The sequence below is a fragment of the Haliotis cracherodii genome, unplaced genomic scaffold, assembly GCF_022045235.1.
Source record: "Haliotis cracherodii isolate W230 unplaced genomic scaffold, xgHalCrac1.p SCAF_8, whole genome shotgun sequence".
NCBI classification, from domain to species: Eukaryota; Metazoa; Mollusca; class Gastropoda; order Lepetellida; family Haliotidae; genus Haliotis; species Haliotis cracherodii.
The window spans coordinates 11,764,750-11,836,838 of NW_027266341.1; the positions used below are offsets into that span (position 1 = coordinate 11,764,750).

Genomic DNA, 72,089 nt, shown 5'->3' on the forward strand with positions numbered 1-72,089 from the left:
CATGTCAATTGTATATTTCTTGACCAGACACCTTTGTCATCTTTCTGGTTTTTTTGCAACCTTGCCACATAACTCCGGAAAATGTTCTGTTGATTGTCATTTTACACCTAATCCTTCCCTTTTCTTATCCACCCATATCCTCTCTCGATACCTCTTTATATTTCTGTAATCACCTGTTATTTTCGAATATGCCCCTCGTTTCATCCCGAAACCGCCTTTGCTGGAAAACAATATAATCATAATAACTCTTATTTTTTTCCTCAAATATATTTAATTGTCAAGATCCATTTGTTTATCAAATAATAAGAAAACAATATTTTACACATTGACTGCAACATTTTTATTATATTATTCATTTCTCTGCAGCATAAATCTGCCTAAATCCTTTCCATGGTTCTTCTCCCCGCCGACTAACACACACACACACACACACACACACACACACACACACACACACACAGTGACACGTTCTATATACATATTTTATTTCGTTGAATATGTGCCCGATCGCGTAAATCCGATGCCGGGCACCGGTGGCCCAGTTGTCTAGAGGGCCGAGTCCCTTACGCATGTCAGACACCAATGGTCATGGGTTCGAATTCCAGATTCGCCCTAATTATGTGTCTTGGTCGGTCTGCACCATATTTGTGCTCGGGGTTTCACCAAATTGGTTAACTGCTTTGACCTGGGTTTTACTCACATATCAAGCTAACAATGAAACACTGTTCAAAGCGGCATTAAACCAAACTGACTGACTCGAAAAGGTATTTGCAGAAAACCTGCGAAAGCACAATCCTCAGACAATAGGACAATAACATCGTCTCTTAAAAGTTTGCAAAACATACTGTTTGAATCTGTAGCACTTAATCCAATTTAAGTATTGATATCTTCAAAAGGTTGACATATTAAATAATGGAATATGAACTGCATCAATCACCCGATGAGTCGTAAAATATGCCTGTTTACGGGGTTTGCTGACACGCTATCAACCAAATCCCAGTGCCCTACGACCCGATCCATTACGCCATCTCTTCCGATCAGCTCAGGATACTGGTGGCACATTTAACTGTGCTGGTCAAATATGAAAACAGCACTTGCGCATCACCTCCGTCTCATATTACAAGACTTGTCTGAGGATGAGCAGCAGTGGACGCATTTGAATGTGAACCCCGTTTGTTGTGTCATAAATTATTGATCCCTAATGGCTTGATTTTTGATAGCTCGATATTAAAGATTGCAAAAAAATTGATAAATAAATGCCACGAAACGGTTGTAAGACATACTGTTGTACAGACAAAGTGTAGAGACGCATGGATCGATTATGTGTATTTGTACAAACTGGTCACGTAGCTCATGAACATCCAGATCGATCAGCTACACCTTACTCAACGCTGTGAATTATCGTGATGAGCAAGCAGGGTGCGTCAGTTTAACACTGCTTTGAATAGAATTCCAGTTATATCACGGTCTGTGATTACCTAAGTGTGGGGGGAAAGTGGTGAAGGTGATAGTTAAACCCTTTAAGCAATGTCTTGAAGAAACCAAGGCTCATAATTTGGGCGAAACTGGGATTCAAATCCGCGCTCTTCGGAGTAATCACAGCAGACTTAACCACCTTTGCCCCCTGTGCAGAGTGCTTTCGAATAAATAAAAATTGAACATTAATCGAAATATAATTTCCTTATTACATGTGTGTTGTTCGAGAATACTTGACTAGACAGTTTCATGCCATGCGCAAAATGTTTTGATTCAATCATTTTAACATTTGAGCAATACACGAATCTACTTCTAGTAATTACTAATTGGCAAGTTTAACTTTGAGTGGATTCTATAAGCTATTTATTAATAGATTGAGCGTAGACATAACACATATACCACCATCTCACTTACCCGTAGAGAAACGGATTTAAAAAGGACACCTGTTCAGCAAATATATAAGTGAAAGGGAAACATTTAAACGTTTCCTTAAAACTTCAAATGCATGACAGCATGTCACGCACTTAGCTTGATTTGATTTGTTTAAGAATAAGACATAAACTGCATAGTACGTGTCACGTTTGTGGTAAATTTGCGATTTCATGTTTAAGTACCCAACCGGGTCCTGGTGTACCAGGCTAAACCTTCCCATGGCCAGTTCGTCCCCGGGGAGGTTATAACCTAGGCTAAACCTTCCCCCGGAAAGGAATGTCCTTGGCCAGTTATCACCAGTGGTTATTCCCCACCTTAGCCAGAATTTCCCCACCACCCTCAAATTTTAAACTTAACTCAGTTTGGGATGCTTCAGCATAGGCCAGATCCTCCCAACTGTGAATTTCAGATATACTGCACATAAGAGGGGATATTTCAGCCTAGATCCCCCACTCCCTCCCCTCCCTCCCCTCCCTGAATTTCAAATGTACTGTACACGAGGCCATGCAACTTGGATTTGGGGATCCTGGATGCGAGTAATAGGTGCAAGTGAGCGACATACATATATTTTTTAATTTCCAGTAATCTTTCCCATTAAGAATGTTATATATACCTGGGGATACCCTGCAGAACCTGAACTTATAGATCCCGACATGCCAGATGTCATATTTGACATTTTATGTAGTTTTGAAATAACATACATTTTGATCTAACAATTGCCTGAGTATTTCAGTCAATGAAAACAGTTAAGCATGGGTTTTCTCAGTATAACCGCCGCATTTAACTCTTCAGATATTTGCATTATTATAAGTGTTAAATCCTATTTCAATGCAATTGACATGTGTTTGAAGGAAACGCTTTTCATGACATCTTCCATATAATTGTTTTGACAAAAAGCGGCCTAAAATTCACACAGAGATTTATAATTAGCGTCAGTATTCCTTCGTCACGCTACACTTATACACATACTTTCGTACTTTCCAATTTCACGGCTACTCAACTACCTGATTCCATCACCTTTACATTAATGATTTATACAGACTTTCTTATGAAATAGTCGGAATCATACAAATAACCTCTGCTTAAAGAATACGAGGGTCGTTCAATAAGTTTTGCAACTTGGGCATTTGTGTTTACACAAACAATGCCAACTTGTGGCAGGTGTGACACTAGTCATAACATCAGGTTGACACGTGTCATAACAAGTTCCAGACACAACAATAAGTTAGATGTGATCACAATCATGGATTCTCTCAAACATGAAGCACACGCTGTAATAAAGTTCCTCACATGCTCCGGTTCACGAGTCGAGAATTGCACAGGCCGCCATATGTGAATGTGGATTCGAACAGTTAAATCACCCACCCTACAGCCCAGACTTAGCCACCAGTGACTAGTTCCTGTTCCGGAAAATGCAATCTGCCCTACGTGGAAGACGCTTCCAGGATGACGAGGCTGCCACAGAGGCGTGGTTGGAGGGCCAATCTGCGGATTTCTATAAAAGTGGTATTAAAAGCTTGGAGGACAAATGGAAGAATAAGTGTATTGAGGTGAATGGAGATTATATTGAAAAGAAAAAGTTCAAAAGATATTCTGCGACTTGGTCTTATATTGAAGTTGCAAAACTTATTGAACGCCCCTCGTAGCTTTCTAATGATTATAGAAGGAGTTTTGTCGCGTTTATTTAAACATACATAATTGAATAATTATTGCTTTCTGTGTTAATGGGGGTGCTGCCTGTAGGGCATCTGCATACTGGAGGCGTAATTCAAATTGACATATCGTCTTTTCTAGCGTCAACAAAATCAGTAAATGCATTATCGTGTCACTGGGGATTCTGGTCCATCGATCACTTGTTTGTTTACAGGCCCATGTCGCATGGCAGCAGTGCTGCAGCGGCGGCGCCAGCCAATAAATACTTACCCTTACTTATGCACATTATGTAGGGGGCACGGGTGACCCAGTCGTCTAAGGCAGAGTTGCGTCCCTTGGGCACGCCAGAAACCTATGATTGTGGGTTCGAATCCCGTTTCGCCCCGATTATGTTTCTAGGTTTGTCAGCACCATACCCGTGCTCGTGGGTTTCACCGAAGTGGTAAACGTCTGAGACCTGCATCACTTCCGGCTTTCCTCCCACATTAAGCTGACACGCCGCGATATAACTGGAATACATTGTGTGAATGGCTGGTGCTACCGGTAGGCCAGGAGGACATGCTTACACATTTGTGAACACGGGATGTCATCACTGATTTTTAGTGGTCCATTTATATGGCTTTCAAAGCTATTTTGCCCCCTGTACGCCACATAGAATCTGTATCGGCGGATAATCAAGACTGGTTATGACGTTATATTATATTGTTTCATTGACATTATCTTCCCGATGTGGAATAATGAGGACATTAATACCATCTACAAATGTATATATGTGTCTCCCTCCTTCCAGTTTCATTGGTTCTTTCGAGGTTAAATGTTTTGTCCTACAAAAAATGGTACAGGTAAGCGCCTGTTGTGTAACGAGAACAGGGCATAATCCCCTTTACATGGGTGCATTTATCTTAATACTTCCATTTTCAAACCAACTCAGAAACATTAATTTTGTATATCTGAGTTAGTCTGTGACTATGGTAATTTGGATGAGTGAGCGTTGATTCAAGCCAAAGGCACATTATGTAGAGGGGGATGTCCGAGTAACTCTCCATTCCTTAAAAATAATGGAGCAGAGGCCCATTATTTTTAAGGAATGGAGTGTTACGAGGATATTTCCCTACTTAAAACTCATCCCTACTTTTACACTTTGACAAAATATTCTGTAGTTGTCTTTGTTGTCTGTATTTAAACTGCATGAGTCGACCTTGCGTGATGCACGAGGAATGCGTTCTCTGCCGCTGTTGCACGTGCGCCAAGCTCCGTGGCGAGTTGACATTTACAATGCATGGTACACGGCTTGTACATTGTTAATACATGCTGATGGGTATAATTGGAAATATAGAGCCCCGAACAAGCGATATTTATGTTACCTTATTTGTTTTTTCTCGTCAAAGGTTTATCTAACTATCTATAAATATGAACATTGTTGTGGGTAAAATATATACATATTATTTTGAGCTTTTAAGCATTCTGCAAAATTATGAAAATATTTAATAGTAAATTTCACATAATGCCTTCATGTGCCGCAGCAGCTAAGGTTGACAATTACACGTTTTCAAATCTAACGATGCGGGTTCGAACCCCACTGGCGACACATGTTTTCGGAAAAAAATGAAAATATTCACTTGTAAAAAAATAGTTCCGTCTGTTCCAAGTGGAAATTCATTCAAATGTTGCTTCAAGATAATGTACAGTTGACAAGCTACTCTGCATTCCTGAAAAATAATGGAGCGTTCAAACAATGGAATGACGTCACAGATGTGTTTCAAAACATTGTCATGATGGCCTGTCAATAATCGAGTCTGGATGAGAAATCAGTGGCGTTGTGTTTTCTATGAGTAACGGCACACACTGTCTTTGTTCGATGACGCAATCGACCAACACATTGAGCCTGATCTCCCAATCCAATTTAGTCCCCTGTTTGGAAGACGCAATGTTTATCTCTTCATGTTTTGCAATGGGTAAAGTGTAATTATCCTATCGCATATGAAAGTACGTAACAGATGATCGATTCTTATGAAAGGGATATTTTAACATTTGTAGATTGAAAAACAATGCTGTAAATGCTATGTACAATCCGGACATTATTAAAAGTCTTCACACAAGTGTCTGAATCAATCACTATCCGGATAACCGGGTTTAATGTAAGAGGCCCATGTGTCCCAGAATGAACACAGAAATCATGTTTTATCATACAAAAGCTACTTTATTCACAACAACAACAATAATGATGATAATAATACAAATAATAATGATATAAATATTTAAAAAATCAGTATAATAGTGTCACATGTACATGTTTGTTTATGCTAAAGAATCGCGAATTTGTAAGCCATGCAAAATGGGAAAAGGCCTCGTTTTGTTCAGTTTCTGTACATAAGCCTAAGACCAAATATATTGTGGTTGTGCCAAAGTTTGCACAAGGGAAAGGTAACAATGGCTATGTCAGTGGGTACTTGTAGTTCCTCAGACAACCAGGGTATAGGTACGGCAATAGTCGAATATTTTTGCTTGGATATTAACAAAACATGCATGCTGATTTGTTCAAAATACATAATGATTTCATTCAGTTTTAAGTGACCAACTATATACAACAACGTACTCTTTGCTACAAAGAGGGTCGGTGGGGTAGTTATTATAAGGACCGGGTTTGATTCCCAACATGTGATCTTGGCGGAATATTGCAAAAAGCGGCATAAAACAATAATCATCTCCGAATACTTTGCAGCAACGACATAATACCAATACATATCACCTTTAGAGGGTGAGGCGAAATGGAGTTTAACGTCGCGTCCTAGATTATTGCACTTATATAGCGACGTACATATACACGTGTGTGTGTGTGTGGCTGCCTGTACTAGTACGGACTGATGCCGATTTTATAGTGCTAGCCGACTGAGATCACGTTCCGCAGTTTAACACGAATATTCCATTCATACACAGTAAACTGACTCCGAGCCACCCGGTCCTTGTTTTCCCCCGATCGACCTCACTCCGGGCAGACGCTCTACCACTAGACCACGAAGCTGGTCTATCACCTTTAGAATAATTACAATTATAACTAAAACAACAATAATAATCATCCTTATAACGCGCTAACATCAATGCAACAAAGCTCTTATTGTGTGGCTGAGTTGTCAAATAAAAATGGTTTTATTCTTTATTTGAAAATAGCAAGACTAGTGTTGTGTCTTTTCATTTCTGAGCAGCAGTAACTTCAAAAGTTTTGGAACCCATGGGTTTAAGCATGGGCAGATACAGCTTTTTTGAAAAAAAGGGGGTGGGGTGTGTGTGTGCACAATTAAGATCTATTTATTGTCTAATTGTCTAAGATCGAAACACTGGGAATATGTCTGTTCTTACGTTTGACTTCATTACAATCCTTGCCGCACTGTTTTGGATTTTCTGGAGCATGGTAATGTTATCTTTGGATATTCACACCAGCATATTGGACGAAACTGAATTTGCTACACGCCAATTGCACCTAAAGCAAACGTAAAATATGCGTTTTGTTCCCTCTCATCCTCCACGGCTTCCGGGATTGCTTGAACGTCACTCTCGATGACCTGTAGAGGTTTCTTGTGTCTGCAAAATGACAACAAATAATCAGTCAGTCATATTTCGTTACTTGTTGCCGGGCGTTATAAAAGCGAATGTATTTTGGTCAATCTATACACAACAAAAAGACATAAGTACCTCTTGATTATGATTATCAAACACGACACTGCCAAAACAGCAAACAGGACAAAGCCGGTTATCAGCCAAACCGCCAAAATTGGACCTGTTAAAAAGAAGGTGTGACTATACAAATATATCATGGGAATCGCAGGATGCAACTTGTATTAAGGGATTCTTCCCAAACGTGTACAAATTGCTGCTTATTTTACCAAAACGGCAAACACATACATGTGCTTGTATGACTTTAGACGTTGAACATGAGGTAGGAACAAACCCAACCGTCATCTATCAAATGAATTCGCTGTAATTGAATATATACCTGATGAGTCGTCATTGAGATTCAGTTTCGAACAATTGTTGAAGTTCAGAGTACAGAATTGTTGTACGCATTCGAAGCTACAGGAGCTCACCTTCAGGGTTTCTTTAATTATATCAATACAGACTGAAATATTCTCAGTTTTACGTGCCAAGCAAGCAGAACGTTCTTTAAAAACAATCTGTTTCATCACTTCACATTGATTTTCAGTTGTGCTTGACTCAAGGCATTCATCAAAACAGTTAGGTTTGGTTGGACGTGTACAGTTTTCACCGTAACCTGAGTATCGAGTACACACTGAAGTGAACTGATCACACGATATGCATTTTAGTGGGCAGAATTCCTGGCATGATATTCCTGTTCGTCCATTCTCACACCCGTTGGAACATTTTAGTTTCCCGTTTTCGTATTCACACTTTCCATTCAGACAATTTGCATTGCAAACTGAATCACATTTGTCCACAGAGATGGACTTCCCACATTGTTTCGGGCAACTGAAACACTTGTTCAGATTGGGATTGCAGACTTCTGAACACGGCAGACAATTCACATTTGCATCGCTCACCGAGCAAAGGTGTGGTCCTAAAAATAGAAACAATGATAAGCTTTGGATATATACAGCGATGCGTCTTAAATGGTGAGTGATCATGTTAGTCGAAACTATATCTAGCGTCATTATTGAAGGATCACCTAGTTATGCAGAGTGTCAAACATATACCCATACATATACCAACAAGCGTGAATAGTCTGAGTGTGTTGACAATGTGATCAACAGTTAACGAACATGTGTCTATGCTTATGTCACACTGCTTTTATGAAACTGGAAAAATTGACACCGACTATTAAAAACAATGAAAAGGTGTGGTCCTAAAAATAGAATCAATGATAAGTTTTGGATATTATGTATACAGCAAAGCGTCTTAAATGGTGAGTGATCATGCTAGTCGAAACTAAACCCAGCGTCATTATCGAAGGATCACCTAGTTATGTAGTGTTAAACACATACATATACCAACAAGCGTCAATAGGTCTGAGTGTGTTTACAATGTGATCAACAGTTAACGAACATGTGTTTATGCTTATGTCACACTGCTTTAATGAAACTGGAAAAATTGACACCGACTTTCAAAAACAATGAAAAGTGCAAGATTGAAGGTGATGGAAAAAGCTACCCAAAACACACGCTTGAAATTATTAAAGAAACCAGTGGTTTAGCCCGCATAGTAGCAAAAAATAACAAGGAACCGTCAATGTGGGCTTTAAATGGTATAGTCCAGATACAGCTGAACAGCGCTCTTGGAAGCTCAAGATGCTACCTTTATTGCAAATACTGGTACCTCTAAATTATCCCCTGAATACCGACGCAAATTATACATAGTAAGCAACTACCTATCCAAAATATTAGAAATATTCGTGGTCAAAACAGTGTTCTGTGTACTTGAAATTAAATCTGACCACGCCTGGGTGAGTTCTTTTGTAGCTCATACATAACACACGTATACAAATATACACTAGCATTGCAAACATGACGTAATGTTATGAAGGAATAACGTCCAGCTTAGCAAATGATATCTATTTTATTGAAATGACACGAAAATATGTATGTTTTACCATTGCGTTTAATAATGCTTTGCATATAATGTGCCAACAGCTTATCATGTGAAATATAATATTGCAATGTTGCAATCCTGTTACAGCCGATAACATTACAATAGAATACAATATGGTATACTGGTATACTATTGGTAAGCCATTGACAAGGGCATAAGAAACCTTTTAGTTAAGATAACCAATAAGACCCAGTGACCCTGGTATAATCTTTCATAATCACATGGCGTTAATGGCATCATGCTGTCGAGTACCTGAAAGAGAGCAGGTCCCGAGTCCATCTTTGCACGAAGTACAAGCTGCGGTGTGTTGGTCACAGGCTTCACAGTCGTCAGGACAAAACTCTTGACAGTAAGAACCCGTTCGTCCTTTTTGACATCCGACGGAGCATTTCAAATTTGCGTCTATGTATTCACACGCTTTATCAATACACTTGTCACTGCAGACAGACGTACATTCGGCTTTGTTCAAAGTACTGTCACAATGTTTGGGACACTTAAAACAGGTGTTGTTCCGCGGATCACAGGTGGAAGTACACGGATGGCAGTGGACATCTGTATCACTGATTGAGCAGTGAGGTGTTCCTGTAGCAAAAGAAACAATAGTTACCTGATAATTCTTACATTGCATACCAAAGACACTCTTGTGATGTTTTCATCTTAATACTCAATGCTAAATCCCTATGTCCATCCAATTAGTCCACTGGCCTCCATTATCTCTATCAGTCTGCTTGTTGACTCTGTGTTCATTAGTCATCCACTGGCTTCCAATTATCTTAATCAGCTCTCTGTGTCCATCATCATTTACTGTATAAACTTTGATGTTAATAAGTATATATACCTATTTTGTTTAGCACTATCCCCGTGTGCGAAATACGCATCAGTCGGAAAGCGCTCGTTAAATCTCCAAAGTAAGTAAGTAAGTAAGTAAGTAAGCACTATCCATCACTTGCTTGATAAAGGTGTTAGGATCTACACCGAAACGTCGCACTAATTGTAATAAAGAAGTTGTTCATCCATAGAACTCGTCTTACTTCATCACACCAACTTCTAAATGCCACTTAAAGAAGTTAATACTCATTTGTTTGCACGAGTTGCACCAAAATTGTATCTTGATCCTCACATTATGTTACATCCAGCTTGGTGATATTACAGTCATCGTTCACTGCTTTTTTCAACCTGACAGAAAGAAGTTGGTCTCGCCTACTGTCCATTCAGTGAACAATATGGGGAGAAATATTTGAAAGAACGACCCGGTGTTTGATTGATAAAGGTAGATTACTACAACAATTAATACACCAGTGCTTGCTTCATAAATTTCCCGTGTTCGATTCCCCACTTAGGCTCAATGTGTGAAGCCCATTTCTGGGGTCCTCCGCGGTGATATTACTAGAATACTGCTAAAAGAGGCGTAATACCATACAAACCCACTCACTGATGAAGTCGAAATCGTACAATAAACGTTTGTATATATTATGATTATGAATAGTGTCTTGTCGCCTTTATTTCAGTGTATGTGTGTAACATATGTCGTGTTTTCGTTTACTACCTGATATGTATGTGAATGACACTTAAAAAGTTATTACTATTTCCCGTAACCGAAACAAACATGTATCCCAACACAGATGTAAACACCAAATCTTCTAATAATTTCCCTGTTAGGCTGTATAAAGTCTTTTTATTATTGTGTATGTCGTTAACCTACATGTGACGATGCAGTTAGACAGAATCTTCGTCCTGTCAATGTACATACTACTGGGTGTATATGAAACCAATGATTGAATAGCAAACGCGGAAGTTCGGACAGACACAGACACTGTCTACACAAAACTGGGGGAATCTTATTTAATTTATTACATTTTGTTACATTTAATATATGTATATATTTGGACCCACGACGCTACATACACAAGTCATTCAGCATGTCTAACTTGCGCCGAGTTTATGTTTCAGCATTATCAGGAACAGATTATTTAATCAAAATATAAAACCTCAACGCCTGATTGACGCCTCGATTATCTGCCGATACAGATTCCGAAAATAGAAAATTATACGAATGTGTCACTGAAAATAATTGATGGCACCAGGTGTCAACGAGAAGGGTTTGCCTGTCTTTCTCACCATCCCCACAATCTGAAAAAATGCTAGGATCCCCAACACAATAATATGAAATGGTTGGCCGCCTATATTTTGTTGAACATTGAATATTACTCGCTTTACATGTATATTTTATGTTCACCCATGTCTACTTAATGGCTTGACACATTCCCATCATAACATTTCGTGTCCTTCAGCTGAAATGTGAGCTGATCTCTACCGTGCTACAAATGTAAGACGTGTTACATCAAGGGACTCTGCAGATGCTGCTTTTCAAAACAAAAAGAACTTATATCTCAATCAATATTACGATAGAGCGGGTTGAAGGCATTTATCCATTAATTATCACAGCAAGTATTAAAGGTTGTATATGATCAGCCTTGGCAAATTGCATTTATTAACTCTACAATTTTTTCACATAATTTTCGCCTTGCCTTTTGCGCCCAGTGGAGTCGATCGAGATGGTTTGTTCCCTGGTGTTGACATTGTACACGCGATAATACACGCTACAATAAACCGCTGTTCATGTCACGACTGTGCCACTCAAATGCTTTAACTATGTTTACAGTTTGCACACACGCTGGGGTTAGCACCTATTTGTGCATCTTATAGTTAGAGTTGTGGAATAATGGCAACTACAACAAGCCTTTAATACTATTATCAAGTAACGAGGGAGGGCAGGACGGAAGGTGGACTTTGTACAGTAGTTTCCCTCTCACATCCTCATGCATGCTGAACACCCACTCAAATGAACACTGCTGATCACTTAAAGGTATCCGTTGACAAGGCCAAAGGATTTATTTCCAATTACTACTAATTGTACTCATTCATATCTCGCACAGAAAATACAAGAATTCTTACACTCGTTTCGTAAAATCATAATAATCGTAATAATCTCTATGTTTTTACTGTTCGGAAAGCAAATAAAGATGTGTCTGCGTCACTGCGCACTAGCCACACCAACGCTATTCACTAACAGTTTTAAGTAGCTGCGTCTTGTTATGGATGGCGCGCAGTGCATGAGGCTATTATTGACTGTCTGACACAAATTACTCCGATCCGCATTAAGCTAAAACAAACAGCTGTTATCGACTTCTCAATCAAAGACTCCAGATGCTTTAACATGTGTCAGTGTGTTAGTTTTTTATGTGTTTCTTTGAAAGCAGGTAATGACTTAGAATAGACTTGTCTTAGCGAGGTCACTTTTACTTTTGTTGATCTATCAAGTATTGTGCTTGTTTGATATATACGAAATTACCGCCAGTATTATTGAAAATAAACATTGGTTATGAAACGTAATATAAGTCAGAGAAAAACCAAGTTCCCCCACGATCTTGTACAGTAACTGCATTCCGCCACAACTCATACCCATTAACTGTACCACAGGGGGATTCCCTGACCAGCACATAACACATCGTTATCCCATTTTCAATGTAAATATATTACCAAGTAAAGGAATTTAAAATTTTCAATGACATCTTTTGTTTATGTACATATTATGAATTTTCTTCAAGTTTCAAATCTTAATCCTCCGCCTTAAGTATATATGAAACTCGTTGAATTATGTATAATTGCACGCGGCTTCTTCCGAATTAATTAGGGACGTACATATAAATCTGAGGAAATATTTGACATAGAAATGTCTTTTTCGTGACGATTAGTGTTGATTGCATTATTGTAACGAGACATCTTCCGGTTTTACATTCACTTTCCGAATTAACTACCAGATACGTAGCTTGAGAAGGAAAATCAAGGTTCTGGGCTGTGAGGTGACACCCAGGTGACACCCATGCTAGAGCATTTTTGTAAATAGTTTATGAAATACTGAGTTAACATTCTTTATCTTTATTAAAGAACAACATTATTTAAATGTAAGTCCCATTGGGGATTTAAACACTTGCTTGTCTGGTTCAAACGCGTTTATGTACAGTGAGTGAGTGAGTTGGGTTCAACGCCGTTTTAACAATAAACCAGTTTAATCACGGCTTGTCAGCTGAATGTGGGAGGAAAGTCCGAAGTGATGCAGGTCTCAGATGTGAACCACTTCGGTGAAATCCACGAGCACGGGCATGGTGCTGACAAACCTAGAAACATAATCGGGGCGAACCGGGATTCGAACCCACAATCATAGGTTTCTGGCGTGCCCAAGGGACGCAACTCTGCACAGCGAATCGCGGCGCCTTAGATTTTGGTTGGCTGGTTGGTTGGTTTGTTGTTTAACGCCGCACTCAGCAACATTCCAGCTCTTTTACTTCTTTGATTCTCAAATAATTCTATATCTGTATCAATAATGCGATCGTTGCGTAAACTGATTGAGTGAATTTGTATGGAAGGTTCAGCAATATTCAGACTATGCCAAGGAGGGGATAACACGAATGTACTCTTCTCACATATCGTGATAACACCCAAGTCGTCAGGTGCGTTATCAGTTGGGTTTACTCTATGATCAGTTGTTAATAATAGTATCTAAGGATAACATATGAAATTAAAAGAAGGTATTCATCTACATTTTTATTGATAATTAGATTCACCTCAGTGCTATTGATGACAAACAAAAGTTAAAAGATTATTTCTAAGTACATTTCAATATTGGACACCGACTTTTCCCTGAACCAAAAATTCATGTTTTCATTTGCGTTCGTTTTATAGAAAACTATATTAGATCGATTTTAATGTAGTTCTTAGAACTACTAAATAAATGAGAATTGAAAAGGATATACTTTTGTCTTGAATGCAGATGTGCAGAATAAAATCACTAAGTGATACATTTCATACATGTATCATGGACATTATGTGAGGTTCTTAATTTATCACTTATCTGTATGCATGAGTTACATCGAAATCATGGCTTGATTGTGACGCCTAGCATGGAAACATTGCCTGTGTCAATTGTAATCTTACAGCAGAGGTTGTTCTTACCTGTTATCCATTTACAGAACAAAACGTGGAGAAAAAGTTGAAAGAACAACATGGTGCCTGAGTGATAAAGGCAGACTATTACAAGTCACTGATACGTCAGTGCGTGTTTCATTCTTTATACCTATTTCCCGTTTCCTGATATACAATTACGTCAGTTCTATGTCCGCATGCAGTTGTTACATTCGTTTTATCTAGTATTAGTTACCACCTCAAACCTCTGACCCCGTCATACCAGAAGACGTTAAAAGATGAATAATTTTGTTACCCTGCCTGATGCTTGGCATTTAGTGTTTAAACGAGTGACTGATCGACTCGGAATCAGCACAATGTGCAAAAACCTTGCCTCACTTGATAAACATGCCTAAACGGGTGTCATCAGACATCTAAAAATGCCCTGGAGGCACGGGTGGCCCAGTCGTCTTAGGAGCCGCGATTCGCTGTGCAGAGTTGCGTCCCTTGGGCACGCCAGAAGCCTATGATTGTGGATTCGAATCCCGGTTCGCCCCGATAATGTTTCTAGGTTTTTCAGCACCATACCCGTGCTTGTGGGTTTCACCGAAATGGTAAACGTCTGAGACCTGTATCACTTCGGGTTTTCCTCCCACATTAAGCTGACACGCCGTGATATAACTGTAATACTGTTAAAAGCGGCGTTAAACCCAACTAACTCACTCACTCACTCACTCACTATAATAAAGTAACCAACTTCGACATCAGTTCGTCATATGTCAATTTACGTATGCCAGGGAACATATATGTCGGGTAACAGTAAACAGCAGCTGTGGCCGACGACACATATATAGCATGAAGAAAATCAACAGCCAAATCACAACTTACATGATTCATGTTTTTATTCGTCGTCTGATAGCCTATAATAGAAAACCGTGATTGTTGATGGTGACATGAATGACATCAACAAATCGTGAGTGAGTAGTGTTATGCCTCTTTTAGCAATTTTCCAGCAATGTCACGGCGGGAAACACCAAAAATTGGATTCACACATTGTACCCATGTCGGGAATCGAACCCGGCGTGACGAGCGAACGATTTAATCACTAGGCTACCCGACCGCCCCAACAAATCGTAACTCTACGAGGTTAAACTGTAAGGCTGTACATAAGAAGGGTAGATGTCCTATTGATCGTGAGTATGCATTTACTCTACGACGATGTTTACAAACTACAAATCACAACAAGGAAGTTAATGTGAATTCGAGGTCAAGATTTGTAGATAACACAGTGAAAAGGGGGTAATAAAAAAGTTTTATTTCCTTAAGCAACATTCAACATAGTTAAACTTGAAAAGCACAGTCACAATGTAACGCCACGTCGCAAGGCCTTCTGACATTGTGTGAGATAACATATTGAGTCATGGTAGGAAAGGTCATGTGCAATCATGTTTTGACAGATGCCGTTTGTTTTGTTATCTAGGCTGATAGAGATCCTGTCAAAGCAAACTTCTACCCTTTAAACACTGGTTATAGGCAAGTACAAAACTAACATTTGTCATTTTGCCTTTTTATCAAAGGAGTGAACAACAGAGGTTAGATAAATGTTATTGTGACAATGTGGCCATTCATTATATTTCTAATTATGCCGCAATCTAAAGTCAGAGTATACACAAATCATTACAAACGTCACATTAAAGCTATCGGCTTTCTTCGGTTTGTTGGTTTTGCGCCAAAGGAGATGGACTTGATGTGTGTCAGGAATTTCAAAACAGTTATTGTTAGGGTGCTATTATGGAAATAGTTGAAATCGGAGTGGTCGCCAGAATAGTTTAAAGAAATACACAACACATGGAAAAAAAGAACGTGATGCCATAATGCACCCGCCAGTATTCCTCTTGGTTGAGGTACTTCAAGTGTCACCAGACAGGTCTCGTTATTCAGGAACCATCGACGGACTATTTCCATTTGATTTAACGGAGACACATTCCATAGCATGTAAATACATCAACTTATGAAACATCATGATTTGACCATTCGGTCCAAATGTGTGAGGTTCCATAGAAAAGTCAATCACGTAGGACAGACAACAACCGAGGATACCCCCCCCCCCCTCCCAACACACACACACACACACACACACACACACACACACACACACACACACACACACACACACACACACACACACCGTCAACATCCGGTAGTTAGTTTAAGCAAAAAAAAACCACATTTCTCAAATGGGAAGATGTTCTAGGGCAATAGATATTTTGTCCAACTGTCTCAAGGCAGATTCTGAGGAATTGGCGTCAGATACTTGTACTTCTCCTTATCTACTTTTCTCTGCGTGAAGTCAGGAGTGGCATATTCGTGTGTCTGATCATGATCCACACTGACATACATATGCACACTTTCAACATATATGTTACCAACACCTTCGAACTCTCTACCCGGGGTTGACGGAGCAGTGACCTCGCGTGTGCATCTTGAGTCATCCTCTTCCGTCATTGCAGGCCCGTGTCCAGATATCCCGGAGATGGCACGTCTTTCAAAGGTAAGAGGTCTGTAATAAAAATATGTTCTCATAACACGTAAATATTTTATACTGCTTTACATGATATTCGGTAGTAATCCCTCCCAAGGTTTCATGACACTCAACTATTATGCACTGAGGCTCAACACTGAAGATCGTTGATTATGACAGTTGATCATGAGTGGTGGATATAGGTTTAACCACTTTGAACTATTATTTCAGTAATGTCACTTAATCTCTCATTGGTTAGATCTCTGTAACAGTGAGTGAGTGCGTGAGTTTTACGCCGCTTTTAGCAATATTCCAGCAATATCACGGCGGGGGACACCGGAAATGGGCTTCACACATTGTACCCATGTCGGGAATCGAACCCGGGTCTTCGGCGTGACGAGCGAACGCTTTAACCACTAGGCTACCCGACCACCCCCCCTGTAACAGAAACAATTAGTTCAGTTTGTTTCATTTGAACATATGGTCATATATATTGTATTGTTGTTAACAAAACGTTACCCCTAAGTAACACAGTAGAACACAAAATAATAGGAAACACAACCACTGTGGGGATGCCGGTGTTAACGACATGACGACAATGTGGAAGTAGTTATGTGGTCTCGGGGTCGTCGAAAATAATACATGTAGATACAATGGGAACTTGTGTTTCGCTTTCAGGCTGCAGAGCAATAAGTGGGAACCTCTCGAGCTAATGCTTTTTTCTATTGAATTACTTTTCCACGACTGCAACACCTCTCTGAACATTCCCTGTAAATTAAAGGCGCATATAACACGGGGAAGAAAAGGAGAATGTTACCTTCAAGATAATATTGTATAGGTTTCACCAATGAGGTTTATTCTTTACCTGGAGGGGGGCACGGGCGGCCCAGTCGTCTATGGCGCCGCGTCCCTTTAGCACACCAGAAACCTATGCTTGTGGGTTCGAATCCCGGTTCGCCCCGATTATGTTTCTAGGTTTGTCAGCACCATACCCGTGCTCGTGGGTTTCACCGAAGTGATAAACGTCTGAGACCTGCATCACTTCGGGGCTTCCTCCCACATCAAGCTGACAGGCCGCGATATAACTGTAATACTGACTGTTAAAAGCGGCGTTAAACCCAACTCACTCACTCACTCACTCACTTTACCTGGTGAGACAACCAAGAGCGCGCCTCCTCCTGTAACAAAGCCCAGCAGCAATGACCAGAAGAAGAATGACGGCAAACACAGGGCCCATTACCAGCCATTGTTCTGTGGAAACAGTAAAGATATATAGTTACGTAATCCTCCTATTTACTTCTCTTCCGAGTGTTTCAACTGCGTTCCAACTGCAGCGGTAAGCCTATTTTCATGACCATTAAGATGACCTAGCTCAATGCAAAGCATTCGAATAAGGCCACAACTACATCAAGTACAATCAACGTTTGCATATCAAGGTAGGAGAAATAACTACTTCCTAGATTAAGAGTTATGGAGCAATGATGCCTGGAAAGTTCATTCGGATCCAAGAAGTGTACACAATCGGACAATGTATGATATCACCCGGAAAAAAACCCCAATGGCGTCAGTAAACAATGATGACGTCACGTTTCCACGACAACCGCCTAGAGTGAAAAGAAAAGTGATCAACAAGTGTTTCTGTGAAAAATACATAACGAATATAATGTGAATGTCACCATGGAGAATAATTGTTATTCACCACATGTGAACTTAGATAAAACATGTATAAGTAATTTTAGTACCGCCTAAAAATTCCAGACAATCAATCGTAGAACACCAGATATATTTTGCAATTTACTGGGCCATTGACTCTTTCATTTACATACCAGGAATATGATACTGACGTTTAACGCAAGACACACCAGGTTTCGAAACGTTATAAACCGCCACCTTCAATACCATATCAAGTATGGAAAAGTCAGTTATGACACATTGTAGTTTAATGGGCTATCAAACATAGATCATTTCAATAAAATGCAAGATGCACCCAAACCCAAATGACAAGGACCCCAAACTATTTCCATCACATAGAAAAGTGTATTAGCAGCTCTGGTTGTGCCAGTTGAAAGGACGTATCATTCACTGAAGATTTAACTCCTATAGTGACCTTCGCAATGACTTCAGACATGGAATTATTGTAATTTGATTCATATGCGTGTTATTGTATGTGCGGTATCTATTTTACGGAAACATGTTTATTGAAGACAAAGCCTTCAACTAGAAGTGTTGAAAAATATGATATGTACCGTGAAATCACAGTATGAAGTCCCCAACTGGTCAAAGACAAACACTATTTAAGGGAATTATTATTCGCAGTTTTCCAAAAAAATATCAGCAATAGAAATATCATTAAAATGATTAACACTGAAGGTGTTTGTTGTCGAAACAAGGGGTAGGGATAATGTAGCAACAAGTAAACGTAACGATTAGATGAACGACAAATTCGAATTCATTTGAATTCGTTGCTTTTTGTAAATAAGTAAACGGACAACCTTATGAATGCCAACCTCAGGTTAAGGTTTATATTGTGGAGATTCTTGATTTGAATTCGTTGCTTTTTGTAAAAAGTAAACGGACCACCCTAGCTATGAATGCCAACTTCAGGTTTAGGTTTATATTGTGGAGATTCTTGATTTGAATTCGTTGCTTTTTGTAAATAAGTAAACGGATAATCCTATGAATACCAACTTCAGGTTTATGTTTATATTGTGGAGATTCTTGATTTGAATTCGTTGCTTTTTGTAAAAATACTTAAACGGACAACCCTATGAATGCCAACTTCAGGTTTATTGCATCAGCGACGTTACGATTAAGAGTACTACGTATAGACGGTTCTCAAGCAGGAAAACGGTGTAAGAATCTACATCGAAACCTTCCAACTTCTAGAATGCTTATCAAACAGTTATTGCAGCATGGTTATTATAACCTGGGTTCTTGTTTCCCAACAATGATCTGAAGCCAATTTTACTATGATATTGCAACAATATCGACAAAAGTTGCGTAAAACGAATACTCACTCACTCAATCTGGTGATGACATGATCTATTCAATAATATATTAAGCGTTGACCAGAACTATTTGAAACATGTACCAGAAGATGCAGCATCTGTTCTTTTAGGACTCCCAATTACTTCTTTGCACTCTGATGTAAACTGATCACAGCTTTGGCAGTCTTGTGCACAAAACTCATGACAAGATATCCCTGCTCGCCCATCTTGGCATCCCTCTGAGCACATGAGCTGTCCTCGCTGATACTCGCATGTTTGGTGAAGGCACCACGCACTGCACACAAACTCACAGGGGTGGACACAGTTAACGGGACACCTAAAGCAGGCGTTTGTATTTGATGTGCAGATGTCACTGCATGGGTAGCAATGCACAGTTGTGTCATTGATCGAGCAGAAGGATATTGCTGAAATGAAATAAATGATACGTCACTATCTATCCATGACTAATTATTTCAGGACCAAGCAAGTATATATAATACGTTTTTTTCATGGTGTCCTTTGATATTATGTATGACTTTATACTCTATACTTTTGACTCATAGTTATATAAGTTAGTAGAAACACATAATATTTTTTAGTGTATAGCTATGTTACCCGTTAACGGCACTTAATTAAATTTTGAAACGAAGAGAGTATTTTTTCAGTGTCATGGAGGAATTTGGCCTGATTTATTTAATAACGCTATAATTGGTAACTCGGTGGGGTCGGGGTCAGGGTCAGGGTCGGGGTCGGTGTCGGTGTCGGTGCTGTGGTTTAAGAAACATATTGTTATCGGTATTGAAAAGTGACTGTACTGGTCACAAACATCATTGCTGGAATTGTTTTTCGTCTTTAATGCCAAAGCTAAAGGTCGCCATGGCGATGCTCTTTATGTCTCTTTCCCCTAGGAAAGCATCTGCCCGCGGCGTGCGATTCTCAGTGTGCACTTTGGAGGTCATTAGCGGTATACCTTCTGTCTGCCAGTAAACACTATATGTTCATCTACAGAACATCGCACTTACTTTATGATCTATGTAACAAAAGTATAAACACAACCCTTTGTGAGTGTGGAAATAAGACTCACCTTGCGCCATATAGAAGACAGTTGTAATTGCAATGAGGAGAAGTTCCACACTGTCCCAAAATGTCCAGATGTATGTGTGTAAAAACAAGAATAAATTGGATAAAAGTAAGGCGCCCGTACAATGCAACAATGAATAATTCTAGTTTTTCATTCCGTGTTGTTTGATCTACTTGTAGTGACAATGTGGCATACTTCCTTCTACATCTGTGCTCTGTGTATGTGTTCGTGTGTGTGCGCGTACGTGTTTGTGTGTGCGAACGTGTGTATGTATGTGTGTGCTCGTGCATACGTGTGTGTGAGTGTTGGTGTGCGTGCGTGCGTGCGTGCGTGTTCGAGTGCGCACTTGCGCGCGTAATACTAACAGCTTTTTGTGTGTCCGGGATCTTTATATTTTCATAATACAATTTCTGCGAATTAGAATCGTTTCAGTATCAATTCGGAATAACTAAACGAAGTGTCAGATATACAATATTTTTGTCAACTGGGCACGAAATTGTTGTACAATCGCATGACGACTCACGCTGGTTATAAGAGTTTGGTACTTTATAATTTGTACTTATTTGGATTTTAAAAATAACGTTGAAGGACAAATGTTGTTATTTGGGTACGAGCAATGGGCAATGAAGAATCACCAGTATCGTTGATCGTACCAGTGTAAATCCCATCGGGAAAGAATACACTGTTGAATCTTCTCGCTTATTGTCGTGTGAGGACGACGATAGTTTTTATCGTCTAATTTGTTATTATCTATTAAAATGCGCATATTGTGGAGATTCTTGATTTTTGAATTCGTTGCTTTTTGTTTTGGATTTGTGTCGAAAGAAGTGTCAACAAAATGCGTTAAATTCAAGACAACTACGGTAGCCATTATCAACAGATGTTGCCGAGAACCAAAATGGGAGAGTGAGAGGGTGAGTAAGGTTTTACGCCGCTTTTAGCAATATTCCAGCAATATCACGGCGGGGGACACCAAACATGGACTTCATGCATTGTACCCATGTCGAGAATTGAACCCGGGTCTTTGGCGTGACGAGCAAACGATTTAACCACAAAGCTACCCGACCGCCCCATAACCGCAATTGGGTGAGACAGTCAACACATGACCCTACATCACTGCCGAGAACACCATCTTCATAAATCCGATCAGGTTGCTGTGGCCGATTACCCTTCCTATTTTCCTGAGATTGAAAAACAGATGTTTTACGTGGGTCCATGACTGATGTATTGATAACATTATACATTGCCTATCGATACACGTGCCTGACCTGCAACGATCCACATTTAAACTGTCGGTGGAAACAGCCTTTGCATCGGTTCAGTTTATATTTCAACGGTAGCCGAGTCGATATGTTGACACGATGCGCCGCTAATGCGATAGATTTCTATAGTCAGTTTCTGTATACTTTTTAAACAAACATTATACAGTACTGCCTCTCTGATACTTTAATCGGTAATCCACAGCGGGGAAAAACCCCACACACATTTCCCCCGAGAAGATGAAGCAGAATCACATCATAGTACTAATTTGAGGAATGCTTATACCTATCAGTGCCGTAGCCAGCCGGGGGTGATTTTTTTTACAGTAAACAGTTTTACTTGAATCCTGAAAATACAAGTTGTGGACAAGTGATACTTGTACAAATATTAGCTGATTTAAATTTACTGAAATTGATCTGACGTAAATCTCTTTGTATTGCCTAATATTACCCGTAGTTTTCAGAGGTATGGTCCTGTCCTTTGGCAATCATAGTCTACATGGACACACAAAATGTCGGCGAAATCGGACCACCGGTGGCTATGGTTAAAAGACGGTGTTTTGAGATCCACACTGAACGGGTCGCACATTTCAGCGAAGATCTGGTTGCATAAAACATGCTCGTGATATAGGCGGAATCGTAGAGCCGACTCTATTTTTGACAGAAATTTCTTATAAATATGAAAGGGTATTGAGGCGTATGTTCACACTGAACGGATCGCAAATTCAAAACCAAGAACACGTGTTTGAAACTAGAGCTGATTGCTGAAACACAGCCGAGAGGTTGCGGGATCATATACCATTAACGTAGTCCGAGAAGAAAGAGTTTCATCTTTAACAGGCAGTAGCACCGTTGTCATTAGGCATCAGTCGAAATAATCAGTGTTCCTGTCACCAGTTGTTGAGGTAGCCCTGGTACAAGAAACGGCGGAATAAAAAATAATGAATAAATAAACAAAACGATTACAATAGGCATGGAACTCTATTAATGCATTCCTGTTCCGATAGGCCGATTGTGCGTTAAGATTCTTGACTCTTCCTGAGTATGATCAACTAGCAACATAACCGCGCTCGATGAGAAACGTCTCTTTGGACTTGCCCTTGCTGTATGCTGAAAGAAGGCACCATTCCACCATGAACACAAAGACAATGAAAAAATCGCATTCACTGTTCTGCACTGCGGATCACGTATATATTCAAGGACGAAGGCATCAATATGTTTAAGTGTTTTTGTAAATATATATACTATTATTTTTTGTATATCATGTCGTTATTGGCATGCTTTGTGTTTGTGTTCGGGTCTTTTGGTCTCCTTTTAATTCTATCAATGTAACGTTTCCTTTATATACACAACAGTGCTGTGCTGCAGAGAAACGATGAGTTGATTTACGCACAATTAATAGGGTGCGGATTTAAATACGAGGGCTGGTCAAAAAGTTTAAGCCTAAAAAACAAAACCAACAATTGAGAAAGTGTTTTTAATTTTATTTTTCAACATAATCTCACTGCTTTTCAATACACTTCTCACATGGATAGTGAAGCGTTTCAGTTCCTGGGGTCATCATCAAGGCTTGTTCTCCTAGCCTTAAACATAGCTGCCAAATATTTAACAGTGGAATAGCAAGGGCAGTTATCCCCATACACTTGTGACATGCGATCATGAATTTCTTGGGGAGTTCTTTTCTCTAAAGTAAACAACTTGATGACTGCTCTGTATTTGTTCTTTTGCATGTCTGTGTCCATTTGGACCCCTATCACGTTCAACTGGCTGTAACTAATATACAAGCGGCCACAAAAGACCAAACACACTTGCCTTGAACTACTCAAACAATGTACTACATTGACTAGTTCATTTTGTTTTGGCCCATAGTTGAAAGTTATTCAGGCTCAGAACGGTTTGACCAGCCCTCGTATTTAAGATATATAATCAACAAGCGATAAACAGTTCAATTTATTTGATATTCACTGTTTTAATTTAAGCAAGGGTTACCTCTGATTTCAGGGAAAATGGATACGTGTACTGCCACTGTTTACAGCATTCATACCAGGCTGTTCGATGTTTAGAACAGATCCTACATTGCGTTGTTTACATCTTCGCAACGTAATTCGATTTCACATAAAATTAACATATACTATTTCGATAGAATAAACAGGAGAAAGCGTAATTTCACTCTGATACTATTAACGCATTCTTCCTGTTGACATAAACGTTTTCGTTGCCTCATAAATATCATTGTGTCTAAAGCGATCAGGTCATGTATGCGTCCGTTAAAGCAAGGCAATAAAATAGACTTGAGGGCGGGCGAATAACGGGAGCTGCTACGAGCAGTTATACGTGACATCAATAGGAAAGTTTCAATGAATATTGGGCAGTAAACAGAAACAAATTGTGATAACGACTACTTATCTTATCCGGTTATAGGCAACTCCCTCACACAGATTGCCGAACACACCAACCTCTTCACAGGGGAAATACACTGTGAATAAAAGCAACACACTTTCACAATCATAAAAGAAATATCTCCTTTAAGCAGAGTCCATTGTACGTTTCCGACTATATCATGAGCATGTGTTTATGAAACACAAAACCCGGTTCCAATTGTTTTAGCAAATGCTTCGACAGCATCCGTATTGATTTTAAAGTTGTGATTCCTATTCATAGGAGGCTGCCCACGACATGTTGGTCCACCATATGAATAACTGACAACGGTTGTTATTGTCAACAATAGAGAAGACACCTGAAGTTATTTAACCAATGTTATACTCTGACTACCCTTCATATTTTAGGAATATGTTTCAAATGTTTACTTTCGGAGTTTTAATGTCGAACTGCAAGAATTATGTTGAACACTGTGCACCATACATGGCTATTCATTCACGGAAACCACACCAACGTAACAACTAATCGAAAACAGGTGACGTCACTCGAGTGCAGCGGATGTCTACAGACGAGGCAATGGAGGTCACGCCTTTTATCGAGGACACTTTTCTTATCGGTATATAAAAGCTGAATTCTATTGTTGAAGACATCACCTACCGGTATGAGCACGAAAGTAAATGTTGACTCACTCATCACGCGATTGTTCAGCAGTGAAGTTTTAACTATTCGAAAATAGGACATGCGAGGACATATGATACAGGCATGTTGGTCTGCACTACGCTGTGTTGACTGAGTTGAGATGACGTGTAGAATTGATTTATCCCCTTCCTTCATTGCAGACCCGTGTCCAGAATCCCCAGAGATGTCGAGTCTTTCAGTGGTAAGTGGCCGGTAACATAATATCCTCTCATACCACATGAATATTTGATCTATTTTGCGTTTTAAATGATGTATAGTTAGTTTGACATCCCCGTGTGTCATAGCAGTGCCACATGATACACAAAAGCTAGACGTTGCTGACCGTTGGTATCTACAAGAAGGAGTGATTAAGGGTTATTGTAACTTTAAATTTAATGTAAATTTAATATTTCAGTAATATCAGTGCGGGTCGGCTTTCCGTTGAGTGGGGGTGGGGCCTGGGGATTAGGGATGGGGGTTGGGGTTGGGGGATGCGGTATGTTGAAGTCGGCAGTGATGGACGTCTCAGAAGTGCAACGGCTCGGGGTACATAGGGTACATCACACCACATACAGGGTACATCCCACCACATGCCACGAGGGATCGGCTGACAGCAAATTTATCTCACCGACATTCATTCATACAGACTCTGAATATATGTACGAAGTTTGACAGCTAGCAGACGACGCAAACCGAATTACTGCCCTTAGCCCAGTACATTCGGATAAACATCGGTTCATTTCTGCTCAACAATAATTACGCGAGAAATGGAAGTTACCTAAGGCGTGTTTCGACTGGGAATATGAGCGGGCTACATGGAAGATAATTGCCCGCACCTTAACCAATAACAAGCTAGTATTTTGATGTAAAGTGGGATAAGAACATATATATGGTTTATAGTATATCACATGTTTATCGCATGGTTTTGAGTTGGAAATGATTATGACTATATAAAAATGTCTAATAGTCATCGAATCAAAGGTGGTTCAAAGCGAGTGGTAGTGTGGTTATTGGGTCCATGGTTATCTTTCTCAGCTAAAGAACAACACTTTGTTTACTTTATCTGTCAGTTAGCTTCAGTGCCGATGGTGCTAACTCATTTCAGTTTGGTTCCTATGATTACGCCCATACGTTTTACACTGCCTGATAAGGTTTCGTTCTGAGAGACCGCCTCCGTGGTCTAGTGGTAGAGCTTCCGCCCGGAGAGCGGGAGGTCCGGGGTTCGATCCCGGGCCGCATCATACAAAAATACGTTAAAAGATTGTACAAACCATCGTCCTTGCGACTTCAGCTACGGCCGTTCCCGTCTGCAACATGCTGATGGCACATTCACGTTGCACATTTGAAAGGCGTTTCATGACAAATGGCCATAAAGACTTTTGTTTTCTTGTGTTTTTCTTTTTTTGTTAATGACTGCTAACAAGTATGGCTGACAACACGTGCGGTATTTTGGCCACGTGACCAGTTGCACGTGAAAAAACACTTTTGCCACTATAGTGATGTGCACTTGATTTTGATCGATTCACCTGCACAAAAACAGGTGTTTTCTGAAGACAATACGTGGCCATTACTGTTTAAATACACGATTAGGGCCCACAATGATAACTGGTCAAAATGTTAAAAATTTAGGATTGTGAAGTTTTTAATTTGGTTCAGTATATATTGTTTGGAAGATAAACATTTCCAATCTCATTTCATCATGTTATAGAATAATCCTGTTATTTCGAAATTCATCACTTCAACCTAGCTGAAACACTTCCGGCATACTCCAAACTGCACGAAACTGATCACATGAATTCCATTGTTCCTTTATAGGAATACATGGAACTAATGCAATACATGAGATTCCTTAGACAAAGCCTGAATTGCACTTGCCAATATCATTTTCCTCAGGTGATGCTGTCAATAGGCATGGCATGGCATCCAATAATTCCACACATTATTCCTAACATGAAGGCATAAACGTGAATGAACTAGTTCACCCAAAGCCACAACAAGACTAGAAATAATACATATTACAGGTAACAAGAACTAAAGTCTTAAATCTGATTATTTGTTTATTATTGAGGGCATGTTTTCTCATGCATCAGTTGCAATTATGTTATGACGACGTGTAGTGACTCCCGCGATGTGGAAATTCCCGATTCGAAAGCGAGACTGTGACCTTTTTTCTACCCTTACCGACTTCCGTGTTGAGTATAGTATGGCGGTAAACACAAATCATGTCGGAATTTGCCGTCGGTTATTTACTCTGTAAACAACTCGATGATCACGCAAGACAGTCTAAACTTGAACATTTGAGAAGACTTAAATTTTCTTATTTGAAATCTACATATGTATTGTATAATTGTTCAAATGAAGGACAAGAATGTGAGCTGCTTGACAGGGCAGTGTCCCACTTTCAACTTAATCGTACTTGGTATGGTAGGGTGATAATGTTTTCTTTAAAAAGAATATGTGTCCCTATTTCGTTTTAGGTCCAGCTACCAGTGCGAAGAAAGGAAATCATAATAACATAACTAAATCGTATGTACGTTAGCCAGGAGAGTCTCAAAGTCGAAACCAGCCAGGCTATTTTCGGATATTTAGGAACAACAGCTTCTAAGACATAATATATCTTTATACAATCATCCTAAAAGTATTTACTCATGATCATTTTTCGTTGGAAATCCTGATACTGACAAGAACAGATTTGTTATTGTATATACATTCATGTATCTTTTTGCATTGAAAATATTCCATCTTGATAACGTAACACCACCTTAGGCAAAAAGAAAAAAATACAACACCTTCGCAGTAGAAATTCTAGAAACACTCCAAAAACACAGCTGCTCGTCAAACAACAAAGCAAACTTAATAAAACGCGTAACATGCATGCACAATCGGTGGAATATAATTATGATAAAAATTATAATGGTGTAACATTTATAATAAAAACATTTTTTTCTAAATTGCCGTAATATGAAATAATCTGACTATATATTTTAAGTTGAGGCCGGCACTTTGGAATCTTTAAATCCTAAAATTAAGGGGCCCTGGTAACCAGTGGACATTAAGAGTGGCAGGCATTAAGTTTGTGTGTTCGAATCACGGATTGACATAATTACGTGTTTTAAAATAAAGCCTGCAACAATCTTTGCTTTCATCCTGTTGAAGATGTTTATTCAAGAATTGTTATGAGGCAATCGGCCAATTACAAATATGGGTTGGACATATGTCATATATTTGAGAGATGATAATACATATTATGTCAATTCATTTTACATTGCCTCAAAAAACATTGCATGATACGTAAATTGAATTTTGTTTAATTGAACGTGGATAGGAGGAAAGCATGAGCTCATTATATTTACGAGATGGTAAACGTAAAAGTGTTGATAAATATATTTTGACCTGATGGCATTATAAGCATTGCAAATCCTAACAAAGTGAAACTCCTCTCCAATAGTGTCGCAGTTACATAATTGACACATTCGCATTTCTCGTCGTTGTCGTTTATATCTTCATGCTCATATTTTTCATGAGTGTTAACTACATCTAAAACGTGCCAGAGCTACATAAATTTTGAACAGTATTAACTTGAAGGTACAATTACGAGCAAAAGGACAGATGATGTATTATATAACAATTGGTTTGTGTGTCCCAGAGGAGTACACCGTGTCAGTCTTGATTGCATATTGAATTGACGATAAAAGCTGGAGTATTGTGTACCAATTTCTTGACCCACATGTAGCACTCACACTAACCTTTTCAGTATATTTTCTGAGAAACATGAAATTATGAATGACCGAGGATGTGTACAGTATACTTACTATACGATGTTGTGCTGCAAGGATGAATATCTTAATATACTTACAACAGTTTTTATAATTTTCAGGTTTTTAAAGGAAGGTGGCTTTGGCTCATGTTGCCTTGGTGAATGTGATAAGTATGTATATTCTCATATTTCTGAATGTCTTATTAAACACAATAACCCTACTCCTGGTCGTCTGTATTTGTATTTTATACACTTATATTGCTACATCGAAACTGCCACCGTAAAGACCTCTTCATTGCCGTCAAACAAAATCGGCACGATAAGTTCAACTGTACAGAACACATTTTTCTGGATCAGTATCGTGCTTCCTAGTGTACCTTCGGGCACGGATGGCCTGGTCGTCTAAGGGACCACCGACCTTTTGATATTCTAATGGGTGCTGGAATTTTGTATGGAGACAAAAGAAATTTCAGCTGCAGCTGCATAGTGACCTACACGATAGTGGTGGTAATTCATTGTTGAAATGTCTATGACCTTGCTTTGTGCACCTCCCCAGGATGACACGCCGTGATACTGAAATATTGTTTACAGCAGCGTTAACCCCAAGGTCACTCATTTTATAGCTCATCAAGCCTTACACGTATATGTGGCATTAAGGGAATGACTGAAAATAATTCCAGAGGCCCTATATTCTGTGTTATTGTTCTTGTTAAAGCAATATTCAGACCCAGGTTAGAATAAGTCTACAGCGACCCATGCTTGCCATAAGACGACTATGCTTGTCGTAAGAGGCGATTAACGGGATCGGGTGATCAGGCTCGCTGATTATTCGCTGATTATATAACTGGAATATGAGAGTGCGGCGTTAAGTTAAACAACAAACAAACAAACAGTGCAGTATTTTCAAAAACATATTTTTAAACAAGGACATGTTTAACAATAACGTTGCCAGGTTCTCAACAACTCTGCCCCAAATACTGCCTACAATGTGACCTGGGCCCCGTTCCACAAAGCGATCTTAGCGCTAAGTCGGTCGTAACTCCTATTCTTTAACACTAACTTACGACAGTCGTAGCGCTAAGATCGCTTTGTGGAACGGGTCCCTAAGAATGAGATGCTTGAAATGCGTTGATGGATTTTACGGAGAGCTTTGCAACCTACCATGCGGTCCAGTGTGCAGAAAAGGGAAATGCAGAATCGACGGGTCATGTGATGATTTTGAAAAAGGTTTGTATACATAACTGTAAATTGTTCTTTGTCTTGATAATGTCAGTTATATGCAATCGTGCATCTGCAAGTGACTAACCAGGCCGCAATCATGACTTAAACTTTTGGTAAAACTTCCAATAGAGTTCAATTGTCGGCGATGCATACGCAGCTCAATAATTTGTTAAGGAAAACATTGTCATGGTAAGGGAAACACTTTTATGTGTATTTCTTGCAGTATATTTGCTCACTGGCGGCATTTTTCTTACAATGGACCTGTTTGTGGACATGAAATAGTCATAATATTTATCCTAATTTTATCAATTAAGATACAATGCAGGCAATGATAGAGTCAACATTAGACACCTATGGGAACCATCTATTGCAGTATGGGCGAATTGTCGGAACGTCAAATCACCTCGAACATCTCGTGTTGTCAATGATTGTCAGTGATCCATTCATATCATTTTCACGGCTATTTTGCTTTTAACGCCCTGTGGAATTTGTCCCGGCGGACAATCGAGACTGGTTATTCTCTAGCGTAGACGTTTAATATTTATTTTTTAAATATACGTGTTTGCACAGTTCGTAAGTTAATTTTCCATGGGATGAAGGAGGCAAATATATGCACAGCAAATACTCACCAATACCCATAACTTTATAGTGTTTATTAGCCAAATTACTTAATTTTGAGGAGACGCAGCGGTACTGGGCAGAAAACACGATGAGAACAGGAAAATATGTTTATCTTTCCACCTCAGAATGTGCCGTCATACTTAACGCATCATAATTCTGTTTGGTGTCTTTGACGTCAGACTAGCTGTGTTCGGTCTGGAACTGTACCATGAATGAAAGACCGCCATTACATATCTGCCGCGTTGAACAACTAAAAAAAATCGCCTCTTACGACAAGCATGGGTTGCTGAAGACCTATTCTAACCCGGATTTTCCCGGGTGATCAAAATTATGTGTAGTATATTATGTGAAATAAATCGGATTCAATTATCCAGTTGAATTGATTAGAATATATCAGCGTGTATTTTATTAACGCCCCCAAACCGTATTTTTAAACACATATTATAACAGGTCATATACATCCATGGTACCATGTACTTAATTACTATCATATCCTCCAGTGGTGGGAATTTGCTGGGATCTGAGCAGATATTGTGATGCTTAAAGTTACCAGAGTACGTGTATGCGAGACCATGCCACATGGCAACAGCGGATGATCAGCTCATCTTTTAATTATAAGTTTCAAGATTACAAACTGCCTTAAGCTTATTACTTTTCTGAAATTTTAATGTATTTAAATAATTATCCTCCTCGTTTGCGGCTATAAGTTTGGTGTTTATTTTCCATCATATCGGCAATCCATTTATAAGACATTGTCTGAAATATTTATTATTTACAGACAAATACTTCGGGATAACATGAGAGGGAAATAAGTGTATAGTCAATGTGTAAACCCAGGTTGAACTCGAAAATGTACCACAATGCATTTAACTTCATTTCGATGGATTTATGTGCAATGTGAAATTTATTATTTATTATGCGACATGGGACACTTTAGCACGAAGTAATACTTTTAAATTTTATTCTTTGAAAGCAGAAAAAAATGCTCTTAAATTGTTGTGTGATGTCTCTTGTTATGAATGGATACTGTGTTATGGATCCACTCGTAACAACTCTTTGTTAACGGGATCCGTCTGAGAATCTGCAAAGGGTAAACTTAAAATGACAAAATACTGGTGCAGGTATTTGTTTAATGACACTGTAGGCGAATTGCACTGCTGGCGAAAATAGACGACGTCCTACGTATGATTCCACTGTTCACCGTAGCGAATTTCTCTTTTATTACACACTTCAAGGGCTGGAACAATTGACTAATGCCGCATTTGACGTGGGAGGGCGGAGAGTGGTCAGGGACTGCACAGAGTGGCTGGGATATTTGATCTTGGGGACAGATAATTTTATTTACAAACAAAAACAAAGACAATGTTGAGTGTAAGAAGCTAAACGACTCAATTATGAAATATTCCATTCTCATCACTTTTAGCAACATCTCATAGATTTACTTTCATTCACTACTGTAACAGGGGCATGGGTGGCCCAGTTGTCTTAGGCGCCGCGATTCACTGTGCAGAGTTGCGTCCCTTGGACACGCCAGAAACCTATTATTTGGGTTCGAATCCCGGTTCGCCCCGATTATGTTTCTAGGTTTGTCAGCCCCATACCCGTGCTCGTGGGTTTCACCGAAGTGGTAAACGTCTGAGACCAGCATCACTTCGGGCTTTTCTCCCACATTAAGCTGACACGCCGTGATATAACTGGAAAACTGTTAAAAGCGGCGTTAAACCAAACTCACTCACTCACTCACTACTGTAACCAAATAATGCACAGCTGATTGTCCGATAGAGCTTACTGTTCATTGTGGAGGGATATGTGATGTAAATAAACGTGGTTACATGGTTTAGTTTGACCTTTTGGTGCATGTCTGAGTTCAATTGACAGTTCACCTAGCCTTAAAACTGACGTATCGGCTATTTGTGAAGAAAAACGTAACCTACTGCATCCTAGAGGTAACCTGCTGCTTCCTAAAACACGCCTTGGGCATCACGTGCATCAAGGGACCGGCCCAATGTGATTGGCTGTTAACATATATTTGTACAAGGCGGAGCAAGAAGCATCGTTTTTCCGTCTATTATACGCTTGAAACACTCGACGCTTTTCCGAACATTCTGAACGCTCACCAATATATTAATTTTAATGAATTTTTGTCGTTCAATGCCCATATACGGGAAAAAACGATGTTTGCAGTGTTAGTATTCTCTCTTAGTCACTCATTATAGATAACCATTTTTGACGTTTTGTGATTTTTCCTAAATCATATTGTTTCTAAACGGGATTGAATATTAACAATGGTAGTTCTTCATTAGGTGTTTTGAAGGTCAGGCGTATGGGGAGAAACACTGGTGTGAACTGCCACGACGCGGAGTACACATGTTGTAAGTCGAACTACAGGGGACCTAACTGCCAGGTGCCCTGTCCCAACTGTAGGACGAGGTACAAGTCTGGAGAGTGCAACAGGTACTGCAAAGCTGGTTTGTATGGTGCGACCTGTGACAAGACCTGTTCAACAAACTGCGCACCAGTGGAGGACAACACGGGGAAATATATTCGTGGAGCCACGGGTGCATACAACGCCAACTGCAGTCCGGGATATTTTGGAGAAATGTGCAAAAAAACTTGTTTCCCAGATTGTAAGAATCACATTTGCCTTCAAGGAGATGGCACATGTGTAGAATGCAATGATAAAGACTGTGGGGTAGCATGTAATAAGAAGTGTCATGGTTGTAAGGAAAGTTGTTTCAGAAGTGGGAGATGCAAGCTAGGATGCATTGATGGTTATTACGGCAGAATGTGTAATCTCAGATGTGGAACTGATTGCACTGAAGGAGGCAAGTGTCAAATGCAAGAAGAAGGCCAACAAAGGATATGCACTGACGGTTGTCAGTACATCGCAGCGTCACATAGCGTCATCTACAACTGTGTAGCTGCTACATCGTCAGACCCAAATAGTTCAAACGCTGGTGAGTATATTAAGTTAATCTCAGTCTGGTATTTCAAGTAATGGTTTCACGGTAAACCCGTGGTCCAGAATACATAGGCATGCTGCCAGAACAAGTTCATATGTTCGTGAGTATCGTGTCTCTGGCTTTTCTGGTTCATCGAACACATGTTTGTCTGGTTTGTTTACAGGCTAGCAACACACGCTTACTTTTCAACCGTTAGAGCAGGATATGCTTACGCTTTTCACAAACATCTGAATTTTCATCACTGATTTTCAGCGATCCAGTCATTAAATATTCGCCGCTGTTTGCCTTTTATGCTCAAGGCAATCTCTTTTGTCGACTTCTTATTCTCTGGCGTTGACGTCATATAGTCACAGTGTGTTGGCATTTGCAAGGAAGTTTAGTTCAATAAATTTTAGCAGGGCTAAAACAAGTGTTCTTGACTGTCCCGCTAAACAAACATAAAAAAACATTGGCGTGAATACCGCGATTCTGGACAACATGTGTCTATTGAACAGGGGACTGCGATGGAGTTCTTGATCTATGTGTAGTCATCGATGTGACGACTCGATACTTGCAGTGTAGCTTACGAGCAACAGTATTTGATGCCTGCTTGTGGTATCGTCTGCACTGATTTTGCAAATCCGCGAGCGCAGTTGTCAGGAGGTACTATTTTTAAGTTCTGTATAACAGTATCAATGCCTTCAGAATATATGTAAAATTCATGTGAATGCGATCTTGACTTTGGTTTGCAAAGTGTATGTGAATCTTTGTCGTCTTGTGCACAGAAACGATTGCCCCTGCAGTTGTGGTACACGTCAGCCTGGTCATCGTCGTTCTTGTGATTCTGTTGTGAGTAAAGAACTGTTTTTCTATGACACACACACACACACACACACACACACACACACATCACCCCGTCAACATCCGGTGATTCGTTTAAACAAAACAATACATTTGTCAAATGGGAAGATGTTCTAGGGCAATAGACATTTTGTCCAACTGTGGAACTTGGCGTAAGCAGCAGGAACATTTTCTCAAGGCAGATTCTGAGAAATTGGCGTCAGATACTTGTACTTCTCCTTATCTACTTTTCTCTGAGTGAAGTCAGGAGTGGCATATTCGTGTGTCTAATCATGATCCACACTGACATACATATGCACACTTTCAACATATATGTTACCAACACCTTCGTACTCTCTATCCGGGGTTGACGGAGCAGTGACCTCGCGTATGCATCTTGAGGGAATGGGTGTACAGTCAAGTCCCGTTAATTCTACATTGTTGGTTCCATACGCTTATGTCGGATTATCGAGAATGCCAGATAAACAAAATTAGGTAGTACAAACGTTCGTGATCGAAAATTGGACAACTACACGATAGATAACGATACGAACACGTGGGAAAATGAAAAATGAAATATTGTTGTGTTACATTGTCAGCGGAATATGTTTTCTAATCATGCAACCACTAAAGTTTAACACAAAACTATTGTTACGGACTGTATGACTGATTCAAAATAGACTGATTTCTAAAGCATAGTCTGGAATGGAAGTCGATAATTTGAAGCTAGTGCCGCAATGCTTAAGAAAGCTGCTTTCTTTGTGGCTAATGTCGACTTCCTGTAAGTAATTTCATTGGTCTGTATATCTATTGATCCATTGTAACAAGAAAGTATGATCTCTAATCTGTACCGTTCAAAGGTGTTGTCGAATGAGTATGACATTTCAATTTTTACGTCTCATCACCGAATATTACAGTATTTCAAAACAAACCTAACTCATCTTCGCTCAGTTAGATTCGTTTTCATATACACTCGCAATAAAATCTATATCTAACGGGGACTCATTTTTGTAATCTACATATTGTACACATTTGTTCATTTGAATAATTTGTAGATGTGTGGTTCACACAGTATACAGTTTTGATGGTGAACGTGTTATTTATAAACTTATGGATGGACTATTTGACGAATGTTCTCGAGTTGTGCAATGGGTAAGGGAACAACCAGTTTGTGTTTCAAAGTGTGTTGTGAACTGATACTTCAGTCACTCTAACTACCCCACAAGACTTGGTCAGATTATACCACACTGGATATACTTCACGTTATTGTTTAAGGATGAAATATCAGACTGCACTTTATATGCGCGTGTACGGAATTACACATAAGCAATGCAAGATCAGCAGATTTAGTTTTTAGCTAAATACAAAAAAGAACTGTTCATTCGGTTTAGTCCACCAGGGAAGAATCAACACATCGAAGTATGATATTCGTGAATGTGTATTGTTATGTGACATTATATATTGTAAAATTATTTCGGGTGATTGTTATTGGCAGCACTTATGATCGGATCGTAAAATCTCGAACTTTAGACGTGTCACACTACATTTCGCGTAAACAGAGTGACCAACCTTAGTTGTTATGGTTGCAAGGATCTTCGCTATCCCCCGGTGTAGATGGTTCCACTGGGAGGGGTTTGTTTACAGTCGATGATTAACACCCAGGACAGATAGCTCCTCGAAGTGGAACTCTCAACACCGGGGGACTTTCGATGATTCACATCCGAGACAAGACCCGTGAAGATGCGGGTTAGAATTGTTCTTCAGCAACCAATGCTTGCCGTAAAAGGCGACTATGCTTGTAAGAGACGACTAACGGAATCGGTTAAGTAAGGCGAGTCAAGTAAATGAGTTCCTCCTTAACATAAATTCTAAATAACGTTCATAATTATTACAATGTCGAAATGTTTCGTTTCGTAAGATTTGCGTGATGTGTTGCTGAATGGATGTACAGATATTTGTCATTTGAATACTCCGCCTTACAAAAACGAAATATTAAGTCTATATTGAGTTATCACTGAAGATTCAGATACCATATTTAACATACCTAATACAGAATAATTTGATCAAGATTTCTGAAAGGGCGTGCGTGCCAACATTGTATGTTTGTGCGTGTGCAGTAATATCAATACATGTATACACCATCATTTCATATTGAACATATCGTTTTGCTATTATATATAAACTTCATAAAATGATATAATGTGTTCGCAGGCCACATATCAACATATTTGTACTTTTCAGTTTGAGGCGGAAAAGGGTCTGCTGTTGGAGGTAAATCAGTCAATAGTCCATCAATATGTGGTTAAGAATACGTTTTACTTTAGGGATTAGATGGGGAATTAATCAACGTCAACGTTGTTTGTTGAAAATACGAAAACAACGTACAGAACCCCAGATTGTAATGACAGTGACCTCCCTTTCCCAATATTGCGGTTTCGCCGAAGCCAGCTACAAATCCGATAATTGGCAATGTGAAGTACAGATTGAGAAGTATGTTCTGTAGTTTCTTATTCGTTAGCAAAGCAAATACAGAAAAGTGATCTTTGATAAAGTCGTCATTATCTGCAAATTTACGTGGTTTAATAGCAGAAGGCCAGATGTGTATACCAGGACAACAGTTCTCTTGACCTTCAGTAGTAATGTATATTGAAAGGGATTTGTTGGCATATCTTCCATCCAGTGAAGGGGACCTTAAAGTGCCCGAAACGTAGAGGTACAGCAGAACACCTCTTACGCTTACATCCACTGCACGCTATCAGTCCATGACACAGGATTGAACAATGGAACACTTTCCTGCGCTCTTGCATGCAAACCATATTGAAACAGCCTACAGTATCTGCCCGGGAACATCGCAGGACCCGTGAAGACCCGGCTTAGAATAGGTCTTCAACAACCCATGCTTGTCATGAAAGGCGACTATTCTTGTCGTAAGAGGCGACTAACGGGATCGGGTGGTCAGGCTCGCTGACTTGGTTGATCCATGTCATCGTATCCCAATTTCGTGGATCGATGCTAATGCTGTCTATCACTGGATTGTCTGGTCCGAACTCGATTATTTACAGACCGCCGTCATATAGATGGATTATTGCTGAATGCGGCGTTAAACAACAAACAAACATTGTTATTGAGAACAACAATCCGATGAGTGATAATAACCCACTCTGCTCAAGTGCATTCGACCACGTGCATATGTGATATGTTTTCCTTCGTCAATGACTGTTTACTTATATTTACTGTCCGATCAATAGGACAGACGCGCATGTTTTACCAACCTATTGCAAAATTAACAGAAGGATTTGCTCGTTTGTTTCTTGTATGCACCATAGCCAGCAGTAGTTAAGCCTGTAAGTCTTGGGAGTCTTGGACAAAGATAATCCTGTGATTGATACTGTGACCAAGATTGACCATCCGATCAATAAGGTTGGTTGGTTGGTTGGTTGGTTAACGCCGCACTCAGCAATATTCCAGCTATATGACGGCGGTCTGTAAATAATCGAGTCTGGTCCAGACAATCAAGTGATTAATATCATGAGCATCGATCCACGCAATTGGGATCGATGACATGCATCAACCATGTCAGCGAGCCTGACCACCCGATCCCGTTAGTCGCCTTTTACGACAAGAATAGTCACCTTTTACGGCAATCATGGGTTGCTGAAGACCTATTCTACCCCGGAATCTTCACGGGTCCCGATCAATAAGGAAGGTGATTATAGCGTAGATATTCTTTAATGACTTGTATGTTACACAATACCGATGTACTACTTATTTTACAGGGGGATGTACTGGAATAAAAGCAAAAGCAGACTAGGACATACGCATGGGCCCGAGAGCTATTGGTATTGAAATGAATAATGTTGAAATGAAGATATCCCAGGTCAATACTGAACAATTCATGATTTTGTTTTTGTTAGTCATCCAACCGAAGAGCTTCAATTGTTTTTAAATGACACAGGAAAAACAAAGTTTACATGCTTGTAGGAACATAACCCCATTGACATCTATTGAATGAGACGCCCTACCATACTCTAGATAGACTGTAAGTAATCGACGCTAGACCAGACATATTCGTCCTGGGAAGCATGAGGGATAACCATACTTCCGGGCCATGATGCCCCACAATCAGCAGTGTTATACTGCCTGATCACCCGATCCATCGCGGTAGGATAATACAACATTCATGGGTTACCGGAGGCCAAGTCGAACCCGGAAAGTTTGGAAGTGTTCTCTGCATAGTAGCAGAGGTGGAGCCGCCAGATTATTTAATCTTTTTCCTTTTCCCTTTTCTCCGTGTACTTTATGCCTACACATTATGTCTGTTAGAGTGGATGTTTTATTACAAAGTTGTGTGCGTGGTGTCTTAGAAAAAATACAATATTGTGTTCATAGTTTATCCAGGGTTGGTCGGTTAGCCTAGTGGTTAGCGCTAGCTCGTCACACCGAAGACACAGGTTAAAAACCCATTTCTGGTGTCCCCTGTCGTGATATTGCTGGAATATTGCTAAAGGTGGCGTAAAACAATACTCACTCACGTCCGATTTAGAATCGTCCGATAAGTGATTTTTTTATGCCGCATGGTTTACTTTGTTTTTACGTTTTGCAAGTTGAACGCATTGTATGTTGTTTGTTTGTTGTTTAAAGCCGCACTCAGCAATATTCCAGCTATATGACGGCGGTCTGTAAATAATCGAGTCCGGGCCAGACAATCCAGTGATTGATATCATGAGCACCGTTCCACGCAATTGGGATAGATGACATGCATCAACCAAATAAGCGAGCCTGATCACCCGATCCTGTTAGTCGCCTCTGACGACAAGCAGAGTGGCTTTTTACGGCAAGGATGGGCTGCTGAAAACATATTCTACCCCAAATTTTCACGGGTCACATTATAAGGAAATCTATAAATGTCCACTATTACAAATGTGTTTGACGATTTTGATAAGTATAATCTTTTTAGTAGTTGATATCTGTAAATGTAAGGCTAAGCACGTTCGCGTCTTGTCCTTTTAAGATTACGATCGATCAACCAATCTCATTTTAATATAATGACATTATTTACATCTTAAAAACCCCATTTCATTTCATTTTATGATTCGAGTTTCAAATTTTGTTATACAAATACCATGACCGAAAATTAGGTTAGATGTTTATTAATCAATATCCGAATCTTTCTCGCCGACGTCGTTAGATTTTTAAACAAATCATAACGTGAAAGAAAATGGTATCAAGTTATCTATAATTCATTTCAGCTGATTGCATGACTAGTACTTAATTAATAATTGGGCAACAAATTACAGAATCAGGTGAACACGGGGAATTAAGGATTAATCTTAGTCTTCGATAGGGCCATCTATTTCTCTGTTACTTTATTTTGTATTTAGTACGATTTCCTTATAGTACAGTTTCCGTGGAGATATTTGTGTTGAAACAGTTTGGTCACTTGTGAACAAAATAACAGGAGATATATGGTCGTGATCCATAGCAAACTGCGATCACTAGCCAACAATGTATTTGCTTTCCATTTGAGGAAAGATTAAATACGATTGTTGTTTAACGCCGCACTCCATTCCAGTTATATGACGGTTCATATGTAAATGTTCAATATTCTGGGACAAACAATCCAGTGATGGACATCATGAACATTTATCAAAGAAATTGGATATGACGACATGCATGAGCCAAGTCAGCGACCCGGACCACCCGATTCATATAGTCTCCTCTCAGACAAGCATGGGTTGCTCAAGACCAATGTTAACCCGGGTTGGTTGGTTGGTTGGTTGGTTGTTTAACGCCACACTCAGCAATATTCCAGCTAGATGACGGCGGTCTGTAAATAATCGAGTCTGGACCAGATAATCCAGTTATTGACATCATGCGCATCGATCCACGCAATTGGGATAGATGGCATGCTTCAACAAAGTCAGCGAGCCTGACCACCCGATCCCGTTAGTCGCCTTTTACGACAAGCATAGTCGCCTTTTACGGCAAGCATGGGTGGCTGAAGACCTATTCTACCCTGGTTATTCACGGAGGAATGATTTACATGTGAACAATTGAAACAGCGTTGCGTGCTTTGATGAGTGATTGAATTGGAACTGAGATGGTTCAAAGCATTTATTCCTAACAACCATATAGAGTGGTTTGTGCGCAATAGGCACATTACAAAGAAATTACATCTGCAAATTTATTATAATGATGACACACCATTGAAATGTGCATAGGGGCACTTTCAGAAATATACACGCACCGTGCAGCACGCATTGGTGAAACCTACATTTGCCGTTGCAACATACACATTACAAACAAAATCAGTGAATAGACATTTTATCGACTAAATTGTCATAACGAAATACTAGTAGGTTGACATGTTGGATTATTGCACTTTAATAATATTAAGTGTATTTAAATGCATAATTAACTGTCAAGAGAACTGGTTAAATAAAATTTCAAGTGTGTCCTGGCGTACAGACTTAACGTTGGAGGAATTCTGTGATATACATATTCATGAGAAACAGTGAGTGAGTTGGGCTTAACGCCGCTTGTAACAGTATTCCTGTTATATCACGACGTGTCAGCTAAATGTGGGAGGAAAGCCCGAGGTGATGCAGGTCTCAGACGTTTACCACTTGGGTCAAACCCTAGAAACATAATCGGGGCGAACAGGGATTCCAACCCACAATCATGTTTCTGGCGTGCCCCAGGGACGCAACTCTGCACAGCGAATTGCGGCGCCTTAGACGACTGGGCCACATAATGGAGCATAAATAGAGTTTTACATTCTGTAAATAATCTAGTCTGTATAGACAACTTAGTGACTGACGTTATGATCAACGTTCTACGCCGTCCGGTAACGACGTCACACGAGTCAACGAACATTAAGTCGCCTCGTCCGTCAAGCAGAGATGGCTGGGTCACCAGCATCCCTACGTTATACACCAGACTGGAGAGTAGGACACTTCATGCAAGACTGATATACACACTTGAGTCGTCAGACCGGCATAATGAGCCCCCTGACGTTAGTTGTGGCTGAAGGGTTTTCTTTTTGTTTTGGGTTTAAAAGCATAAGCTTCCTTTGTGCCTAATTTTGAGTTTGTTTGTTTATTTGTTGTTTAACGCCGCACTCAGCAATATTCCAGCGGTCTGTAAATAATCGAGTCCGGGCCAGACAATCCAGTGATTGACATCATGGATATCGATTGATGACATGCATCAACCAAGTCAGTGAGCCTGACCACCCGATCCCGTTAGTCGCCTTTTACGACAAGCATAGTCGCCTGTTACGGCAAGTATGGGTTTCTGAAGACCTATTCTACCCCAGATCTTCATCCTGATTTTGAAGAGCTACAGGTATTCCAATGAAATGGACAATTGTAAGTCAGCTTACACGTTTAGATACAATCTGTACTGGTTCTCTTCATACATATTGTCTTGGTCATTACAACATTTTGGGTTATGATCGACGTCCGTGTCAAGGTCAATGTATGAGTGAATCCTGGAGTCTCCGTTCTCTGTTTCGGAGGAACTCGGGTTCTCGTGCAGCCCGATTGCGCACGTAGGTCCTCTGTAACAAAGGCAATAGTGTACACATTTATAGTATATACAGAGAGACCCCCATAATTCAGAAAGTGATTTCGTCATGATTAATATTTTTTGGGATTAAGAACAATGGATATTTAAGTATCTACGTAGACGCTTCAACTATAACCGCCCGGAAGAGGTAACCTTACCAAATAAAATGAAAACACGGGCTGATACATGTTTGTTTGTTTGTTCTTTAACGCCACACTCAGCAATATTCCAGCTATATGACAGCGGTATGGCGATCTAGTGATTGACATCATGAGCATCGAGCCGCGCAATTGGGATACGATCACATGCATCAACCAAGTCAGCGAGCCTGACCACCAAATCCCGTTAGGGCTGTACGACAACTCGAGTTCCTCCGAAACAGAGAACGGAGCCAGAGACTCCAGGATTCACGTGGATTCACGTGGATCGATATCCATGATGTCTATCACTGGATTGTCTGGTCCAGACTCGATTATTTACAGACCGCCGTCATATAGCTGGAATATTGCTGAGTGCGGCGTTAAACAACAAACACCACCACCACCGCATAAATGTACAGCGTTATTACCTTTTCTTACGTCCATACTTCACTCTTGCACAATAAGCAAGACAAGTAGTCAGGATGACAAGAGCTGCCACACTTAAACTTGTCCCCAACACCAGCCACATGTTCTGCCGTGAAGCATTCGCCTCTTCGTGATCTGTGAAAACATCATCTCATAACGTACATTTGTATTCACACCTAGGCTCTTCCAGCAGCGTCTTCCCGAGGCAAGAGAGTTGACTGACTATAAAAGTCCAGTTTCCACCCTTGCCGAACTAGGCTGGTATTATGGAGTTACATTTTGTCTGAACTAACGAGTTTATGCATATTCAAATCAAAATCGCTCACCGAAATCGAAATCCGATTCGTAAACTGTCGTGCAGATTTCGATCGATTGCAGGATTTGCAAAGCATTTGCACCGCCAACTCGTTGTCAGCAGATATTTTCCAAATTCTTTCATGTTTTTAATCAAGGTGCACACGTGATTTGATGCATTTCGCGATGTAAGACCCGTTTTATCACAATATGGATCTTGATTATCGATCAGATCGCCCTGACTGGGCGCCACCATTTTGTGTGAAGCGAACGCAAGTGATACGAGAGGTGGAATCTGATTGGTCCATAGGAGCTGGCTTAGAAGGGACATAACTGGTATCAGCCCCTGGTTGCGCTACGATCGAGCTCAGTAATTCTAGCCTTGTTCGGCAAGGGTGGAAACTGGACTTTAAAAGTCAGTTAACTAAATCATACGTCACCACGATTGCGATCAAAACGTTAATAATTCATAAATTGCTGGTGGCGATGGGGAGATGTTTTCTCGCCGTGTATTTTAAGTGTGTACATATCCATATATATCCTGCTACCTGCATTCGTCGGATCTTGGCCGCCGTGGCGGAGGTTTGGCAGATACATTCGAGTGTACAGTTTTCAGCAAGACCATCACATCTTAAGCAGGACGACTTCAAATAGTCGCAGTTTGCAATCTATCTTTGTTAGCGCACTGAGCACATTGATAATCCTGCGTTGGGGCTCTAGTGCACTCATTGCACATCAGTAAACATCAAAGTGGAGGTCGAATTGTGGCAAAATTATTGGTACCTGTAGAGTTGGAAGTACACGCAGACGTGAACTGGTCGCAGAATCCGGAATTGCAGTTTTCTGGGCAGTATTCCTGGCAGAAACTCCCCGTATATTCTTTCCTACATCCTTTAGAGCACTTGAGTTGGCCATCAGGGTACTCGCAAATTCCCTCTATACACCTTTTACTACAAACAGATTTACATGTATCTGCTCGCAATACCTTGCCACATTCGTCAGGACATCTAAAGCATGGATCTCTGCCAAGCTTGCAGGTGATACCACATGGTTGACAGTCTACCTGGACGTCATCTATGGAGCAGTATCGTTGTCCTGGAACGTTAAAACCATTTCACCACTGTCAAAACAAGATCCTACACTATGTCCTCTAAAACGAATAAATACATTTCACTTTAAGTAAGACGAGTTCTATGGATGAACAACTTCTTTATTACAATTAGTGCGACGTTTCGGTGTAGATCCTAACACCTTTATCAAGCAAAGATAAAGGTGTTTGGATCTACACCGAAACGTCGCACTAATTGTAATAAAGAAGTTGTTCATCCATAGAACTCGTCTTACTTCATCACTCCAACTTCTAAATGCCACTGAAAGAAGACATTTCACTTTGTTACACTTCGAACATTTTCATATAATTATGTTGCAAACAGGTGAAGAGATGTGAATTAGGGTTCCAATAAAAGCGAAAAAAACTTGTCAATAGCCATCAGAAATCCCTGCCAAAAACCGGAGTTGACAGCACGACTCCGACCATATCACGAGCATGTGTTTAGAGATGACACCAAGTATTCTTGTTCAATATTGTTCAAGATTATTTACACGTATATAGCGACATGTGTGTGTGTGAGGTGGGTGTGGTCCGTACGTACGTGCGTCCGTATGCCGGTTGCTTAGTGCTAGCCCACTGAGATACCGTGCCGCAGTTTAACATGGCAACCACACTCAAACACATAATAGTGACTCCGAGCCGAAAAGTCTTTGTTTCATCCTCTTATTGCCGAGCGCCAGGCAGGAAAACAAAAAGTACTAAGTCTATCTTTTCACGTCTTTTGGTATGACTCGGGCGGAGACAGAACCACCGACATTCCTCTCACTGGGCAGACGCACTATCCACTAGACCATAGAGGCGGTCATACGTTGCAATGGAAGTTGGGGTAGTGAATGGCCCAGTTGAATACAGAAAGATACTTGCTTTATGCCAATGCTGTAAGAACACATATACTCCAACTTTGATAATATGCAATTATTTTAAAACCTCTTTAGTTCAAAAAGCATAGAAATGTGTTATACTTTATACAGTTTGCACGTAAATTATATTTTGTACAAAAACGCCCCTGGCCAACAAGTACTGAATAAAGTGAAGTGAAGTGAAGAATGGCCCAGTTGGAAATGTTGTGCCCCTTTGTGTCTTTGATTTGTTTAAGTGAGCCAAAGTCACCCTAATTATATTCCCAGAGCAACCTTTCATAAATCAATCGTAGCACTACAGCTGTCGTAAGTCAATGTTATATTATAGTCGACTGTCGCTTTGCGAAACGAGGCCCTTGTCTGTAAACTTGAGGTTCACGTCTTGTCCCCATTTCACTTTGAGTGTTTTCCACATTTAACTGATACTCACTGACCCAACTTAATTGTTGTTGGAAGCTGCCCACTCATTCACTCATTTACTTGAAAAGTGCTTAAATATCTTAATTCTTCTTCCTTTGACAATACATTTTTGAAGGAGACGCATGGTTGGCACAGTCACTCCAATTTGCGGCGCATAATTCCGTCCCTTTGGCGTGCCAGAAACTATGATCGAGGGTTCGAAAACCAGATTCGCCCTGATTATGTTTCTAGGTTTGTCGGCACATACGGTGCTCGTGAGTTTCACCAAAGTGGTAATTACGCCTTAGACCTGTATCACCTTGAGTTTTCTTTCCTCATCAAGCTGACATAACTAAAATACTGTTAAAAGTGGAGTAAAACCAAACTCGCTTACTTACTCAAAAACTACGATTGTAGCATACAAAAGTAAGGCAAGACTTACCGGTACCGGAAACCCCCTGGAAGAACTGCATTGCAATCAGCACCTCAAAAATCATCATTCTTGATTCAAAGCTTTGCTCCCAACGACTGGAAAATCACTGACAACCGGTATGAAAAACTGTCCTGTTTGCATTTATGAATTTAATTGAAGGACAATCATATACAGATATTTAGTTCCCGATAGGAAGCACTCTTGTGAGGTGATAAGCTCCGCATCATTTCCTGTTCAGTCAGTATAAACACATTTGCAATTGCGATATTGCCAAGGACGCTATTTGTATTTGTGAAACAACATTTACAAATCCAAGTTTATTCTTAACTTGAGACCCGTGAAGATTCGGGGTAAAATAGGTCTCCGGCAACCCATGCTTGCCGTAAAAGGCGACTATGCTTGTCGTAAGAGGCGACTAACGGGATCGGGTGGTTAGGGCAACCTGACTTGGTTGAAGCATATTATCGTGTCCCAATTACGTCTTTCGATGCTCATGAGGAGGACAGAGGGAAAATGGATTTAAATAATTTCTATCAATGATCAAGCGCTGAAATGTATAAGATTACAAGATATAGCTTTCCTTCATACAATTACCTGATCAGACAGTTTACTTGGGTGTTCGTTTGAGTGTTCATTATTTATTAATTGTTGTACATAAATGATGCACGTTCAGACAGCCTTAAGTTGCTTAAATATCCGTGTGAAACTGATATTCTTATCATAGAAACAGGGACATTATTTGTCCTTTTCTTCACGGACGAAAATGAGTCAAGAACGAGTTAACAAACTAGGCTAGGAAAGCTATGTTGCTTAACATGTGTTCATATGGATTGAAGTACATTCATTATTCGGGGAGTAATGTCCTGCATCATACATATTTAACATCCACAGCTGCGACATAGTTGAACTTGAACTATTACCTTGATAGTCAATGTAATAACATTACTATTACATTCACTGTAGCCTATATATCGGATCGGTCTTTTTCGGATATAAAGATGACAATGCGAAGATAAATGATAACCTCCAACTCATCTACCCACCAGAGATGGAATTCAAAGAGGCAGCTAGGAAATCAGTGTTTTATCTGCATCTGTGCATGCAACTTAAAAATGATGGCAGCCTCTATACAAAGCAGTGCGACAAATGGGTTATTTCGATTTTCCAGTTGTGAATTGCCCCTTTATGCCGATCAATATGTCTCAATAGTTTAGATGATCCGTGAAGATGCGGGTTAGAATAGGTCATCAGCAACCCACGCTTGCCGTTAGAGGTGACTAAAGGGATCGTAAGGTCAGGCTCGCTGACTTGGTGGATGCATGTCATCAATCCCCATTGTGTGGATCACTGCTCAATGGCCCCATGATGTCAATCAGTGGATTGTCTGGTCCGGACTCAATTATTTGCAGACTGCCGTCATATAGCTGGAATATTGCTGAGTGCGGCATTAAACTACACACAAACCAACAATCCATGCTATCCCGTAATACGAACTTAACACATAGAGTTTCACACCTCATTTTTGGCACTTACATTTTAAATGAATATTGTGTGATTTGCGGAGCATCGTACCGGTAGAGAGCAGGACATGCTTTTCCTTTGTTTTGAGAACATCTGGTGATGCCGCAGATTTTCAGTGATCTATTCATATAATTTTCACCGCCATGTTTCCTTTTACGCCCAATGGAATTTGTGTCGTCGGATAATCGAGAAGGGTTATTCTCTGGCGTTGACGTTTTATATTTTGATAAAATAAATTCATTTGAGTAATTGCGTGGTGGTTATTTGTCTCTTATACCAACCAGATGGCTATGTGGAATAAAGCTGAATGTAGAATCCATGTTAACTTAGTTCTCTATATGCTGAATATGTTAATGTGCCATTGCATTACCATAAAGGTATTAACTGGTCGACAAGTTTTCCATCCGACATTCTGTCAGTTATGTTGTCATTAGTTGCCGTATATGGTGTCATGATAGAATTTATTATGCCGAAAGGTCTATATTATTTGATATCCATATCGCACATATCATGTAAAAATGAAAACTTGACACTTACAACCCTTGACGTTCAGGGTCGAAGGGAGACTACTCTTTAAACCTTATCGGCCAAAACTTGTTGATACTTTTCACTATAATCTTTATCAATTAAGTCACGAACGTAAAATATTAATGTCCTTGCACATCAAAATAATTACATTAAAACACAAAACTGTCGATTAACGATTTTCTGTACCAGAATATTAATGTGAAATATGTAAGGTGGTGTTGGAGAATCCAAGAAGGCTGTTACTGACGGTATGCGAACTCATATTAGGTCAGTAACTGTTTAGGAATTTTACTGACGGTTTACGGGCTCATATGGGGTTAGTAGTTCTGCTCTCAGATTGCTCAATCTCACTTTGAGGCATAATGATGATTGATACATGTCTATGTGTGGTACTAATTCCTTATCACACTTGGGGGCACGGGTGGCCCAGTCGTCCAAGGCGCCGCACTTCGCTGTGCACAGTTGCGTCCATTGGGCAAGCCAGAAACCTATGGTTTGAATCCCGGTTTGCCCCAATTATGTTTCAGGTTTTTTAGCTCGTGGGTTTCACCGAAGTGGTAAACGTCTGAGACCCGCATCACTTCGGGCTTTCCTCCCACATTTAGTTGGCACGCAGTGATATAACTGGAATACTGTTAAAGGCGGTGCAAAACCCAAATCACTCACTCATTCACCTTATCACACTTCGTGTCTAGGATATCTTAAACTCAGGCCTAGTGTGACAGGCTAACTTTCGGGACCGTGAATTCTTGTTGTTAAACGCCGCACTCAGCAGTATTCCAGCTATAGTAAGGTAATATGTAAATAAGCGAGTCCGGGCCAGACAATCCAGTCATTGATACCATGAGCATCTATCCACGCATTTGGAATACGATGACATGCATCGACCAAGTCAGCGAGTCTGACCAACCGATCCTGTAAGTCGCCTCTTACGACAAGCATGGGTTGTTGAAGACCAATTCTAACCCAGATCTTCACGAGTCTTGTGGATTTGGTAAATACACTATGTACATACTGCAGAGTCACGGATGAAAATAATGACGGGTATTTGTCTGTGCATTCATATCATACGGTCTGCCTATCTGTTGTTTAACACTACACTCAGCAATATTCCAGTGGTATGACTGCGGTTTGTAAATAATCGAGTCTGGACCAGATAATCCAGTGACTGACATTATGAACATCGAACCACGCAATTGGGATCGATGACATTCATCGCTGTCTCAAACCCAGACCTGCTCGCACCATACAGCGAACCAATACGAGTTTTGAGCGTGCTTGAGATCAAGGAACCCATAACAGCGCATTAAAGCGTTGTCATAGTATTTCACTCGAATACTGGCTCTTTTTTGTTTTGTTTTACAGATCTGATCCTGCATTCTCGGCGGTCTGCTCTGGCAAAAATTCTTTGAAGAGCCTTAAAATGGAAAAGTTGATGTCAAGGAGAGAACTCCCGTTTCAAGCAAGCAGACCTGTTTCGTGGTTCCCAGTCGGTTGTTGACCTCACATATAATAAATATCTTAAATATGTGTTTGTTTTCGCACAAAAAAACACTCGCAACTTTTCACTTTGTCATAAATAATCTCATGAATATTCGATAGCGTCAGCGTTTGACGACACTTTTGGAGACAAGAGAAACAGCCTTAGCATCTCAGTAGTGTGTCCAGAGGACTATTGGATACTTTATATTACTAGTCTCAGAGTTTGTAGCTGGTCGGGCGATCGGGTAGCCTTGAGCGTTAGCTCGTCTCGCCGAAGACCCGGGTTCGATTCCCGACATGGGTACAATGTGTGAAGCCCATTTCTGGTGTCCCCCGCCGTGAAATTGCTGGAATTTTGCTAAAAGCGGCGTAAATCCATACTCACTCACTCACTCAACTGTCAGCATTGGACCCTTCCCCAATTTGCGTCCGAACCCCTGAATCTGTATCGATTTAGAATGTGTCCCCAGCAACCTATGCTACTGGCAAGGTCATATCAATCACCGGATTGTCTGGGCCATACCCGATTGTTCACTGGCCCCCGACATGAACATATCGCAAAGAGCGCCATATGATTCATTCTCGTGAACCTCTGATCGCTGTGAACCATTAAATTCGAAATGTCAGTCAATTGACTGTGTACAGCAAGACGAAAACAGTGCCTGTGATGAGCACAAACATCTGTCAATATAAACATATTAAACCCTTTTCTCGTGTGATCGGTGTGGTAACATTCTAAGCGTGTCTACCTAATTACATCTGGCTATTATCTTGATATTATGTTGTTAATGTCAAGTGTACACGGAAAACGGCTTTTCCATTGGACGAGAGGACGGTCACGTGAACGCAAAACTGACATTCATACGTTTTTCACAAGATCATATTTTTGAAATGAAGTAAACACGGACGGACAACTTCGACATTCCCGGAGACACCCCTGGGAATTTTGTCGCACCAACAAATACAGAAGCGTTGTTTCTGATCGTTTAAACGCTTTAATCTTGAATTTAGAGTTGTAGCATACATTGAGATAAGTCAGAGAATTTGACTGCGTGTCCTGCGGACATCATCGCCGCGACCCATGCCAGTAAACCAAACGAGGAAGTGCACATCCCAACTATGGACTCGATCCGTGACTAGACTGACAAGTGACGGTCTACAGCTATCTATTAATTTACATCAGTACCTATTTGACACAATTTTTACCACCTTTCAATGGTCGACCAGTGATGACACACGCTTGTAATCGCCACAGGTTCTACAACAACTTCGGAAATCTTTCCCGTCACGTTTATTGTGTCAGCAAGTTTGACGTCCTGTATTTTATGTTATTGTATGACGAAGCGCTGTCAAAGTGATTGACTTATGGAGGTAGTTCGGACCAATCCTGTACATAAGCTCATGTCACTTCCCCTTTTGATGAACTATTTTATCCCGTGTTACAGCTGGTTGTTGTGTGGCTCTGGGTGTAAACAATGAGTCACTCGCACTAAATGATTTTGTGTAATAAATCCCCGAGTGTACAAAAAAGTGATATATGGAATAATAAGAAATTGACTTTCACTTTGTGTGAGTTCATTGGAGTATGAACCGTCAAAAAGTGAGGGCCAAACTGTATGAACGTCGGAGCTTGCATTCACCTTTTAACTTAAATGAACGACTTGTATATAATCTGGATATGACTCTCTGAACTAACAACATAAGACAAACAGGCTTCATGTAATGTTTAATGTTGACAAGTACTAATCGACGTGTCTCTTATACATATCCCTTTCACAAATATAGAATCTATCGTACGTTGCTCTGGCATCTGCCCACTTGAATCCTAGGTATTCAGAAATGTAGGCCTTGCATTCCATGTCCATACAGTTAGGCTCTCTTTGTCCCCAGTTTCGGTAGTCCACAACCGTGTCATCCATCCAGAAGTATTCCCCTTCGTCATACACCATCCCTATGTAGTAGGAGTCTCGCCGTCGGGTCGTGTAATCTGAAAGAGTAGCAAAACTTCAAACATACAATATGGAATTCAGTTAATTCTGTCATACATACCAACATACAAGGAAAGTTGGTTTGTTGTTTAACGCCGCACTCAGCAATAGACCAGATATATGACGGCGGTGTGTAAATAATCAAGTCTGGAGCAGACAATCCAGTGATTGACTCAAGGAAGGTAATGTAGCTGTAAGATACATATGTAAAAGTGGAATCTCCAGGTAGACCTACATATATGTCCTTTCACTCCCTCTCAGTTTGGTTGTACAGCAACCGAAAACAGATACCAAATTACCCCATGACCTTGGCTCACTTAATAGCATCCAGGCGTTAACACTTATGGCCATTTACGGTCTCAGATTCCTTCTTCGGTACAATTAGTTTTAAAAGGAAACTTTAGAACAGTGCTTCCGATGTAAAAGATAATATCATTCCCGGTTCAGGAAAACATGCTTATACATCATGACTTACGTTTGCTCACTTACTAACAGCTTCCTTAACACCTCGGTTCATATTATTTACATCCTGTATTTTTAAGGGGGCACGGGTGGTCCAGTCGTCTGAGGCACCGACAGTTTCATTAACACCTCGGTTCATATTATTTACATCCTGTATTTTTAAGGGGGCACGGGTGGTCCAGTCGTCTGAGGCACCGACAGTTTCATTAACACCTCGGTTCATATTATTTACATCCTGTATTTTTAAGGGGGCACGGGTGGTCCAGTCGTCTGAGGCACCGACAGCTTCATTAACACCTCGGTTCATATTATTTACATCCTGTATTTTTAAGGGGGCACGGGTGGTCCAGTCGTCTGAGGCACCGACAGCTTCATTAACACCTCGGTTCATATTATTTACATCCTGTATTTTTAAGGGGGCACGGGTGGTCCAGTCGTCTGAGGCACCGACAGTTTCATTAACACCTCGGTTCATATTTTTACATCCTGTATTTTTAAGGGGGCACGGGTGGTCCAGTCGTCTGAGGCACCGACAGCTTCATTAACACCTCGGTTCATATTATTTACATCCTGTATTTTTAAGGGGGCACGGGTGGTCCAGTCGTCTGAGGCACCGACAGTTTCATTAACACCTCGGTTCATATTATTTACATCCTGTATTTTTAAGGGGGCACGGGTGGTCCAGTCGTCTGAGGCACCGACAGTTTTATTAACACCTCGGTTCATATTTTTACATCCTGTATTTTTAAGGGGGCACCTCAGACGACTGGACCACCCGTGCCCCCTTAAAAATACAGGATGTAAATAATATGAACCGAGGTGTTAATGAAGCTGTCGGTGCCTCAGACGACTGGACCACCCGTCTGAGGCGCCGCGATTCGCGAAGTGCAGAGTTTCGTCCCTTGGTCAGGCCAGAAACCTATGACTGTGGGTTCGAATCCCGGTTTGCCCCGATTATGTTTCTAGGTTTGTCAGCATCGTACCCGTAGTACAAAAAAGTCTTGGTACGCTTGACTAGCCAGGACTTCCTGGGAGAAGTCCCATTCGCTGTTTTGGCTGCATGTAGAGGGGACAAGGGCCCTGAGCTGATAATGAGCCTAACCAGCCTGACTGTACCAGGGTCACCCAAACCCTCTTTGCTGCTTTTTTTATTTTAATCTGTAAATGCTAATAATACTATAATAAAATTGACAATAAGAATAGATACATTCTGGCACGAATCCCTAATACAAAAATGAAATAAATGAATATCGAAGTCTCTAATCGCATCCCCGGGCAACCCTTGTAATGTATGTACAAATCTCACGTTGTTCTATTTCATTCAGCAGGAAGTCATCTTCATCCCAAGTGTTGATGGAGACCAGGTCCGCGTTCAGAGTGAGGCAGTTTTCACGGGCAGTCAGCCAGTTGGCTTTCGTCGTCGCAAACAGGTAGCAGTGGTCCTGAAACCACTTGTATCCGACGGGACATGCTGCAATAGGGACAGATGCGGTGTCAGCAATGGCTATATTCATATTTCACAAATTACTTTTGATAGTTTATGTAGAGTTCAATGTTCACCCTCTGACCAAAGCGTCTCCGAGACTCTCCTATTAATGATACTCCCTGTGAGGGTACGTAAGCGCGATATAAGTCAAAGTACATTTAGTCCTACCGCTCTTTTAATCGTAGAATATTGTTGCCAGCAACGGTCCTTAGTCTGGTGGCCGAATTTTGTGGCTGATGATCTGTCTCGTTATTATTTTGTGGAGTAAAAACAGTCCTCAGTTAAATGTTCTGAAGCTAGTTTTAAGAATACAAATATTTTATACTGCTGGTTATTGTTCTGCCCATCATAGACAGATTCTAGTATACTATTATTCGCGTGTAACATTTTCTACTCACGATATTACGGAAGCGTAGTAGGGCCACGGTGAAATTTGTTTTGTCTAAGTATCTCCTACGTAGGACTTAGTGTCTCCTACGTAGGACTTATTATCTCCTACGTAGGACTAAGTATGGCCTAGAATTACTATCTCCCACGTAGGACTTAGTATGGACTAGAATAACTTATAACTAGAATCTCCTACGTAGGAGATAGGAAGTCCTACGTAAGAGATAAGAAGTCCTACGTAGGAGATAGGAAGTCCTACGTAAGAGATAGTAAGTCCTACATAGGAGATTCTAAGTCCTACGTAGGAGATAGTAAGTCCTACATAGGAGATACTAAGTCTTACGTAGGAGATAGTAAATCCTACGTAGGAGATACTTAGACAAAAAAAAATAAACCACCGTGGCCCTACTACGTTTCCGTACGATATGGCTGAAATAATGATGATGAGAAAAGTATTAATATGAGTACACGTGAAATATCTCATGTCGCCTTTTAATACGCGGCTACATGTCTCTCTAAATGTATCAAGTATCACAAATCATGAAATTGTTTCAAAGGTACAATAACAGATAAAACTAGATACGATATCATACTCGTATTTTCACCTTTCGAGACCCTTTAAGATTCGGGTTAGAATTGGTCTTCAGCAACCCATTCTTGTCGTAAGATTCGACTCGGGAACTTGTTTAATTCATGTCATCGTATCCCATTTGCGTAGATCGATGCTCATGATGACAACTACTGGACTATCTGGTGGAGACTCGATTATTTACAGAGAACCTTTTTGTAGCTTGAATACTACTGAGTGCAGCGTTACAGTTTACACGTAATGTGTGTCATGATTTCTTCTATCTGTAGTAATTACATCTAAAAATTCGCTTGTTGGTCGTTGCCGATTGAATTGTTTTACACGGTACAACGTATGGACATAACTATCCAAGCTGTCATTGGCAATGAGGTGTAAAATCTGACTTTCGCTGATATGTTATAAACAAACATGAAGTTAGCTTAAAAAATGTAAACTGAAGTCTTACCTGGTTTCTTTGTTGTGGTAAGTGCTGCGGTTGTAGTTGGAGCAAGAGTCGTCGTTGTAGTAGGCGGAGCGTCATGTCCAGTACATTTCGTCAGCGCGTTTTCAAGTCTCATCAATCCCTTTTAAGACAATTCCACCTTTCGTTCAATCACCTGTTGTCGTGTCCTCTCAAGAGCAATCTCACTCTCAAGGAGGTCAATCTTCTGCATCTTTTCCCTAAATGTCTCCTCTAACTCTTCCTTCAGTTCTTCTGTCACCTCATTTCGAACCCGCTTTTCAGTCTCTCTTATTTTCAGAATACAGGACGCTACCTCTTGTTCTTCCGCTGATCTCAAGGGTAGATGCTCCGCTTCCGTTTGAGAAACTTCACAGCAAATTACAAGCATCAATATGTGACACGCAGTTGCAGACACAACCTCAGTGGACGTCATCCTTGAAACTGTTGAAGCAACGATTCAAATCACACTGTCATACAGTTACAGCACACTCCTAATTATAGACCGTTTGACGAGAAATAGCAGTAAACAAGTACTGGTTGACAGGAGGTTTCAAATTATAGTGTAGAGTTGAAATTATGGATGACTGGATAGTGAGGATAAAGGCCCAGATAATATACACGTGTTAATTAAGAACTGTTTAAATGTACATGGGACAATATGAAAACGGAAAACGTTTCCTCGGGAATAGCAACATATTTATTGTTTGCAACGATTTCTTGTCTCTTCATCTGTGTAAACATCCAGCTCATCACGCCTGATTGGCCTTCCATTTCGTTAACCCTTTTGGCGTTCCTAATACCTTCAATAATAACATCTGTACATTTTACCTGTTCTGTCAAGCTGTTCTCTACATAACAATGACCCGTGAAGATCCGGTGTAGAGTAGGTCTTAAGCAACTATGCTTGTCGTAAGAGGCGACTAATGGGATCGGGTGGTCAGGCTTACTGACTTGGTTGAAGCATGTCATCGATCCCAATTGCGTGGATCGATGCTCATAATATCAATCACTGGATTCTCTGGTCCAGACCCGATTAATTACAGACCGCCGTCGTATAGCAGGAATATTGCTGAGTGCGGCGTAAAACAACAAACCAACAACCAACAACAAAGTAACTTGCTGAGCCGTAGAAGCATTATATAAATTAATTTTGCCAAACAATTATCACATTAACTGATTGTGTTAAGTTTCGTTTTTTGCAGGAAATCCATGAAAACAGATATTGTCAAAGATACAGGGATAAAATTAGGAATGATTGATGAATGGCTTCTCTCTGTACCTCATGTGCAGCCAATGTCTAATTAACAATAGTTAAAACGCTTTGCATTCAATATGTGGTACAGGTATCGTACGTCGCCTGGTGTCAGCACCGGTTGTCAGTAGTTTATTTATAGGGTTTTCACTGCTGTTTTGACTTTTATACCCAATGGAATCTGTGTTTCCGCAAATGATCGAGACTAGTTGTTCTCTGGCGTCAAAGTTTAATAGTTCAATGTGACAGATGAAACTACTTTAGGCAATTTACTGCTTCCTGTCATTAGTTCTATCGCCCCCTTTTTCTTACACATTGAACATGGCTATTGACTGTAGGTTGTTAGCACTTCAGTTTAAACAAGTCACGATGACGATTGCTAAGCTCCGCGCGGTAGCTACCGTGTTTTACTTGATGTTAATAACGGGCCTTGATATGGTAGAACAAAAACATAATGACACAGATTCCTGCATGCTAAGAATAAAAGAAAACGAAAGTCGCGTTCGCGTCGAAGTGGCAAGAGAGATGAAGGAAGACATGAAAGACGAAGTGAAGTCGCAGTTCAAGCGATTTCAACTCTCAAAGAAAAAGAGGGCACAACGACACGAGGAAGTGGATTTGTCAAATGAGGTTCGAGTTCTCGAGGCTGCTCTCTTGCAGTGCACCGTGCTTGTTGCTGCAACTTCTACGACATGTCTGATAGGGAAGTCCACGATGACAAACACTTCAGCAAAACCAGGTTAGTCTTGTATTGGCAGTGAACAATGAAAAGCAACCCCCTTATGCCGTGTTTCAGATGGCACATATTATATATTTCTCTGCCTCTCAATAAGAAGTTACATATTATTTCGTTCCGTAGTGTCGTGTCCAGGTGGGTTTGTGAGATTTGAAGACCACTGCTACTTACTGGAACTGGAAGAATTCGACTGGACTTCTGCAAGAACTACATGTCGTGTCATGGGTGCCGACCTCGTCTCCATCAATACACAAGCTGAGAACGACTTTCTGGTCTCAACAATAAAGAAACGTAAGTACTGGCATCAAGACATAATGGTTTGATTTGTATGTTGTTTAACGCCGCACTCAGCAATATTCCAGCTATATGACGGTGGTCTGTAAGTAATCGAGTCTCGACCAGAAGATGAGGTGATTGACTTCGTGAGCATCGGTCCATGGGATACGATGACATGCATCAAACCAGCGAGTCTGACCACCCGATCCTGTTAGTCGCCTCTTACGACAAGCATGGGTTGCTGAAGACCTATTCTACCCCGGATCTTCACGGGTCCAAGACATAATGCACGTAGTGGTGTTTCAATTTATCATGTATCGAATGAAGCTTCTGTGTACTGAATGCTTCTCAAAAGACAATAAATCTACCAACAAAATATGAATACTTCAAAATTGATAGTGATTCATTAACACATGTAGAATCGAGTTTGATTTGTGAGAAGCGTCTACTGGGATCGAGTTGTATAGCTTGCTGACTAGGTTGATGCATGCCATCGACTCGAAATGCGTAGGTTGTTGTGCATGATGCAATCACTGGATTGTCTGGTCCATCCTAGATTATTTACAGATCACCGCCATATAACTGGTGTATTGTTAAGTGCGGCGTTATAATACAAGCGTAACAAATATGAACGCATACTTTTGGCATAATTGGAATCCACGATTGTGTCGCTCGTACTAACATATTTCAACTGTTCACCGTCACCGTGAGTTTTTGGCCTTCTTTGCGTCAAGATGAGATTATTGAAAGAAAAAGGAATGGGCAAGAGATAAACAGCCTTTTTGGCACTAGTTGTGCACCCCTCCCTGCTAATCTGTTTCTGCATGCTTAAAAGTAGAAATAGGAATTTCTGCCTGGATTGTCAAATCAAAACAAGGCAATTTCGGTGAAGAAGTTTCACCTGAGCTTTAGGTATATCCTTGCTCTGACATCTTTAATTAATAGTCAAATAGCCTATCCCCATCAATTAGATTTACCCTGATGGTCGTAGTGTAACAAGCTATTGTTACATGTCTTTGGAAATCTTTAATTTAGCATCTTTAGTAATTGAAACCATTTTAAAAGCCTTTATATGAGCGTCTATGTACAGTGGGCATCGTCCACATTTACCGTAGACGATAACATTGGGAGTGCAAGGTTTTATCACCAAGAAACTTCTTACAGTCATTTAAATGAATCTTTTCGACTGCATCAATAATTTTTAATCCACCATTTTCCGGAGAGAGTCACTTGATTCTTAGTCAATGGTTGTTTTATCAGTATTTCGTAAAGCTTTAAAAACGTTGGACATGTTGTCTACACTTGAACGATTTCCCTCAAAACTTTGTTCAATCATTAACCCCCTAGGGTTACACATGGTCCAGTTGTCTAAAGGCACCACAGTTCGATGTGCTGATGTGGCTGTAGGATACGGTGACCATTAGTTCGAATTTCCGATTGGCACCGAGCCTTGTAATTACCATATCCGTTACCAGTCGTTCGTAATTCCAGATTTTCCCCCGGGAACCGGAGGATTTATGTTCTGGCTTGGGATGATCTATGTAGGCGGAAAGAACATGTGGGCTGATGGCACTGAGGTGGGCTTCACTGACTGGATTCCATCGCCGTTACCTTCCTGTGAGGGCGAACCGTGTAAGGCATATATTACAACGTATCGTTCAACCTACAAGTGGAGTGGTGGACAAAAGAAGTATGTACACTTTTCTATTTGTGAGAAGGATGCAGCCTAGAGAAGGAGCAGAAGGTTCCTTTATAGTAAATCATAAACACATGCTCAAGATGCAGTCGGAATCGGACAATCGACTATGCTTGTCGCACAGATTTCTTGTGGCCATGGAAAGGGATGTGTATATTGTACTAAGAGCTGTGGCAAATCTATTAGAGGGATGCGTCCCAGAGGAAGGTTCTTCTCTTCAGTGGGTGTTTTGTGCTTAAAGCTAAAGAAAAAGAAATTGAATTTTAAGTGTTGTTGATATTTCGACGAGTATCGTTGTTGACGGAAACGTCCAGTGTCTTAGTTTTTATGTCATATATGACATGTGCGGTGTTGTCACGTTTTCCTGCTCCGAGTGCCGTCCGAAAGCAAGTCCGAAGAGTGTGGCGTAAACGTGTGGAGCAGGGATCTGATCACAAATTGTTTTCATCAGTGAATCTAGATCTCGTTTGCCATCTTCATCGTGGGACGCAGATAATACACCACATGCACACATATCACGTTGTAAAATGAAGCCATGTGCTAGACCTACATGGTGACTACACCTTGATCGGCACATGTTATGAACTGTTCTCCTGTGTCTGTAGAATGATTTCATGAATGATAGGAAAGAACTCAGCGAGTATCACTTTCAAAGGCAGCAGATAAAGGACCCATGAAGATCCGGGTTAGAAATGGGCTTCAGCAAACCATGCTTGTCGTAAGAGGCGTCTAACGGGATCGGGTGGTCAGGCTCGCTAATGCGTGTCATCGTATCCCAAATTTGTGGACCGATGTTCATGGTGTCAAACACTTGATTGTCTGGTCCAGACTGTATTATTTACAGGCTGTTCGCATATTGATGGAGTGCTGCGTTAAACAATCAAACAAAGTAATTGGCCGGTCTTTTGGTATATTGTTGTTGTTTGTTTGTTGTTTAACGCCGCGCTCAGCAATATTCCAGCTATATGACGGCGGTCTGTAAATAATCGAGTCTGGAACAGACAATCCAGTGATTGATATCATGAGCATCGATCCACGCAATTGGGATCGATGACATGCATCAACCAAGTCAGCGAGCCTGACCACCCGATCCCGTTAGTCGCCTTTTACGACAAGCATAGTCACCATTTACGGCAAGCATGGGTTGCTGAAGACCTATTTTACCCCGGAATCTTCACGGGTCTTTGGTATATTGAATGTCAATGTGTCGGTAACACATGCGGTGAAGCTCCCTGCTTCACACATACATGTCTTCTGGATATTCACACGGGTGTACGTCTTTCTGGTTACAAATCGCCTTAACCACCTATCGTAATGTGCGTGTGACATGCCACTGTAATGTCTACAGAATGGGTGATTTTGGTGATGTGGCAGTGTTAAAACCTCCTCACTCACTACCAATGGACGCTTGTCTTCAAGTGTGACCCATCTGAACAGATATATAGGTGTAACAGGCAGTGTTTATTTAGCACATAGAAATACTCTGTTAGCCAAAGACAAGAGTGGGTGAATGACAATGAAAACAATAGTACCACATGCACTCGCACGTGGAACAACATGGACAGCGAATTCAGACGCAGAAATGCGCACACACAAACACACCACACATGGACATTAAAATGAGACAAACACAAGTTGTCATGCTTACAGGTAGTGAACAAAAAAACAACCCAAAAGCGGGAACGAGCATGGGCTTAAACAATTCCTGTCAAAAAAATATTTTAAAGATTTTTGTCATTAAAGGGCACTTACATTAACCGGAAAGAACGGACATAACCATTTACATGGCAATTGTCCTCGTTGACGGTCATGACTAAACATAATCACATCCACTAAATGTTTAAGGACTTCATTGACGCCCACGATGATCCGAGTTCGTACACAAAGAGTGAAAACCATAATTGAGTTTTGGGATTATGGGAAACCTGAAAAGGCATACACAATTCCAATTCAATGTGTTACTTAATTGTTAGATTTATTGATGGCAAATACATAACACAGGCCTAGCGAAAATAACATCAGAGAGCAAATAAACTGTGTGTTAATGTACACAGTAACCGTAAAGTTTGCCTTGTTAGCTCACCTGGCCCGAGGGACGAAGGTGAGCTTAGGCCACACCGTGGCAAATGGTAGCGTTGACAACTTGGGAATCCATATATTCCATAGTTTGGTTGATCTCGGTTGGTTTTCTTTGGTAAACCTGAATTAAACAGTAGGGTACTTCCTTACAGATGTATCTTCAGATCGAACGCTAGAACAATCTCATTAAAATCAAATCTTAGTTCTTGCTATCGCTAAACAAAGATCTGAGGACATCCCATTATGGGTCACGTCAGAACGACCTTTCATACGACCAATCAAAGCGTCACTTACCAGATCATGAAAGTGGCAGTCGGAATGTGTTTTCTAAACATGCAACCTCGAAAACGTTAAAACGGGGTATTCCGTACGACAGTTTCGGCCCGTACGACTGATTCCGTCAAAATTGTCGCCTGTCTCTCGCTTCTGTAGGAGAAACATTTGAACAGAGGAGGCGTTGCACAGTACGTGGGAAGCACTGCAATACAATCGTAACCACATATTAGACATTCCGGATTGTTCTTTTGTTCAGTTTTCAAAATTTTAATCGACAACTGTGTCAAGATAATTTTCAAGCGTAGTCTGAAATGGAAGTCGCCCGGTTGAAACAAGTGCCATTAAGCTCGAGAAAGCTGCTTTCTAATTGGATGATGTCGACTTCTTGTTCTTCGTTTCAGTGGTCGGTCAAAGTTCGCGAAAGGTCGCTCTGACGTGACCCGTAATGGGATGTCCTCAGATCTTTGTTTAGCGGCAGCGAGAACTTAGATCTGATTTTAGTGAGATTGACGCTAGAATCGTTAGCTTTTGGTCAGCGAATAGGGTCAGAAGATGGTAAAGTTACGGTAAAACGAAATACTTCACTCATAAACACTGACCAATAGGAAATTCATGTTCAGTTAATGCGTAACGCAAGTTTTACGCGTAAAGCTGCCTTGTACATGTGAAGTTAGTTGTTTACATGTAAAGCTAGTTATTTTACGCGTACAGCGATTTTTTACGAGTAAAGGTGGTGGTTTTATGCGTAAAGCTATTTTCATTGGGCGTAAATATGTTAACCGATGAAAAATAAATGCACCATTATACGTAACACACTTGGCTGTGAACATTCCAAGCGCACCAGGGGAAGTGTTTTGTGTTATACCATTTAAAACAATCACGCTATTCCCAAGTCACAACGGGGTAAATTGGGCCCAAATGACACACTGTATTTTGCCCACGGTAATGACATTTCGACCCAGGCTATTGCATCTCTATACCCAAACCACAGCTTCACGGGGTAGTCGCCTTGACGAGTGTTCAGGTCCACACTGTAGTTATAGTTTTACACTAGATGGTGATAGTGAGCCTTGATGCAGTAGAACATCAACAAAACGACACAACAGGTACATATTGTGTGTGCAACATTTAAACACAATGCCCTCGAAATGCCCAAATGGACAATAGTGAGTGAGTGAGTGAGTATGGTTTTACTCCGCTTTTAGCAATATTCCAGCAATATCACGGCGGGGGACACCACAAATGGGCTTCACACATAGTACCCATGTCGGGAATCGAACCCGGGTCTTCAGCGTGACGAGCGAACGTTTTAACCACTAGGCTACCCGACCGCCCCAAATGGACAATAAGATGGTCGTGTGTAAGTAAGTAACATTAATGTCATTAAGATGTCATTTAAAGACGAATATACACAACAATTAAACAATGTGAAATTTGATATGTAGTAATTGTGGTATGTTTGGTTGTGTATGCAGCATCAACTTCATGTACCGCTGCGACTCCCTATGATATCACGGAAGTCTTGATGAAGTATAATTCTGGCGGTCTTTTCACGAAGCTGTCTTAGCGCTACGATTGGCGTAAATGTGTCATAACGAAAAACGTCTTAGCTAAGTCTATTCTCGAAGCTGTCTAAGCGCTAAGTTTTCTTAAGTTTAAGACAAAAATTAAGACAGGGTCTGACCTGTCGTAACCCTGTCTTAGGTATCCATCATGGCGTCCTACCTATTGCTCGGACTTCTCGATAGAGAAAAGCAATCCACCCCCAACACATTCCGGGAAGAACATATTCCGTGACAGGAGTCAGCTGGACACGCTAGATGACACGCAGCTTATATCCAGATATAGGCTAAATCGGCATGCCATCATGCAAATTATTGCGAGTGTGGGGTCCTACCTCGAACGAACGACAAAGCGTAATTCTGGCCCTCTGCATAGTTCTGCATGTATCATTGTGTCATTTATTTAATATTCAGTTGGATGTCGGTGTATATATTACTGAAATGTATTTGCTATTCCTTCTCTACCGTGTAGCTTCTCTATATATCTTCTCTAAGTATGGCGGTGATCGGGTACAAAGTGTGAAGCCAATTTCTGATGTCCCCCGCTGGGATATTGCTGGAATATTGCCCAAAGTGGCTTATAACCCATACTCACTCTCTTACTCTAACTCTTATCATGTCAATCCGATTTATTGTGAAAGGTAAGGTGAAATAAAAATAGCTTCATTTAGTAGTGCTGATTTCGTGAGATTTGAAGACCACTGCTACATACTAGAACTGGATAAAACCCAAAACTGGGGCTCTGCAAGAAGTTGAGTGCCGAGCTCGTGTCTATCAATACAGAAGCTGAGAACGACTTTCTGATGGCGAAAATATTGGAATGTAAGTACGGACGTCATGTCCTTATGCATGTTGACGAAGCTGTCTTTTCATGTGTCCCTCTGTATGGCCAGACCATATGTCTGCTTATGGTTTCACAGTTCAGTCCGTGACCTTTCAGCCTTTTTTGTTTGTATTTCGAATAAGAGAAGAACTTGAGTCACATTTTAATCGTTAGTTGTGACTTGTTAGTACTATATCCGCGCTCATTGGTTTCATAACGTCTAAGAAGCTTCAATTGGTTCTGTAACAAAGTTACTGTTAATGTAGGCGTAAATCGCTTATCACCAACTCATTAGTTCCATAATCTACACTTACGAAGGTCATTCCCATTGTGAACTGCTGTTAGACTTGAGCGTCTATAAAAGAAACATGAAGATATTTTTAAAATGGATATGTTGTGATCAGTTAAAGACTACCCAACTGGCCATGCTGAGATAAAACTGGAATACTGTTCAAAGCGGCGTTAAATAGTTGACGCTATGTACATTCGAAACGTAGCAGGGTAACGTGTTTGTGTCCTTCCATTTAAAAGAATTACAATATTCATGTGATATTTAACGCCATTAAATGGCCAACTGCGAAACACTGTATATTGCCAACAATAATGACCTGGGTGAATGCTGTCATATAAAATTACTTACATAATAAACGACTTCCTGTAATTAGATATAACCCTCCCGTATAAAAGCATACAATCAAACTGACATTTGGACACCACAGCTTTATAGAGTGGTCGCCATGACGAGTGCTAAGCTCCACTCTGCAGCCGTTGTTTTATACTTGATGTTGATAGCGAGCCTTGATGCCACAGAACACAAACAAAACGACACAGATTCATGCATTCTGAGGCTAAAAGAGAACGAAAGTCGCGTCCGCTCGGATGTGATAAAAGAGTTAAAGGAAGAAATAAAAGAGGAATTTAAGTCTCAGTTTAAGCGATTTGAGCTCCTAAAGAATGAGGTTGCTGTTGAAAAGGCACGACAGCGTGTGATGGAGGAGAAGGTGGATTTTTCATATGAGGGCGTTCAGAAACTCGAGGCTGCTCTCTCACAATGCTCAGTGATTACAGCAACTCCTATCACAGTCACAAACACCACCACCTCCACTACGACGACGACAACTACAGCAAAACCAGGTAAATTACATATTGTGTATACAATAATTAAGCGACCCGTGAAGATCCGGGGGCCACTAACGGGATCGGGTGGTCAGGCTCGCTGACTTGGATGATGCATGTCATCGATCCCAATTGCGTGGATCGATGCTCATGATATTAATCACTGGATTGTCTGGTCCAGACTCTATTATATACAGACCGCCGTCATATGGCTGGAATATTGCTGAGTGCGCGTTAAACAACAAAGCAACCAACCAACCTATAATTAAGCGCACATATGGAACAATAATTCAAGATGGTCGTGTGTTAGCAAATGTCTTAAGGCTTCTGTTCACCTTGACATTAAAGGACAAATGTACACAAAAATTAAACAATGTGAAATTTGATATTTAGTAATTGTATGATGTGACAACAAGACATGTTATATTTTGTTGTGTATTGTGATATTTGTAATTACTTCAAATTTTGACTTTTAGGTACCACTGCGAGAGCCAATAGTATCAGGGTAATCATGATGAAGTACAGTCGTGGCCCTATGCACAGTCAGTTATATATGCACCATTGTGTCATTTAATTAACATGCAGAGGGAATGTCTGTTTAAACATGTCTGAAATTTACTTTCTGAAATTTACTTCGCTATTCCTTCTCTATCCTGTTGCTTCTCCATCTGTCTTCTCTAATTATGTTAATCCCATTTATTTTGGAAATGTGACAGAAAATTAATTTCATTTTGTAGATTTGTGCGCAGCTGGTTTTGTGAGATTTGAAGACCACTGCTACATACTGGAACTGGATAAAACCAGCTGGGCTTCTGCAAGAAGCAGATGTCGTATCTTGGGTGCCGACCTCGTCTCTATCAATACACAAGCTGAGAACGACTTTCTGTTGGCTCAAATAAAGGGATGTAAGTACGGACGTCATGTCCTAATGCAAGTTGACTAAGTTGTGTTTTCATTTGTTCCTCTATATGGCCAGACCATATGTCGTCTTATGTTTTCACAGTTCAATCCAAAATGCCCCAATACCTTCTAAATCCTTCCTATCTCTAAAATTAAATGCTGGACATTTTCTGGGACTTAGAAGACAAACAGGTGGCCTAGTTGTCTAAGTTGGCTCAATTCATTAAAATGAGTTGCGTCCAGTTGCTGTGTTAGGATGTGCTGATCCTGGGTTCGAAGCTCATGTTGGCGATCATTAGTTATGATTTGTTAGTACCATATCCGCGCTCGTGGGTTTCACCAAAGGTTAAGAAGCTGCCAATCGGTACGAGAACGAAATTAGTGTTGAAAGAAGCGTTTATCCCATATCACTAACTCACTTGTGCCTGAAACAATAGGGCAACTTATTTCATCAACTGCAATTATGAAAGGCATTACCACTTGAACCGCTGTTAGACTTGAACGTCGATCGAAGGAGCTTTTATATATTTGTAAAAAGAATATGTTGAGATCAGTTATGTGTAATTTCAGACTTTCCGCCTGACCAGAAGACTGATGCTTATTTCTGGATGGGAATGATGTATGTTGGCGGAAAGTACACGTGGGCTGATGGCACTGAGGTTGGCTTCACTGACTGGCTTTCGGCAGGGGAACCAAACTGTATGGATGGAAACTGCAAAGCATTCATTACAACATACGACTATGCATACAAGTGGGAGGATGCCGGAAGTAGTTATGACTTCTACTCTATCTGTGAGAAGGATGTGGCCTAGAGAAAGGAACGGAAGATACCTCTCTTCAGGGAGTGTTTTGTACTGTAAAGCTAAGGCAAATAAAACTATTTAGTTTTCCGTAATGTTATTTCTATTTGCATACTTTATTCCATGGTTGTATGTCAATACAAAATTACGAAACTCCCACCTATTTCCTTTACATAGTGTTCGTAAAATCAGAATGACACACACACTCGTTTGATCGTTTCATTAGCATCCACACATTATGCTTATTCTTCTATGCTGATCCAAATCGAGAAACAAACAATGTCAATCGTCATCACTGATGATAGCATGTGATATCGTCATCTTGCTTTACATCATGGCATATAACGTCAACAATATGTGTAAAACGTCAAATAATATATAAATATTTATTTTATTTTCCGAATTGTTACTTCTACCAGGGAGTCTATATGTCTTTGTATACTTTAGTGTCCCTGCTTACACATAGTCGCGCGCGCACGCACGCACGCACGCACACACACACACACACACACACACCCACACACACACACACTCTCGACGGATTTTCTGTCAAATGTAACGATAATAAAAAAAATGTAATGAGTAAGATGATAATTTGGACGATATGTTGGTTCTATGATAAACATACACAATCTTGTGATAATTGTTTCATGGTATAGCATTGCGATTCGAATTCGTGGGCTCATCCTTTTCATCTTCCCCAAAGATATGGAATAATGACTAAATAATGACAAACTTCATAGTTATACAGTACCGTGTTCCAACATTTGCTCAAAGGTGCCTAGTCAAAGGTTCTGCAGAAGAGAACTTGTTTTAGATGTTTCTTGAACGTGGGAAGTCGGAAGTCCATGCCACAGTAATGGCGAGAGATCTGTCTCCGTAGTTAGCTGTGCTGGTTAATGGTACAGTGCCTTGTCGGGATGTTGACGATCTCCGAGCTCGCTTTGGTTGGTACCAGCAGAGACGATCATTGACTGTGGCTTTGGGAATCTCATACTAATTGACAAAGGTAGGGTGAGGACACGCCTTCATTCACAGTGGCTGGATTTCATTCTTGTGATAGTTAAGGTTAACAGTGTAATAATGTGATTAACATTCCGTTGATCTACAACATATTACGACAAGGTGACACTCTGACTCATTACATCAAAAATGAAGCATGAACTTCTCTGTCAAAGTACACTATTGAACACATCTACCTAACTCTTTACCGTGAAGGTTTTGCAAGGAATATCGGGGTATCAATAATACCTCCATAAAGTAAGTAGTACTGGTGTACATACATGTATGGACAGTTGTAATATATTTGCAACATGCTTTCATTTTTAACAGTTTCCAGGAGGAAATATTTTATCAATATGCTATGCACATGTATGTGTCATCAACGGTATTCGGGAAAAAAACCCAGTGAAACATAAATTAACATAACATGAATTTCAATAAAACTCTCAGTATATTTGCATTGGTCTCCTAACGCAACCCTTGTAAGAACAATAGATGTTGTTTCATGCAGTTGTGCAAAATAAGTCGATTTTAAAGATAAGATCGGGAAGAGTTACTGTACCAAATTCGGTTATTATTACAAAGGTATGATATTCGTGCAAAATACATGTTACGAGATGTTCAGATGCAAAATACTCTTGTCATAAAATCGGCGAAAAACTTAAAGATTAAAATGTTTGGGTTTCTGAGTTGTGTTTAATACCGGACCTATTTCACTTACATCATCTCGTTTCAGCATAACGAGGGAGGAAAGCCCGAAGTGATGCAGGTTATAAACGTTTTGACTCTGATGAAACCTATTAGCACTGTATCGTGCCGCCAAACTTAGAAACATAGTTTTTTGCACGCCTTGGGGACGCATGTCGGCTAAGCGCTTTGCTGTGCTGTGCACTGGGCCACCCCATCTCTTAAGGAATTTAACCCTAAGATTTATCTTTTGAGCTGGAAAGGTGAGCCATGAAATTAGTCAGCCTGTTCAAGAATCCTACATACTATTTTATTGAATGTACTTGTATTATTTTTTTTCTTAATGTCAGAAAAAGGGCAAAATTGATATTCATGGAAATTGCCTTGAACCAAGTCCCAATGGTATTTCTGGGGTATAATCCTTTCTGACAACATGGTTTTGAAAGATAAAATGAAGCTTATATTAATTTTGGAATCATAGATATTGAATATATCTTCAGAGTTGTAGTAAACACTGCTAATTATAAAGTCTGCTCTCTATCAACGCTCTCTCATTCATCATTTGTCATTATTGATATATACAATTATTAAATGTACATATACGATAACGTGATGGGCAATCCATCTGCTACTATTTAAGTTTCAGTTTCTTAAAGACCCCTTATATATCACACACAATTTAACGTTTTTCTGATTACTACGTACCATCCACATGTAATAAGATGCCAGGTCAGTATATCACCCTCAGTTCATAATTACTTGTTACAGATCAATAGGATCAGTGACACCAGCAACGCAACAGTCGTGAAAGCTGATCGTTAGCTTTATAAACGTTATTGAAGTGCCAGTAAATGTGAGAAGGCGGGATAGAATGTGGCGCTTGGCCACCCGCACGTCGGGGTAAATAACAGTTAACATGGGTTACCATTTCTTGGTATCATGATTTTGCAATAGCTCAAAATGGTTGTGCCGCTTATAAATATTACAGCAGCTGGAGGACATAAGTGTATTTTCTCTAAAAACAAACCCTTCGTTTTCCACTTCGCAAGCCCATTTTATATGAAGTAATGTAAAAACAATAGGGTCTTTTGTACACATACTTATCTGCCCTTGATTTGTATGCGCTGAGCGGCAGATTTATAGGCGAATATAACTTCCAGCGCGTACAATTTATGCGTGCCTGAGGGTTACATGAAAGCAAAATTGGGCGTATCACTGTAAGTTGGAGCCGGATATTGTGCCTCCTCAAACATTTGCGTACGGTTCTGCCCCTCACTGTTCTCAACCCAGGAGTTGTCCAAACTGTTAATGTGTCAGTCTGGTATCGATTTTGTACATGCAACAACCAAATATGGTTGTCTTGATGTGACACCAAATGTTAACGACAGACCAGTGGCCAGTCATTGGTGTTGTTGCCACGCTGTAGAAAACGTCTCCAAAGAGATAATATGGTGTTTTCGATAAGCATTTAAATGTCTGGCAACTTCGTTTTGCTAGCGGAAATATATACTGTATATCGTGCTTCCTATAAAGTGTTGTAATTTTGATGTTATTGAAAATAACAACCTTATATTTTGTCATTCGTCTAATCCCTGCTTTATCATAAGAAATTCATTGACAAAGCGATTCACCCCAAAAGAGGGGTGGTGAAACAATATATTTAACAAATTCAACGTCAGGTGTGATCATCATTTGCGTTGCTGCAGTGAGGCAGCGAAGGTACATTGAAGACACTAGATGATGGAAAACAGCCCGGGGAATGAGGTTTCAAATGTCAACCAAAGATCAGCCCAAATGAGCTGTTTCTAGACCTGTCGTGGGCTTCGATACATCTCATCCCATGCATGTTCTATGGGGGAGACGTCTGGCGGAACAGCCGGTCATGACAGTACAGGATGATAAAGCTGTCATCTAAAAATATTTGATATCATTTACAATCTCATATCATTACTTCTATCGTCCCCCATATTCGACAATGAAACTGACGCTTTGAACAAGACTATAGGGCGCAGAAGGTTACACCACAGCTTAATATAGTATTTGCGATAACGAGTGCTGAACTCCAAGCTGAAGTATTATACATGATGTTGACAGTGAGCCTTGATGCCATGGAACATCCCCAAACGACACAGATTCGTGAATTCTGAGGGTAAAATAGAACGAATGTCACGTTCGCGCGAAAGTGATAAAACAGTTGAAGGAAGAGATGAAAGAGGAATTAAAGTCTCAATACAAGCTCCTGAAGAAACTCGAGGCTGCTCTCTCTCGGTGATTACATCAACCAATATCACAGTCGCAAACAACACTACTACAACCACATTACTAAACTACCGGACAAAAGAAAGTTTTCTCCCACCTCACTTGACCAAAAACCAAAATCAAAGGCATATGTGAGATTTATGATGATTAATTTATAAACAGAAATCATTTTCCATGAATTAGAATGCAAATGCATTGTAATGCCGATATTGCATTCTCCGCAATACACAAAGAAAGAGTCAAGGGGTTCAAATTAAAAATTAGACAAATCAGAGTTCATTGCAAAAGTGCATGAAGAGCCCATTAATGACACAGTAGTCAGGTAACACGTCATCAATAGCCAGTGTGACAACCCGGGGCATCCATGCACGCCAACACACGCCTCCTCATTGACGTCGTCAGTCGGTGGATAACGTCAACAGGAATCCTGTTCCATAAGTTCAATAGAGTCTGTTCAAGTTCCTGTCGGTTCGCTGGAGGCGGTACATGTCTCAGCTGACGATCAAGATGATCCCAGAGATGTTCAATGGGGTTCATGTCTGGAGAACAAGGTGGCCAGGGCAATACGTTGAAGTTAACGTTGTTCAGGTAATCTTGAACAACTAGGGCGGTGTGAGGCCTTGTGTTGTCTTGTTGCAGAATTAATCCTCTTGGCTGATGTTGAATAAAGGGCACCACAACAGGTCTCATTGCTGAGCATTCAGGTTTCCTCGGATGATAACCAGCCGTGTTGTAATCTGGCCACAAATGCCTCCCCATACCATGACGCCTCCACCTCCAAACGGGTGAACTTCTCTAATGCAGTTTGGCGCCAGTCGCTCACCCCTTCGTCGAAAATCTCGAACTGTGCCATCGTTCCTGAACAGACAGAACTGACTTTCATCTGTAAAGAGCACTCGCGCCCAGTCACGTCGCTGCCACCGACGTATAGTTCGTGCCCATTGCAGTCTGCGTTTGCGGTGTAGACGGGTCAAGGCCATTCCACAGAAGGGTCGGTAGGCTCATGTACCAGCCGTACGAAGTCGTCGAAGGACTGTTCGTCTGCTGATGGCATGCCCTAGTGCTGTTGCCGCCGTTGACGTCGCCGTCACACATCTGTTTCGGAGGTGAATCTGCCGGATGTAGCGGTCTTCGGCCGGTGTTGTCACTCTCGGTCTTCCCGATCTTGGCCGGTCTTGAGTCTGTCCTGTCTGGTGGTAGCGGATTATCAACTTGCTGATGGTGGTCTGGGAGCAGTTGATGGTTCTGGCTATCTGACGTTGAGTAGTCCCCATATTGGCCATACCGATTACTCTGTCTCGTTGCGCGTGTGTAAGTCCGGGCATATTCTTGGTGTTTTTGCTTACTGAATGCCTGCTCTGTCCAACGGCGGTATTTATGCCACAATCACGCACGTGCATTTGGACCAATGTCTCAAAATCACGTTTTGCACGTTTTCAACAATGCATGATTTGGAAAGCTGCGTTCGAAAATCTACGTTGTGGTTGTGGTCATGTTGCATTTGGGCGAATGTTTTCAGCGGGGGTTCAAACCTGTACCAGCTTGTTTGCTTTTTATACAACTATTTTTAAATGAAAACTTTCTTTTGCCCGGTAGTTTAGGTAAAGTTTGCAATGCCAGTGCATATATGTAGACCAATGCCGTCGGAATGCATGCTCAGGTGGACAATAATTCAACATGTATGCAATGTCATAATGTGTAAGTACATATTGACAGGTTCTTTCTTAAAGGGCAGTTTTCTCCACTGTAGTTTGAGAGATCCACACAAATCTTAAACCGTGTTCTCGCCACAAAGAACATGTAACATAATCATTTTTGTTGTAATCATTATTGTTGTAATCATTATTATCACCTGAACAGCCCTAAACCGCAAGGTAACTACACTGTTCCCAAATCTGTTTTCTCAAACCACGTTCTATGTAATGCTTAGCAGCTAAAGTCAATATATATATATGATACTATCTCCTTAAAGACGAAGGGCCTCTTAATTGTGTAACTAAATTACTGAGAACCACATGCTTGCCGTAAAAGGCGACTATGCTTGTCGTAAAAGGCGAGTAACGGGATCGGGTGGTCAGGCTCACTGACTTGGTTGATGCAT

At 40.5% G+C, this 72,089-nt stretch overlaps 5 protein-coding genes and 1 pseudogene across 5 annotated transcripts; 3 read left to right on the forward strand and 3 right to left on the reverse strand.

The window, feature by feature from the left end:
• Positions 1–6,780: 6,780 nt before the first annotated feature.
• LOC139449782 (cell death abnormality protein 1-like) lies at positions 6,781–14,226 on the reverse strand. The gene is made up of 5 exons (XM_071231311.1): positions 14,173–14,226; positions 9,412–9,741; positions 7,553–8,131; positions 7,252–7,336; positions 6,781–7,140 (listed from the first exon to the last, which is right to left on the reverse strand). Exons 1-5 carry the CDS (start codon positions 14,222–14,224, stop codon positions 7,023–7,025), a joined length of 1,164 nt encoding a protein of 387 aa, XP_071087412.1. The 5' UTR covers positions 14,225–14,226; the 3' UTR covers positions 6,781–7,022.
• Positions 14,227–16,401: 2,175 nt separating this feature from the next.
• Positions 16,402–22,461, reverse strand: LOC139450179 (uncharacterized). Its single transcript, XM_071231854.1, has 5 exons — positions 22,421–22,461; positions 20,714–20,763; positions 19,734–20,054; positions 17,791–17,893; positions 16,402–16,681 (listed from the first exon to the last, which is right to left on the reverse strand). Exons 1-5 carry the CDS (start codon positions 22,459–22,461, stop codon positions 16,402–16,404), a joined length of 795 nt encoding a protein of 264 aa, XP_071087955.1.
• A 2,749-nt stretch (positions 22,462–25,210) lies between these two features.
• Positions 25,211–34,420, forward strand: LOC139450180 (scavenger receptor class F member 2-like; annotated as a pseudogene).
• A 16,492-nt stretch (positions 34,421–50,912) lies between these two features.
• LOC139450181 (C-type lectin domain family 4 member E-like) lies at positions 50,913–54,953 on the reverse strand. The gene is made up of 3 exons (XM_071231855.1): positions 54,528–54,953; positions 52,927–53,091; positions 50,913–51,157 (listed from the first exon to the last, which is right to left on the reverse strand). The coding sequence occupies exons 1-3, from the start codon at positions 54,637–54,639 to the stop codon at positions 50,913–50,915; spliced, it is 522 nt and encodes a 173-aa protein (XP_071087956.1). The 5' UTR covers positions 54,640–54,953.
• Positions 54,954–56,097: 1,144 nt separating this feature from the next.
• LOC139449771 (low affinity immunoglobulin epsilon Fc receptor-like) lies at positions 56,098–58,705 on the forward strand. Its single transcript, XM_071231301.1, has 3 exons — positions 56,098–56,515; positions 56,636–56,803; positions 58,280–58,705. The coding sequence occupies exons 1-3, from the start codon at positions 56,098–56,100 to the stop codon at positions 58,516–58,518; spliced, it is 825 nt and encodes a 274-aa protein (XP_071087402.1). The 3' UTR covers positions 58,519–58,705.
• Positions 58,706–63,946: 5,241 nt separating this feature from the next.
• LOC139449773 (type-2 ice-structuring protein-like) lies at positions 63,947–66,130 on the forward strand. The gene is made up of 3 exons (XM_071231303.1): positions 63,947–64,358; positions 65,078–65,245; positions 65,811–66,130. Exons 1-3 carry the CDS (start codon positions 63,962–63,964, stop codon positions 66,050–66,052), a joined length of 807 nt encoding a protein of 268 aa, XP_071087404.1. The 5' UTR covers positions 63,947–63,961; the 3' UTR covers positions 66,053–66,130.
• Positions 66,131–72,089: the final 5,959 nt, after the last annotated feature.

Excerpts from the sequence above, each read along its gene's own strand:
- LOC139449782 (XM_071231311.1), bottom strand. The coding sequence starts at position 14,224 with ATGTTGTTCTTTCAACTTTTTCTCCACGTTTTGTTCTGTAAATGGATA. Across the intron at positions 7,337-7,552 it reads TCTCAATGACGACTCATCAG|GTCCAATTTTGGCGGTTTGG; the intron begins GTATATATTCAA and ends TCTTTTTAACAG. Across the intron at positions 7,141-7,251 it reads TTGATAATCATAATCAAGAG|ACACAAGAAACCTCTACAGG; the intron begins GTACTTATGTCT and ends GTCATTTTGCAG.
- LOC139450179 (XM_071231854.1), bottom strand. The coding sequence starts at position 22,461 with ATGATTGCCAAAGGACAGGACCATACCTCTGAAAACTACGG. Across the intron at positions 20,055-20,713 it reads TGTCTTCTATATGGCGCAAG|CAATATCCTTCTGCTCGATC; the intron begins GTGAGTCTTATT and ends ATTTCATTTCAG. Across the intron at positions 16,682-17,790 it reads GCTCTTGGTTGTCTCACCAG|ACCTCTTACCTTTGAAAGAC; the intron begins GTAAAGTGAGTG and ends TTTTTATTACAG.
- LOC139450181 (XM_071231855.1), bottom strand. The coding sequence starts at position 54,639 with ATGAGACTTGAAAACGCGCTGACGAAATGTACTGGACATGACGCTCCG. Across the intron at positions 53,092-54,527 it reads TACCACAACAAAGAAACCAG|CATGTCCCGTCGGATACAAG; the intron begins GTAAGACTTCAG and ends TCCCTATTGCAG. Across the intron at positions 51,158-52,926 it reads GCTGAATGAAATAGAACAAC|ATTACACGACCCGACGGCGA; the intron begins GTGAGATTTGTA and ends CTACTCTTTCAG.
- LOC139449771 (XM_071231301.1), top strand. The coding sequence starts at position 56,098 with ATGGCTATTGACTGTAGGTTGTTAGCACTTCAGTTTAAACAAGTCACG. Across the intron at positions 56,516-56,635 it reads AAACACTTCAGCAAAACCAG|TGTCGTGTCCAGGTGGGTTT; the intron begins GTTAGTCTTGTA and ends TTCGTTCCGTAG. Across the intron at positions 56,804-58,279 it reads GGTCTCAACAATAAAGAAAC|ATTTTCCCCCGGGAACCGGA; the intron begins GTAAGTACTGGC and ends TCGTAATTCCAG.
- LOC139449773 (XM_071231303.1), top strand. The coding sequence starts at position 63,962 with ATGACGAGTGCTAAGCTCCACTCTGCAGCCGTTGTTTTATACTTGATG. Across the intron at positions 64,359-65,077 it reads GACAACTACAGCAAAACCAG|ATTTGTGCGCAGCTGGTTTT; the intron begins GTAAATTACATA and ends TTCATTTTGTAG. Across the intron at positions 65,246-65,810 it reads GTTGGCTCAAATAAAGGGAT|ACTTTCCGCCTGACCAGAAG; the intron begins GTAAGTACGGAC and ends GTGTAATTTCAG.